Source organism: Heptranchias perlo, chromosome 7 (genome assembly GCF_035084215.1).
Source record: "Heptranchias perlo isolate sHepPer1 chromosome 7, sHepPer1.hap1, whole genome shotgun sequence".
Classification (NCBI taxonomy): Eukaryota; Metazoa; Chordata; class Chondrichthyes; order Hexanchiformes; family Hexanchidae; genus Heptranchias; species Heptranchias perlo.
In genome coordinates this window covers 59,732,252-59,793,199 of record NC_090331.1, presented here as the reverse complement: position 1 = coordinate 59,793,199, position 60,948 = coordinate 59,732,252, and the positions used below count along the sequence as shown (strand labels likewise).

General features: G+C 44.1%; 2 protein-coding genes across 4 annotated transcripts in view; one reads left to right on the top strand and one right to left on the bottom strand.

Annotated features, from left to right (window-relative positions):
* Positions 1 to 15,936: 15,936 nt before the first annotated feature.
* On the bottom strand, positions 15,937 to 26,607 carry dusp19a (dual specificity phosphatase 19a). The gene is made up of 4 exons (XM_067987689.1): positions 26,094 to 26,607; positions 24,581 to 24,627; positions 17,089 to 17,241; positions 15,937 to 16,166 (listed from the first exon to the last, which is right to left on the bottom strand). Exons 1-4 carry the CDS (start codon positions 26,314 to 26,316, stop codon positions 15,978 to 15,980), a joined length of 612 nt encoding a protein of 203 aa, XP_067843790.1. The 5' UTR covers positions 26,317 to 26,607; the 3' UTR covers positions 15,937 to 15,977.
* A 25,979-nt stretch (positions 26,608 to 52,586) lies between these two features.
* The window catches only part of nckap1 (NCK-associated protein 1), a 170,970-nt gene continuing 162,608 nt past the window's right edge, over positions 52,587 to 60,948 (top strand). For all 3 annotated transcript variants that reach the window (XM_067987687.1, XM_067987688.1, XM_067987686.1), the window contains exon 1: positions 52,587 to 52,861. In XM_067987687.1, coding sequence (XP_067843788.1) covers positions 52,757 to 52,861 — 105 coding nt within the window. In that variant the 5' untranslated portion in view covers positions 52,587 to 52,756. The remainder of the gene's footprint in view (positions 52,862 to 60,948) is intronic.

The following is a 60,948-nucleotide window of genomic DNA, read 5'->3' as shown; positions in this document are numbered from 1 at the left end:
GATGCAAAGTATTCATTGATTACCTCAGCCATACCCTCTGCCTCCACAAGAAGATTTCCTTTTGTGTCCCTAATTGGCCCCACCTTTAGTTACATTTTAAACCAAAATTAGTGATTGTTACTCTAAATGAGTGATGCCAGCCAGGTCTGCCATGCAGGGTCTAGATTAATAATAGAATTAACAGGAAAACCATTTAAAATTTTACATAAAATATATATGTATGTGTGACAACATCTTAAACCCTAAATCTAGGCACGGCTTTGGTGGAGATGTAGCAGAGAGAATCCCTCCGTAGTCATGGGTTTGACTGCAGTGGGCCAATTTTGCCAATGCTGTTAACCCTTTTTTACAGTTTGTCTCCACTTAGTGCTAAGCTCCCAAGGCTGTAGTTTAACATTGTTGTGAAGCAAAACCATTTTTCACCAACGCTGCAGTTATAATGTGAATGCAACCTGAACCGAGTCAGAGCCAAATCTGACACCAAATCTAAGCCAGAGTCTTTGAAGGAGGTCATTTCACTCTGCTTCACTTCAAAGTTACTTTGAGCCTTGACACCCTACAAGTTTAGCGTAGGTACAAAACCTAAATGGCTTACACTTGTAGTGGGTGTACATTGTTAGCCATTCTCTACCAATATCATTTCAGGATTTTTTTATAGAAATATTTTCTCCACCAATTCTTCGCTAATATTGTTACGTGAAAATGGCAGAATGTTTCAAGGTTGTAATGCAAAATCAATTGACGTTCAAAACTTAATCAAGCTTCCCATTCATGTTCTAACTAAATCCAGCCTTTCTTTAAGCTGCATATTAATAACTTGTGGTTTATGACACAATCTGAACCTTCTTTCCATTTTTGTCAACCTTACTTAAATGACTGTTTAACTTTCAGTCTCCAGTCTTTAGGGTACATAACTGAAACATCAGAACCTGTCTTTTCTCTTTAAAAATGCTGACTGACCTGCTATGTACTTGCAGCATTTTCTGTTTTTATCTGAACCTTTTGGTTGAATTACAGCCTTCTAACACATACTATGCTGGTCTGGTGTTATTATTCAGAATATATACATTTTGGATTTGAAAGTTCAAATCAGACATGCTTACAGTGAATCCCTGGGGTTAATGACTGTTACTGTGACCTAATCTGATTGGAATGACAATGGGACATCTTTATGATGTAATCACTGTGTGTATTTGGAAAACATGACTGACAGCAACTACTTTGATTTGTTTTGAACCAGCAACTGGTCTACCTCTTAATGTTGTGTTGTAGAGAATCATTGGTATAGGGTTCAGGGTCGCTTGCCTGCCTATCTTCTTAGTTGCTGAATACTGTGTAGCATCAGGGAAGGGAGCAAAAAAATGAAGGTAAAATAGGGTAATGAATAAATAATAAAAAGAGGTAACCATTGCAGAATGTCATCGATGTATATACAGTAAAATAAATTTAGTCAACATTTTTACTTAATAAGTATTATGAGGAGTGAACTGTTCTGTAAAAGTAATGGGCTGGAACTTGCTCCGACCAGTGTGGCAAGGGTGTTCCGCACATCCTGCCGTCAAATACTACGAGAAACCTTATCTCGTGGTCTCCGACGTCCACTTGCTCCCTTTTCAATTTTTTTTTAAGTTCAGTGCTGTGATTTCAGTGCAGGTTCATTCAAAACCGATACAGATTGTGGGAATGGAAACCACGCCCACAGAATCTGTCAAGAAGAGAAGTCACGTCCACAAGCAGGCAAGTAGAAATCATTCATTTAAAGTAAACTTTTGTATGTTAGTTTAAATAAAAATTTAACATATCATAAAAAGCCAAGCAAATTATTAAATGTAATGATACTTGAAGTTAAAAGTAAAAAAAGTTTTAAACTTTTAATTTTTTAAAAAAATTTTAATGATCAAAAAATATTAAAATAAGAGTAATATGACATTCCACATTTTTAAAATTTAATTTTTTGTTGTTTTCACAGTCATTAACAGTCATTGCGCTTTTAAAAAGTAGCGTAGGGCTGGTATTTTCCAGCATACCTTTTGGTGGTGTAAGTATCTTCGTTCCTGCTGGGCAAGTGGGTAAGTTTACGAATGTTTAATGATTTTATTGATTGTAGCGTAGGTGGCCCTTTAATTTGGACCTGTCAAACCGTCAGCGAACCAATGGGAGCAAGTTTGCGATTTCCTGATTTTAGTGCGCATTCGCGAATTTGTCCCTGTCTTCGCCGGCGGAGAGAGAGGACGCCATTGATGAAGGGCATCCTCGGGTGAGCAATTTATGCCCCAACAATTTTATCTACATATAATACTTAATCAAGTCTTGCATTACATGCTTCTTGTCTACAAATCTTACTTCCGGTTGTCAGTTTTTTGATCATACTTTTGTGCAACTTTTCCTTTTGTAAATTCCTATGTCCACATTTTCTCTTCAATTTTTCAACATCAATTCTCATCAAAAAGATTTGTTGAAGAACTGATCAAATTACTCAAAATGTTCTATCAATTGATTTTAGCTGCCTTTTTCTCCCCAATATCGGAATTTTCTTATGTCCAAAATTAAGTTTTAAACAAATAATTACATATCTCACATGAAACGTAATATAATTTTAACAACGGAATTGTTTTTGTGTCTTTTAATACCTTTGTTCAAGTTTTTATTTGAAAGTGTCAGCGTGTACCAAAAGCTTGAGCTTGGACTTGATATTTTTGTAAGGAATCTTACAACACCAGGTTATAGTGCAACAATTTTATTTTAAAATCACAAGCTTTCGGAGATTATCTCCTTCGTCAGGTGAGTGAGTGCTCACTCACCTGACGAAGGAGATAATCTCCGAAACCTTGTGATTTTAAAATAAAATTGTTGGACTATAACCTGGTGTTGTAAGATTCCTTACATTTGTCCACCCCAGTCCATCACCGGCATCTCCACATCATTGATATTTTTGCATAGAGCTGTGACTCTATCAGCTGAAGGCCAGTACTGTAGTCCGAGCATGTGCAGTGTGCACAATTTTCCAGGATGACTCAATGGCATTTAAGGTAGCCAAATGATAAAATGCTCTCTCAATCTCTAACAAAATCTATCTGATTGTTTTTCAAAATTGTTTGAAGAAATGCTAGATGACAAAATTCAAAAGCTTTTATCAGATAAAATTTATTTTGACTTTTTTTAAGACAAAGTATGTGAGAGAAAGAGAAAAAAATGACAGACCGTACAAATTACATGCCTGTTAAAGCTTTAGTTGATGTTCAAATTATACTCCATAAAACATCGTGTCAGTCTGGGTTCTTGGCTCCAGGACTTGAGCACATAACCTAGGCTGGCACTTCAATGCAGTACTGAGGGAATACTGCATGGTCAGTGTGCGATCTTTCAGATGCGTTGTTAAACTGACGATGTGTCTCTCTTCTCAGGTGGCCATAGAAGATTCTATGGCAGTATTTAAAGAAGTGCTGGTCAGTTCTCCCAATGTCCTAGCTAACATTTATTGCTCAACCAATGGCAGTAAAAACAGATTAACTGGTCTTTTATCTCATTGCTATTTGTGGGGCCTTACTGTGAGCAAATTGACTGCCATGTTTACGTATGTAACAACAGTGAATACACTTCAATCGTAACTCATTGCCTGTATCGTACTTTGAGATGTCCTGAGAATGTGAAAGGCACTATATAAATGCAAATCTTTCTTTTTTTCATAAAGCATATTAAGCTGCGTGTGAGAGAAAGAGAAACAGAAACAAAGTGCATTTCCTTACCCTAATTGCTATTTTTTAAAAAGAGAAACTATTTCTGCTGGTTTGGAGTCTAGGACTAGGGGACATAGCCTAAAAATTAGAGCCAGGACTTTCAGGAGTGAAGTTAAGAAACATTTCTACACGCAAAGGGTGGTAGAGGTTTGGAACTCTCTTCCGCAAACGGCAGTTGATGCTAGCTCAATTGTTAATTTTAAATCTGAGATTGATAGATTTTTGTTAACCAAGAATATTAAGGGATATGGGGCTAAGGCGGGTATATGGAGATAGGTCACAGATCAGCCATGATCTCATTGAATGGTGGAACAGGCTCGAGGGGCTAAATGGCCGACTCCTGTTCCTATGTTCCTAGGGAACAAATGAGTTGAATTTTGAAAACAAACAGAAAATTTCTAATTATCACTTGATTATCTCCAGTGTTTTGTTGATAGTGCCACATTAGCCTTTTGCAGCCAACCACAAAATTGTGCTTTGGATGAAATTTATAGGGATTTGGCCACTTAAAGATGTAGGCCAGGGGTTAAAAACCCTTAAGCATTGTGATTAAAACCCCTTGAACATTATGATTAAAATCCCTTTGAATTTTGTGAATTCAAAGCATCTGGACATTTAGTTGGACGTTACATTTGAAGGAAAGGGTTAACTGTGCTCCTTTGGACATACACCTGGATTAAGGAGTGGGTTAATGCTTCTTTGGACAGTTGGACATCAATTTAGAAATTGGACATCAGTTTAAAACCTCAAAAACTACAAATGTGCAGAAAAATTCAAATACCTTTGGTTTTCAACAACAACTGATAAGAACGAAAGCCAAAAGCCTTAAGAACCTTCTAGAAGCTTCTATAAGATTTGAACAACTTCGGTTCTCAAAACAATTTCGGTTCCCACAACAGCACTGATGCTCAAAAACAACTTTGGTTCTCAAAACAATTGAACTGAAAAATCAGTGCTGAGATGCACCTGGATTCACACAGACAAAAAGCTACTGCATGGTTTTTGAGTGGTTCAACCAACCATCCATCATTAATGCAACAGTGGGTGAGTGACCAAAATGGACTTCTCAGAACTTTATTCACACCCTAACTGCCAAAAATCATATAAAGATAGGACATCGTAGCAGCTTCTTTATTGTTGCAGTCAGAGGAGCTGGAAGAAGCTTTAACAGTCAACAGTCGGCAGTCAGGTGGAGCCTAACGAAGGTCACCGAGAGGTCAGATGTCCAACAACAAAAAGACAAAGAACCTCAAGACACGTCACTTCTAAACTGCTTTGCAACAGTCAAAAGTTGAAGGAGCAACGGTCAGAGGAGCTAGGTGAAACCTAACGAAGCTCACCCAGAAGTCGGATGTCCAACAACAAGACAAAGAACCTCAAGACACGACAAGCTGATCATTTCTGAACTGTCTTGATGTTAAAATCCTTGGCTGTTTATAAAAGGTTGCAGATATTGCTTGCTTGCTTTACTTCATGCATACGCATGTGAATTGTTAAATCATTAAATAATTACATTGCAAACCACCAAATGTATAACGGGTAGAGTAAGATCATACGTATTGATTGATTTTGCTTCATGCTTGTGTGCACTTCTAAAATTATTAAATAATCACTTTGATTAACAAAACTACCGTGTGAAGGGTTACTTTCTTTGAATTATTGTCCAGTTCCACAAATCACTGGAAATGCAGGATTTTCCCTACAAAGGTAAGTGGCTGCATCGCCACAAAAATTATTCCTGCCTTTGAGAAGGCTCAAAAGGCAATTCAACCGACTGACAATCTTTGCCAAGACCAAAGGGTGAAATATAAAAAGGTGCCAGACGTAGGAACAGGAGTAAGTCATTTAGCCCCTCGAGTCTGTTCCGCCATTCATTGAGATCATGGTTGATCTGTATCCTAACTCCATATACCTGCCTTAGCCCCATATCCCTTAATACCTTTGGGAAACAAATATCTATCAATCTCAGATTTAAAATTAACAATTGAGCTAGCATCAACTGCCGTTTGCGGAAGAGAGTTCCAAACTTCTACCACCATTTGCGTGTAGAAGTGTTTCCTAACTTCACTCCTGAAAGTCCTGGCTCTAATTTTTAGGCTATGTTCCCTAATCCTTGACTCCCCAACCAGTGGGAATAGTTTCTTTCGATCTACCCTATCAGTTCCCCTTAATATCTTGAAAATTTGGATCAGATCACCCCTTAATCTTCTAAATTCTGAGGAATACAACCCTAGTTTGTGTAATCTCACCTCGTAATTTAACCATTGACCTCCAAGGCCAATTTATCCTTCCTAAGGTGCAGTGCCCAGAACTGAACACAGTACTCCAGGTGTGGTCGAACCAGGGCTTTGTATGAGGTAGGGCTTTGTATGAGGGGCGAGTTAGCTAAGGCAGATTGGGAACTTAGATTAAAAAGATATGACGGTAGATAAGCAATGGCAAACATTTAAAGAAATAATTCATAATTCTCAACAAATATACATTCCCGTGAGGAATAAAAACTCTACGGGAAAAATGATCCAACCGTGGCTAACTAGAGAAGTTAAGGATAATATTAGATTAAAAGAAGAGGCTTACAATGTTGCCAGAAAGAGTAATAAGCCTGAGGATTCTGAGGGTTTTAGAAATCAGCAAAGGATGACCAAGAACTTGACAAAGAGGGAGAAGATTGAATATGAGAGTAAACTAGCAAGAAATACAAAAACAGATTGTAAGAGCTTCTACAAGTATGTAAAAAGAGAGAGATTAGCGAAAGTCCCTTAGACGCAGAGACAGGAGAAATTATAATAGGGAATAAGGAAGTGGCAGAGACATTAAACAAATATTTTGTATCTGTCTTTACAGTAGAAGACACAAAAAAAAGTGAGGAACTTAAAGCAATTAAGATTAGTAAAGATAAAGTACTGGAGAAATTAATGGGACTAAAAGCTAACAATCCCCTGGACCTGATGGCCTACATCCTAGGGTTTTAAAAGAGGTGGCTGCAGAGATAGTGGATGCATTAATTTTGATCTTCCAGAATTCCCTAGATTCTAGAATGATCCCCATGAATTGGAAGGTAGCAAATGTAATCCCGCTATTCAAGAAAAGAGGGAGAGAGAAAACAGGGAACTATAGGCCAGTTAGCCTGACGTCAGTAGCAGGGAAAATGTTAGAATATATTATTAAGGACATAATAACAGGACACTTAGAAAATCATAATATGATTAGGCAAAGTCTATGAAAGGGAAACTGTGTTTGACAAATCTATTCGAGATTTTTGAGGGTGTAACTAGCAGGATAGCTGAGGGGGAACCAGAGGAGACGAAGTCCCGTCTTCGCACTGAGGACACCATCCAACGTATTGTGTGGCACTATCACCGTGCTAAATGGGATAGATTCAGAACAGATCTAGTAGCTCAAAACTGGGCATCCATGAGGCGCTGTGGGCCATCAGCAGCAGCAGAATTGTATTCCAGCACAATCTGTAACCTCATGCCCGGCATATTCCTCACTCTACCATTACCAAAGGACAGGGATCAACCCTAGTTCAATGAGGAGTGTCGAACACCATGCCAGGAGCAGCACCAGGCGTACCTAAAAATGAGGTGCCAACCTGGTGAAACTACAACTCAGGACTACATGCAAGCTAAACAGCAGAAGCAACATGCTATAGACAGAGCTAAGCAATTCCACAATCAACGGATCAGATCAAAGCTCTGCAGTCCTGCCACATCCAGTCCTGAATGGTGGTGGACAATTAAACAACTAACGGGAGAAGGAGGCTCTGTAAACATCCCCATCCTCAATGATGGCAGAGACCAGTACGTGAATGCAAAAGACAAGGCTGAAGCGTTTGCAACCATCTTCAGCCAGAAGTGCCGAGTGGATGATCCATCTCGGCCTCCTCCCGATATCCCCACCATCACAGAAGCCAGTCTTCAGCCAATTCGATTCACTCCACGTGATATCGAGAAACGGCTGAGTGCACTGGAGAGAACATATGGGCCCTGACAACATCCCGGCTGTAGTGCTGAATACTTGTGCTCCAAAACTAGCTGCGCCTCAAGCCAAACTGTTCCAGTACAGCTACAACACTGGCATCTACCAGACAATGTGGAAAATTGCCCAGATATGTCCTGCCCACAAAAAGCAGGACAAATCCAATCCGGCCAATTACCGCCCCATCAGTCTACTCTCAATCATCAGCAAAGTGATGGAAGATGTCGTCGACAGTACTATCAAGCGGCGCTTACTCACCGATGCTCAGTTTGGGTTCCGCCAGGACCACTCAGCTCCAGACCTCATTACAACCTTGGTCCAAACATGCAAACATGGACAAAAGAGCTGAATTCCAGAGGTGAGGTGAGAGTGACTGCCCTTGACATCAAGGCAGCATTTGACCAATTATGGCACCAAGCAGCCCTAGTAATATTGAAGTCAATGGGAATCAGGGGGAAAACTCTCCAGTGGCTGGAGTCATACCTAGCACAAAAGAAGATGGTAGTGGTTGTTGAAGGCCAATCATCTCAGCCCCAGGACATTGCTGCAGGAGCTCCTCAGGGCAGTGTCCTAGGCCCAACCATCTTCAGCTGTTTCATCAATGACCTTCCCTCCATCATAAGGTCAGAAATGGGGATGTTCACTGATGATTGCACAGTGGTCAGTTCCATTCGCAACCCCTCAGATAATGAAGCTGTCCGTGCCCGCATGCAGCAAGACCTGGACAACATCCAGGCTTGGGCTAATAAGTGGCAAGTAACATTCGCGCCAGACAAATGCCAGGCAATGACCATCTCCAACAAGAGAGTCTAACCGCCTCCCCATGACATTCAACGGCATTACCATCGCCAAATCCCCCACCATCAACATCCTGGGGGTCACCATTGACCAGAGACTTAACTGGACCAGCCATATAAATACTGTGGCGAGTGACTCACCTCCTGACTCCCCAAAGCCTTTCCACCATCTACAAGGCACAAGTCAGGAGTGTGATGGAATACTCTCCACTTGCCTGGATGAGTGCAGCTCCAATAACACTCAAGAAGCTCAACACCAACCAGGACAAAGCAGCCCGCTTGATTGGCATCCCATCCACCACCCTAAACATTCACTCCCTTCACCACCGGCGCACTGTGGCTGCAGTGTGTACCATCCACAGGATGCAATGCAGCAACTCGCCAAGGCTTCTTCGACAGCACCTCCCAAACCCACGGCCTCTACCACCTAGAAGGACAATGGCAGCAGGCACATGGGAACAACAGACCTGCACATTCCCCTCCAAGTCACACACCATCCCGACTTGGAAATATATCACCGTTCCTTCATCGTCGCTGGGTCAAAATCCTGGAACTCCCCACCTTACAGCACTGTGGGAGAACCTTCACCACACGGATTGCAGCAGTTCAAGAAGGCGGCTCACCACCACCTTCTCAAGGGCAATTAGGAATTGGCAATAAATGCTGGCCTCGTCAGCGACGCCCACATCCCATGAACGAATAAAAAAAAATGTAGTATTTTTGGATTCTCAAATGGCATTCGATAAGACACCACACAAGAGGTTGTTACACAAGGTTAGGGCTCATGGGATTGGGGGTAATATATTAGCTTGGATTGAGGAATGGTTAACAGGCAAAAAACAAAGAATAGGAATAAATGGGTTACTTTCGGGTTGGCAGGTTGTAACTAGTGGGGTGCCACAAGAATCAGTGCTTGGGCGTCAGCTGTTTACAATCTATATCAATGACTTAGATGAAGGGACCGAGTTTAATGTATCCAACTTTGCTGACGCTACAAAGCTAGGTGGGAAAGTAAGCTGTGAGGAGAACACAAAGAGGCTGCAAAGGGATATAGACAGGTTAAGGGAGTGGGCAAGAAGGTGGCAGATGGAGCATAATGTGGGGAAATGTGAAATTATCCACTTTGGTGGGAAGAATAGAAAAGCAGAATATTTTTTTAAAAGTTGAGATACTAAGGAATGTTGGTAGTCAGAGGGATTTGGGTGTCCTTGTACATGAATCACAAAAAGTTTACATGCAGGTACAGCAAGCAATTAGGAAGGCAAATGGTATGTTCGCCTTTATTGCAAGGGGGTTGGAGTATAAGAGTAAGGAGGTCTTGCTGCAAATATATAGGGCTCTGGTGAGACCACACCTGGAGTACTGTGTACAGTTTTGGTCTCCTTATCTAAGGAAGGATATACTTGCCTTGGAGGCTGTGCAATGAAGGTTCACTAGATTAATTCCTGAGAGGGTTGTCCTATGAGGAGAGATCGAGTAGAATGGGCCTATATTCTCTGGGGTTTAGAAGAATGAGAGATGATCTCATTGAAATGTATTAAATTGTTAGAGGGCTTGACAGGGTTGGTGCTGAGAGGCTGTTTCCCCTGGCTGGAGAGTCTAGAACTAGAAGTCGTAGTCTCAAGATAAGGGGTCGGCCATTTCAGACTGAGATGAGGAAAAATTTCTTCACTCAGAGGATTGTTAATCTTTGGAATTCTCTATCCCAGAGGGCTCAGTATATTCAAGACTCAGATCAATGGGTATTTGGACACTAAGGGAATCAAGGGATATGGAGATAGGGCAGGAAAGTGGAGTTGAGGTAGAAGATCAGCCATGATCTTAATGAATGGCAGAGCAGGCTCAAGGGACTGTATGGCCTACTCCTGTTCTTATTTCTTATGTATTGCTGTAGCATAACTTCTACCCCCTTGTATTCTAGTCCTCTAAATATAAAGGCCAGCTTTCCATTAGCCTTATTGGTTATTTTCTGTACTTGTCCATGACAATTTAATGATCTGCGTACAAACACCCGAGTCTCTTTGGACCTCCACTGTTTCGAGCTTTTCACCATTTAGAAAGTGCTCTGATCTATCCCTTTTAGGTCCAAAGTGGATGACCTCACACTTGCCTACATTGAAATCCATTTGCACCAGTTTTGCCCATTCACTTAATCTATTAAATCTCACTGTAATTTTATGCTTCCATCTACACTGCTTACAATGCTGCCTATCTTTGTGTCATTGGCAAACTTGGATATGTGGCTCTCTATCCCATCATCTAAATCGTTAATAAATACAGCAAATAGTTGAGGCCCCAACACAGATCCCTGTGGGACTCCACTAGTCACATCCTGCCAATTTGAGTACCTGCCCATTATCCCTACTCTCTGTCTCCTGCCGCTCAGCCAATTTCCTAACCAGGTCAATGATTTCCCCTCAATTCCATGAGCTTCAACTTTAGCTAAGAGTCTCTTATCAGGGACTATATCGAATGCCTCCTGGAAGTCCATATAAACAACATCCTCAGACATTCCCCTGTCCACTACTTTAGTCACCTCTTCAAAAAATTCAATCAGGTTCGTCAGGCATGACCTACCCTTTACAAATCCATGCTGGCTCTCTCTGATCAGCTGAAAATTTTCAAGGTGTTCAGTCACTCTATCCTTAATTATAAACTCTAGTAATTTCCTGACAACAGATGTCAGGTTAACTGATCTATAATTCCCTGGTTTCCCTCTCACCTTTCGTAAATAGCGAAGTGACATGTGCAATTTTCCAATCTAAAGGAATGGTTCCTGAATTGAGAGAACTTTGGAAGATTATAGTTAGGGCTTCTGCAATGTTCTCACCTACTTCCTTTAAAATCCTGGGATGGAAACCATCTGGTCCTGGGGATTTGTCATTCTTTAGTGCCATTATTTTGTTCCAACAAGATCAAAATGAAATAAAACCCAATTTGGAGGCACAAAATGGAGTTTGCAGGCAACTGACAGGGCAGCGCTGCACCTGACCCTGTTTCACAACTAATGAAATGGGTCTGAGGAGGGTTACCTGGTTTGGCACTCTCTGGTACCTTCCCCATAGGACAGCATGTGACATAAATGCTAAGAGAAGAACTAACTTTCACAGTCCCTGGCAGTGCCATGCAGTTCAGTAGCAGGTCATATTACAGCATATGGCAGAGCTCTGCCACTGCCTCTCTGGTGAATCGGAGCCTATAAAAACAAGAGTTCATCAGATAAATCCAGTTAATGCTCTTCTGCTTATGTTTATGGCTGGGGGGGATAACAGTGGGTGGGAATAGTCCTGCTATGGAGCTGCCTCACATACCTAGCATTCTTCTGTTGTTCCTCTTCCTCAGAAAGCACAGGAGTGATTCCCATGGGGAAATCAATTGTGCACATAACAACAAAAATAGCAGTGCCATAACCACTGGCTCCTAACTGCCTAAGTAGAAACAGACAAAAAGAGAAAAGGTTGAGAAATACCCTCAAAACACTGCTACAACTTTTCCTATAAAAATCTACTTTCATCAGCAGCACAGCAGGGATTTATCCACCCCTCCCTTTTATACAGTGGGGTAGATGAATCAGCACTATAACACTGTAAATACCACAAAATTATATGCAAAATGAAATGATATAATTTTGGCCTCATTTGTATGGATCAATCTTCTGCAATATTAGATGGAACTCTAAATAGACAGAGATCCAGTGTAACGTAACTGTTTATGCCCATTTATCAAGCGTAACCAATTAGAAAATCCATCCTCGTATCTTCTAAATAACCACAACGGAAAAAGATAGAGTTTACAACCCATCTAATGTAAAATTAAAATTCTATGTTGTACATACATTGGGAGAAAAATACCCAGGTTCCTAAACATTAGCTGGTCACTGAAGCAGGAATTGAAAATATATGTTAGATCATTTGTAGCAATGCCATGGCATATAATCTGTAGTCTTCCTTCATCCTCCCATAACAGCTCCAGTTAGATTTGATATAAGTATGAATTGTTTACAGGTTTTGAAGTTTTTATAAAATGTAAAATTCTACAGCCACAATCGTTATTTCTTTTGGTGTGTAAAATTTGAAACAAAAATCAAAATTTGTAATGCAACAAAACTAACTGCTCCAGCAAGAGGCTTAGAATCGGCAGTGTGATTCTATAACACATATGCTGCAGCTTCAGAGAGACATGGCATTTAGTAGGTCTAATAGTAGGAACACAGGCTCATATTTGCCAATGTGTAAATGAACTTTGCTTTCGCGTTCATTTATATAGGTTTGTCGTACAAAATAATAGTCCTAGTCAAACAATGTTGAGTTTCTTTGATCGAATCCATGATCGAATATGTAAAGGCTGGGTTTCATTCAAAACTTTCCCTATATTGCATTTCTCATCATATAGAAGACATAGCTCATTCATTAAGTATTTTCTGTAGGGAACTGTGCACCACATTGATTTTTTGCAGACCTTTCACTCCTAGTTCCTGATAGGGTTAGCATGGACCTGATGGCCTTTTCCCACCTTTTTTGTACGTTCATACATTCGTGCTGCGACTGAGTTAAAACTTTGGTTCCTGGAAGGCATTTGCTTAGTTGCTGTGAGTTATGTTAGGAATCTGGTGAGTAGAAGAAATAGTCAGAGTTTAATCAAGGTCACATGCACCTCCCTTATTGACCTCTCATTGAAACATTGCTTTTTAATTGTAAAGTTATTTAAATAAGAAGTGTCGCACAGTTAATGAACTTTACATGGGGCGAGGGATAGCTGTACGCAAAATGATGCCCATTAAATGTCCATGTTGCCACATTTTTAAAATTTAAAATCAATAGAGGCAATCTATAGATTTCTTCTGATTCACTTTATGAAAGTCAGTTCTAATTATGTGATGAATAGAGAGTGCTTGTCACACTACACCAATTGTCAGCTTGGCTCAGTGGTAGTACTCTTTCCTCTGAGGGAGAAGGTCCTGAGTTCGCGCCACTTCTGGGACACTTCAGTGTAGTAGAGAGTGTACTCCATTGTTGAAGGTACTATCTTTTGGATGAGATGTTAAACTGAAGCTCTGTTTGCCTGTTGAGGTCGACGTAAAAGATCCCATGGTATTATTCAAAGAAAAGCAGCTGTGACCTGATTAACATTTATCCCTCAATCAGCATTGCCAAAACAAATTAATTGGCCACTTATCTCACTGCTGTTGTAGGCAAATACAGAGACAATTTGCGCACATCATAAGCTAACTACACTTCATAAGTAACGTACTGGCATGAAATACTTTGGGACATTCCAAGGGCGTTTTATAAATCCAAGTTTATTCTTTATGTCACTAAAGCAAAACTTCACAATGTCACTAGAGGGAGTTCCAAATAAAATACTGTCTCCCAGATTGTTTCTCTAGCCAGCAGTTTTAAAGCATAAATCACAGTAAAAGGATGCAAATTACATGAATTGACAACTTTGCAGACATTTCCCTTTATAATATTTGGAATAGTATAACAATTAGTTTCCTTCATATTGATTTCAAAACATTACTGAGGAAGCATAAATTATTTTTTCTACACATACTTCAGATAGATGCAATTGAGGTGCTTAAGCACAAAAAATATTCCAAACATTGTATTGAAAGTAATTTTGTTTTGATATTCATCCATTTTATGTTTTTTTAAATACAAAGTCATATTCCTTCAAATTAGTACAACACATTTATCATCATTGGGCAGGAGTGGGATAGTCAAGCCTGGCGATATATTTATGGAATGCTTTCAAACTTGCTTGTTACCAATCTGCAAAGTTGCACAATTGAAAGATTTGTGCAGGGATTATTTTTCCCCAACTGATTTGTCTCCCTCCCCCTGATCCAGCACCTGAGATGGAAAATATCACGTAAGTGGAGATTTCAATACAAGTCCTAGTTAAGGGTCCATAACATGGATGTTTAGGCTGCTGAACTGCCATTCTAGATAGTTTCAATAACCATTATTAATAAACACAAAACTTTTAATGTGATTTATTTGTCTCCCAGTTGAATTACAATACACAGGTAATTTATCAACTACATGTAAAACTACAATGTTTCATTGGTTTCTGCTAGAAGCATCAACTATTCTTGACATGGTTTTGCACATTTATTGGTCTAATTTACTCAGTACAGGTATATTTATGTGGCTAGAAAATCTGATGCAACCTGTAAGTTACTGCTATATTTAGAGGGCCTAATTATATGTACATACACCAGATTTCATATTAAACCTTTAAAATATTTCAGGCTTAGTAATAGCATTAAAAAATTATGTAACAGAATTGCCAGCTCACGTAGCAGTCTGCTTTAACAGTACATTCATATATGATGAGTTATTTAAATCTATCAGTAGCTTGCTTTAATAGTCAGTTTACTGAAAATCCCAATTTAAATTGATACAAAATGAATAGATCTGTTAGCAAAAGCAAGATTCGTGTAAAAACCTCCAAAAAAGATGAGCAATTAGATGATTAGTACATTTCGTGTAGAAGACCACAACAAGCAGGCTATTATTGCCGAAAAGGACAAGTGAAACTAATCATTTTTTTGGTTGTACAGACATTTTAATCGTAATGCTCCAAGCTATATTCATTAAGAGGATGAAATTCAAGTGCTTTTTGAGCATGTCTGCCTTTTCCATATCCATTAAAAGCTATATTGTATCTGCAAAGTTCCCTGAAAGCAGATTAAGAATCCAGTTGGAATATATAAAAACTTTTTAAAAAATTAAACAATATGCTGAGATAAATAAAGGACGTGATTTTTAAGGCAGGATCCCATTGTAAATGGGGTTTGTAATGGTAGGAGAAGCAATCCGAACAGGTATTCCTGCATACTATTCAGGTTTCTTAACCATTTCGACTGTACAACTGATTTTATATAGTTTCTTAAATAATGACAATATTTGATACATTATTAATTTCTTTCTTCAATGTAATTTTTTGTATATATTCCCATATTCAGAATATGTAGTCACAAATATTTTATAATTAAGTATTGCACACCAGGTAAACACTATCTTACAACTAGAAATTGTAATTTTAAAATTAGTGATCCAGAATTATCTACTACAAACCACTACATGCAAAAAAAGGTTCTACTACATAATTGATCCATATCAATAAACATATCTACAGTCTCATGACTGGGACATTGAGTTTACAATACAGCACAACTTTTTACTTAGCAAATGGTTCACTTAATTAGATTTTTGTAGACAGCAAATGAGCAGCAGCCAAACTTCTATTAGTATGTCATTAATTTAAATGATGTTGCTAATATTCATTTTTTATGTATATGTATTACTAATTGAAAATATTACCAATAATGAATAAAAAACTGTAAAATCAACAGGTTGAAAATGCATAATCACAGTCTTTGCATTGTTTTCCTGCTGAAGGGACATAGCATTCATAAAGTTATCTGTTCTTTTTATTCAGGGCCTTTCAATGTTATTCATTTGTTTGGCTGGTAGTTCTTCAGTTGCTCCATAAAGCCAGGGTTAGGATTGGTAACCTGCCTTGCATTCTTCACCACTGAGAAAGCATCCTTAAAGCTGAGTCCATATATACACATGAGATAACCTATGACTACAGATGCAGAACGTGACACTCCAGCATTGCAGTGAACCAGCACCACCCCATTCTTAGAGAAAAAAAATGAAAAGCAAGTCAAGCAAATCATTTCTAAGATAGAAGCGTTTAAAAAATGATCGATTCATTCTTAATTCTACAAGGACAATAGCAAACTTTTACACAAAATAAAAAAACAGTACAAAATCACAGTTTTCAAGCAACACCACTGATATCCAGCATCTTCAAAATAAATTTTCCTATGTTATGTATATAATTTTAAAAGAGGCAGAAGACATTTCATTCTACAGTGGAAAACTCAACTAAAAGGAAACAATAACTACAGGTCCTTATTTCTGAGCATCATAAAATATAGAGAAACTATGATATTCTCCAGTATGTCATTAAATTATTGATACTGCCCAAATTTTATGATTTAAAATCATAGAAGACTGCCATCTGATAACCTCACCCCTCCCCACTAAAAAATAATGGCTTTGGGTTAGGATTGAGCCTTTGGATTTATTTTCTGATGTTTTAGCATATGATTCCAATGCACTCCTATCCATTTTCTTGAGTGGATACATTTTATGGATATGTCCCATTATAATTTTGAATCTGAATGATCACTCATTACATGCAGTTTAATATTGCCAGTCATGATACCTAAATCCTAATAAGGACACTGTATAAAAAAAAAGCACTGGCTATTACTAGAATACTCTCACACTGTTTTCAGTGATGAATAATAAAAAACTGTTGTTCACTAGTATGTGCGTGGAGTCAGTCAATTTCTTCTTGTGTACATTCCTTTGTATAAGAAAAACTAAGTCAATATAGTTCAGTGGAAAAAATAAGTTATTAATTTACACACAACAATTTAAAATATTTGTATATTTTATTAATCGGTCAGCCACTTTCATCTGAAATGTTCTTTAAATGTGTTCTAATTAAAAAGGAATTAATTTCTTCTCCATACAACATGTACTTCTCACCTGTGCCTTTGCTTGTTCAATAAATTCAAAGCATTCGTGGAAGTATGAGATGATAGCAGTCTCGGGGAGGTCCAGTATGGAAATGCTTTTATAAATGAACTCACATGGAAAGGCATTTTCTACTCCATAGCCTACATTCAAGATGTAAGAAATCTTGGAGAAAAACAGTTAGAATAAATTGGTACAAAGCTACCTGTTTCACATTTAAAATTCCATCAAAAACAATTCTGAACTGAGAGAAAAGAGGTAAGCTGTCTGGTTCAAGGTCTGCACTTTGGCTGATCACTAGCAGATGTACGAGAGTCACACAGGTTGACTCAGTTTCTGACTTTCCCTTCCTCAGTCAGGGAAAGTGCCCCTGAGCCACTTCTAGACAATTTTGTCAGGTACTTGCTGTGTAGGAAAGCATGGAAGAGAACATGTCCATGGGTATTAACAACCATCTGCATTTGCATTTGCAAAGCACCTCTGATGTAAAGCAATTTGGGATGTTTTTCTTCAACAAAAAGGGAGCAGACACTGAGGGCTCGATTTTAGGGTCGGGTTACCTGCGGGTTTCCAGCGGGGGGGCCCCGAAAATCCCGATCTCCGATCACGTGACCGGATTCAGACGAAATCCCGGCCACTTCCGGGTACCGCGCTGACGTGCGGGGCTGCGCGCGCAAGCCCCGCTGGTGGGAATCCCGCAGGCAATTAAAGCCAGCGGGGTTCCACTTGAGAGCACTTAACTTGCTCGTTGTGGTCAGTTAATGAGCTGAAGCAGCTGTCAAAAGAGGAAGTGTGGGATTTTACGGTCAAAGCAGTCAGTTTCCCACACTGGGGGAAACAGGACCCTTCAAACCAGGCGTGTTGCAGCCAGCAGCCTGTGCCAGGTGCCAAGGTGCGCTCCACGGGGGAGCGCCCTCACCCACGCAGGAGGCCACCGCGTCACATAGGGCAACCCCTGCCCTCCACCAACCCCCGCCAAGCCAGAGGACAGACCGACACGAAACCGCAGCCCCAGTCCGAGGACCCACCCACCTACCCTGCACAACCCCTCACACCAACACCTGCCAGATGGGTGGTGCGTTGACATCGTCGGAGGACGAACAGGATGACCAGCCCCAGCAGCCTCACAGTCCACGCCGTCCGCCTCGGAGAGGTGGGGCCCCCCAACACGGTGCTGCGGCACACCCACCTGCACAGCAGGAGGGAGGGCAACCGCAGAGAGAGATGCGTCGCAGGAGGCACTACCCTCCGCACAGGGTGTACAGAGCGAGGCTCAGCTTCATGGACCTCTCCGAGGAGCAGTGCATACGGAGGCTCAGAGTCAATCGCCAGGTAGTCGCCGACATCTGCAGCCTCCTTAACGACGAGCTGCTCCCTGATGGACCAAGCAGCATCTTCTTACCTGTCGCCGTCAAAGTCACCACTGCCCTCAACTTCTTCGCATCCGGTTCCTTCCAGGGTGCCACCGGGGACATCACCGGGGTCTGTCAGTCCTCTGCACACAAGTGCATAAGGCAGGTCACCGATGGGTTGTTCCGCAGGGCCTCCCACTACATCAACTTCGCCATGGACGAGCGCAGCCAGATGGAGAGGGCGGTTGGATTCCATGCCATGGCCGGCTTCCCACGGGTGCAGGGTGTAATCGACTGCACCCACATCGCAATACGGGCACCTCCGCATGAGCCAGGGCTGTTCATCAACAGGAAGGGGTATCACTCCATGAACGCCCAGCTCATCTGTGACCACCGCCAGAGATTCCTACACGTGTGCGCCAGATACCCCGGCAGCTGCCACGATGCCTTCGTCCTCAGGGAGTCCGCCGTCCCGCCCATCCTGCAGGCACCCAACGCCGGCAACGGCTGGCTCCTCGGCGACAAGGGGTATCCCCTCCACACGTGGCTCATGACACCTCTGAGGAACCCCATCACCGAGCCGGAGCGTCGGTACAATGACAGCCACACTGCTACCAGGTCTACAATTGAGCAGACCATAGGGCTTCTCAAGATGCGCTTCAGGTGCCTTGATCGTTCTGGGGGAGCGCTCCAATACACACCATTCAGAGTGGGACGAATCATAGTTGTCTGCTGTGCCCTGCACAACATGGCCCAACAGAGAGGGGTGCCGCTGGAGGAGGCCCCATCCACACCCGCCACCCACATTGAGGAAGGCGAGGGCGAGGAGGAGGAGGAGGAGGAGGAGGAGGAGGAGGCGGAGGCGGAGGAGGAGGACGCGCCCGAGGATGTTGGACGACCCATGCGCCGAGCCGCGACTCACCGGGATGGTCGCCGGGCCAGGGACGCACTCATACGTCAACGGTTCTCCTAGAGTCAGACACTGCGAGGCGCTCGCATCTCCTCACCTGCACATGCGAGCGGCCATACCAGCCCCCTCCACTGAAGAGTGCTGCCAGTAATCCTGCACCCACAGCAGTGTGCCCAATGGGTGGCAGCAGGTGTTCGCCGTCATGATGGCCTCCACGGAACGCAACTACTGCACAAGCCGCGGAAGAATGGACGAGAGGTGGCAGGAGTGGTGAGAATAGACTATTTAATATGTGGAATGTGACATCATTTAAGAAACAAAGTACAAAATAATAAACACCCTGGTGTATTCCCTTTGTGATTATAAGGCCTTTGGAATTCTTCTCCGGGAACCCCTACGTGGTGCTACCCCTGTGGCTCCAGCAGAGGTAGTGGCAGGTTGCTCGTCTTCTTGCCTTGACCGGGTAGATGCTTTTGGCGGACGGCCCCTGGGTTTCGGTGCCCGTGAGGGCACCTCCACAGACTGCTCCTCCTGCACCGGGGCAGGGGCAGACTCGGCCACCTGGAGAGGAGGCACCATTGCGGGTGCTGGTTGAGAGGTGGGCGACGGGTGGGACGTGGGGACGCCTTGAGAGGCGTCCCCGCTTCCATGTCCCCGGTCACCATCATCCCTCTCTTGGCCTCGGCCCACATCACCCCTTCCACCCTGCTGGACGGCAGTTTGGATGGCATGTGTGAGGCCTTGCAAGGCCACCCCTAGTGTATCCCTCAGCCTGTTGGTGGCGTCGGAATGTTGCTCACCCTGAATCCGTACAGACGTTGTGAGGGCCTGCAAGGACTCGAAGTGGAGCTGTGCGTGACGCTCGAGGGAGGCCAGCCTGTCCTCCACCGCAGACAGTCCCGCACCTACCTGCGACACTGTGTCGTCGGTACCCTCCTGTGCCTGCGCCACCAATGCCCACATGCAGGAGGTGGACTCCTCCATCGCCTGCGCTATTGTGGACAATGCGCGCGGCACCTCTGCCAGCACCTCAGCAATTAGCTGGTGGCCCTCGACGACTCTCCTTTTCTCTGGTGGCCCCCTGGGTTCAGCATCTGGGTCCGACTGAGCAGAGCCTGGAGATGAGTGCTCCCTCCGTCGCGGACCCTCCGCGGCTGCCCCTGCCACCAGGGTCTGCTCATGCTCACTCGTGCGCAGTGACTCACCAAGTGCTACCCCAACTAGTTGGCGAGGGGGACCCACCGAGGTGCGTGTCTCTGCGCTGGTGGATGGTTGGCTCTGATGTGACGATGCACCCTCAGAGACCGCCATGTCCTCTGAGGAATCGCCCTCCATGCTCGCTTGATCCAAAGACGCACCTGCAAGAGAACAGAGGGCACTTTGAGGCATGTGGACCAACTTGACAGTGCGCCTGATGGCAGGTGATGATACGGTCACTCGCGATCATGGGTGTTGAGTGTCAGCTTTCCCTTACCGCCCATTTCGGCAGCGACACACTCGCCATCGGCCACCGACAGGCAATGTCGCGTGCGGGCGAGGTCGAGCGCCTCCACCTCTGCGTCGGTGAGCTCCACCACTTGCGGCGGCCCACCTCCGGTGCGTGCCCTTTCGCGGTTGTTCTTGCTCCTCTTCTCCTGTGAAGGCAAAACACAGATGTGTGAGTGGGTGCGTCTTGCATCGTGAGACGCATCGAGCATCGGTGTGGTTGGGTTGAGCGTGGCGCGGAACGGATGGGAGGAAGTGTGGGCCACGTGCCCATCCCATTGCATGGGGATTGGGGTGTGTGGTAGTGTTCGGGTGGGGTCAGGGACGGTGGGTACTTGCGTGCACGGCGAGGATGGTGAATGAGTGGCTGTGAGGATTGCTGATGGAGCGCAGTGGTGGCTGTGCAGGAGGGGGTTGTGATCTGCTTGGCGTGATGGTGGGGACGGGATGTGGGAGGGTGCGTTGGTGTACTCACCTTGCCAGACCTAGTCAGGTCATTGAAGCGCTTGCGGCACTGCTCCCAAGTCCTTGGGGTGTTGCCCCTGCTGCTCACCTCCGCCGCCACCTCTGCCCATGCCTTCCTGGTTGCGGCGGCAGGGAACTTGCGCCCATCCTCAGGGAAGAGTGTTTCCCTCCTCCTCCTCACGCCCTCCAGCATCAGCTGCAGTGCCAGATCTGAAAAACGGGGCGCAGCCTTTCCCCTTGGTTGAGCCATTCTCCCAGACCTCTTGCTTGCAGCAGGAGGGGCTTTGGGAGACTGCCCCTTTAACTGGAGCTCCTACATCGCGTCGACGGTACTGCGCATGCGCAGCCGGCCGGCACGCAGCTGGGGAGCGCAGAACCCGGAAGCAGGCCTTAATGGGTCCAATTATCCCGCGATCGCGTGGGGGACGCGAACAATTACCCGTCCGCGTTTTCGACGCTCCCGGAGGACCACCCGCAGGCCTGCTAAATTCGAGCCCTGAGTCTTTGTGGGAGGATTAGAAGAGACTGACAAAAGCTTGGTCGAAGAGATATATTTTCAAAAAGCTTTTAAAAAGATACTAGGGCCAAGGCAGCTGTAGGTTCCACTATTGAAGGTGGAGTGGAGGAAGGGAGGATGCACAATAGGCAAGATTCATGGAATTGAAGAACGTAAGGCTAGAGAAGGTTGCAGATGCATGATAGGACTGGGCCAGCTAGGATTTGTAGATAATGACAAGGATTTTAAATTCAATCCATTGGGGGATGATAAGCCAATGAAGGTCAGTGTGGATAGAAGTGTTGGGCCAGGAAGGATTAATGTGGTATTGGATGTCAGCAGCAGAGTTTTGAATGATTTGGAGTCACTGGAGGGTGGAGATCAGGAGGCTGGCAAAAGGAGCGTTACAGAAGTTGAGTCTAGAGGTAACAAAAGTATGTATAAAGGTTTTGGCAACAGTGGGGATAGGTAGGGATAGAGGCAAGCACTGTTGAAGAGGTGGAAGTAGCGGTCTTGGTGATGGATAGGATATGGCATTTGAAGCTTAGCTGTGGGTCAAACAGAAAGCCATGGCTGGATGTTGTCAGATTCAGCTGGTGCAAGCAGCCAAGGATGGAGTTGATATTAAGGATACGGGTTTCGGCAGATGCTGAAAACAATTGCTTTGGTGTTTCCAATATTCAATTTTGGGAAATTCTGGTTCATCCATGAATTAATGTCAGACAGACAGACTGACAGCTCAGAGATGGTCAAGGTGTCTAGGGAAGTGATGGAAAGATAGAGCTGGGTGTCATCAGCATACATGTGGAATTTGACTCTGTGCTTCTGGATAATGTCACCAAGGGACAGCATGTAGATGAGGAGGATAGAGGCCAAAGATGAATCCTTGGGGAATTCCAGAGGTGACTGTGTGAAGGCAGGAGGAGAATCCATTACTGGAGATGTGTTGGCGGCAGGGGGAGAGGTAGGCGTTCCACTGAGGAGAGGCGGTGGAGGATAAGGTGGAATAAAGTGCCATGGTCACAGTTGCAAGGGATAGCTATTGGTGACTTTGACCAGGGTGATCTCAGTGATGTGGGCAAGGTGAAAACCAGATTTAAGGGCTTCCAACAGGGAGCTGTAGCACATGGCTGGGAAGTGATGGCATGTTAAGGGCCTTGGACAAGAAAAATAAGTTACAAATTGTAAAGTATTTGAAGAGGATGGGCAGGTTAAGGGTGACTTTTTGACTAGCAGGGTGGGGGTGATAACAACGTTTTGAAAAAAGGGGCAGTGTCTGAATGGAGAGAGCAAAGGGGCCAAGAAAGGGTAGTTGAGTGGCCAGGAGTTGTTGGGAAAGGGATCAAGAGGACAGAAGGTGAATATCATAGAAGAAAGTAGCTTGGCAAGGGATGGGGAAATAAGATGGGAGAGAAGACAGGGGTTGGGTTAGGGTGAGTGAAGAGTTGGAAAGTGATCAGCAGGTGCCAGGGGGTTGGTACCCAAAGCAACCGGTCTCAGTCTTTCAAAGAAAATCATACACTCCTCACAATGGGTGCTGGAGGTCAGGGTGTAAGGGGTGAGGGAAGGATATTGAAGAAGGCAGTTATTTCATAGAGAAAAGGTGTTGTGGGTTTTTGCCCTCCAGCATGCTTCTGGTGTAATAGTAGGATTTGACCATGGGAGAGTAGTGCTCAACATGGTCCAGCCAAATTTGGTGCTGGATGACAAAACCAGTCATGAATCTGATATGTTTAAGTCTGTGGTCCTCAGGCTTAAGTGTACAAAGGTCAGAGCTGCAAAAACAAGCAATGGGGGTGGGAGCTGGTGAGCGACTTGATGGGGACGAGACATCAAAAGGTAGAAATGTGGGAGCTGTTTAGCAGGTCAAGTTTCGTGACAAGTTGAGGGCCAGAGGAGGGGAAGTTGGTAAGTTATCTGGAGGCAGTTTTTTCCCCAGGGGCTAAAGGCAAGGGTGGTGGGGCTGGAAGCAGACTGGAAGGTGTGGATAGTAACAGAGACAAGGAAGTAGTCACAGATGGTCACTGTCCAACTGAGGCAACTGAAAAGCAGTCAGGAGCAGGTGCTCTGGATATTTTTCCTCTCCTTAGCCGAGGAGTGCTTGAACTGCCACCCCAGCTAAAATCACCTCATTCAGCACTGACCAATGTGTTACAAATTGGATAGCCAGGTGGTGAAGGATAGAATACTAGATAGAGCCTGGTCTTCAGTTGCTTCCAAGCCTTTATTCACAGCGAACAACACAACCCACACTCTAGATAAGCTCTCTTATAAATGCATACAAGAGCATCCCCAATTGATAAGCACCACCTGAATACAATTAACACTAATTAGTATAAATCACATGGATACAATTAACACTATGATTGAACCTAGACCAACTGGTCTGACTGACAATACTACACTGGGTAGTGCCTTTACTCATTGGACCATCGGAGGAGCTCAACTTATCCATTTAACATAATAGTTCCACTTTCTGGGTGAGGGTAGAAACACTTCTCTTCCAAGTTATTCCCCACCCCAGCCATCTAGCAACTGAAAAATTGAACAGCCCACCTGCTCCCAGGCATCACTGGTGCTGAACTGTTGGCTGCTAGAAGGTATACTAGAGCAGCTCAGTAATGATTTCCCCTCCAGCTTTACATCTGCAACAACCCCTGCTTCTCCACAGCAATACAGCTGAGGTAACTATGATCACAAACCCACAATGCCTATTCTGTGGTACCACTCTGCTGCTTATGGTCTAAGATTTTTTTTTTACTGAGACACTTAACATCTAATGTAATTTCTTTTTACCTTATAATGTTTTAATGTCTCATAATCCTGGGCCACATCTTGTGATGCTAGAAGAAAAATAAATACAAAAATGTCAGTGATGTTCATAATTTTTGGGAATCATAGACAGCGGCAGAAGATGCAAATACCCATACAGGAACAAACTTAGGATGAAGTCAATCAGGCAAACATTTAAGCTAGCCTGTGTAGTTTTCTTAAATATTTTGGAAACCAGTTGATCTAAACAGTAACTTGATGCTAAAAAGGGCTGGATGGGAGGCCACTTTCTACCTTGTAATTTTATGTACTGAAAGTACTTAACACTAATAGGCTGAAGTGCTGAATATAATGTCTATCAACAAACCAAGTCTACTGTAGTGTGTGAGCTGAAAGTAGATTCAGCTGAAAATGATGAATGAGTGGCACAAATACTAGTTACTACTTCCAAATTCAGATTGTGCTGAATTTGTGTGTGTGATCTAAGTGTTGGTTTACTTGTAATTTATTTTGACTTCAATAAATGAAGATGTGGTCACATTGCCACAGGTCATCAAGCATCAGTTCTTTTTAATGGCATTTTATAAATAAATTATACCTTTGAATAATAAAGAGAATTATTCAAAGTTCTGACACCAAAAGGACTTAACCTACAGGATATTTCAGAAGTTGTTCTGCAAATTATTCACAATATTGTAAAATCAGTTATTTATGCAAGTATGGTATACGAAAAATGATAAATTCTGACAATAACCCCTGATATATTACATTTACTTGTGAAATAAACTGCAAGGATTGGTGAAAAGTGCAGTATCCTTTTAAATATACGATCCCATAAGAGAAATAAGGGTGCGACTGTACGACCTACTAATGCTTGGAATACGGGAGAGGACCGAAAAAAGGGAACAAGAGTCCTTGCGACGTAAGAGACCGTAGGATTTAATAAGAAGCAAATCACCCTACAGAGGCAGTTTTCCCCCTCAATCACATATGGAAACAATCATAGCAAAACTTCACGTATCTTAGTACTTACATAAGCTATAAAGAAGCACAGCCAAATGGCATGATGAAAAATGAATTAGTTTGGGACGCTATCCCCGAACTGGTTCATTCCGTAACTTTCACTTCTGTACTTGTCCGGCTGTCCGTAATGTGTGTGTATCTGCCCTGTGACTGTGGTTATTGGCCTTCTGACAGCAGCCAGAGAAATCTTTGACTTTTACAATTTTTTTCACAAGCAAATCTTTTCAAGTGGACTGAGCCACAAATATTAGCATGCTTCATTCGTATTAGCATATATACGGCGAGAAGTCTTGCTATAAATCTTTTAAATGAAAAAGTATGTCACAGTATTCTTATTATAAGATAACTAGACGTTATTGCAATCGTATTTAACTGAATAATAAAATACACAACTTAAGTTTATTTTCCCCCTCTGCAATTAAAACTAATGTAGCAATCCTACAGTCTGCATAAAATGATACAGATGTCAGAAGATGATGAACAGAAGCTTCAGAAAATGTTAAATTTAGCTCACCAAGCAAAAGCCACGGTTTGACAACACCGACTTTCAGATCAAGACTGGTGTCCTCGACATATCCACAAGCTCCATCTATTTGTTGAGGGTCTTCCACTAACTGCACTCGAGCGTCTCTCAGTGTTTCGATCAGTCTTTTCCCAGTTATGGTTGTTACTCTGGTGCTCTGTTTCTTGAGGGAAGCCTTTGAGAAAGCCTTGATTTCGTTGGCAAGTGAATGCATCACATTTGCATTGGAGAAACAAGTCAAATAAAACGGTGGGAAAGAAATGCAGTCAAATGTATAGCATTGTCATCCACTAAAGTGCAAAATGTCGACTATCTCTGCCTTTAATATACTGAAATAAACAATACTGCAATCTACCCTCGTCTACTCAATTAAGTTATTGTAAAACCAGCGACTTGCACCTAGTACATTGAAACAAATACTACTCTCGTCTACCTATTTGATTGGCTACTTTTTATTTTGCAAGCTGCCTGTTGGGGCACAGTCGGAAGTGCAACCACCAACAACATCTTTAGAATTACGGAGTGGCACAAAGAAAGCAGAACTTAACTACTCCAAGAACATCGCCACCTACAGCAGGGACACCACCGTTTGATGCTTTGCGTTTGCTTTTGGTAATAAATTGCCTGCTGCAATTTTATTGCAGAATTTAATTGTGGTCTTCCAGATTAGTATACTATTGTAGCCAGACCAATAATTTGTGGGATTGGAAGTTTCACTAGGACAATCACCAAATGACTCTCCCCTTTACAGGCAGGACACAACTAATATTCTCAAGAAGACTTTTCTCCCCAAATTGAGAATTATAAAATGAAGACATTAAGACATTAATTACATCGGTGAGATCAGGTGCAATTAAAACGCGAAGACTTAGAAATTTGATCATGCCATGCTTTTTTTAGGGCGCTGAATGGCAGCATAAGCTATCAATATGGCAGGCAAGAAGTGAGTGCTCATTTTGAACTAACAGTGTGCTGCCAGCCATATTGGATCGGGCTTCTCCGTAGGCATGCAGAAAGCACACCAGAACTATTTTAAGCAATGAATAACTTATGTAAATAAGGGTCCTATGCTTGTTAGAGGAATCCTTTACTGATTTTGTTACACCCCAACGCCTGACTCGCTATGTACTAAACTCACCCAGCAATTCATGGTGCTAACATGAGACAGCACCTCAGCACTTTTACGGCTGCATGAGAACAGAGGGCAGGACTGCTGTGACACTTTGGAAGCCACTGTCAACAATGGCCCCCAAAGCCAAGATGTCAGCTGTCTGAGGTTACGTGGCAGCTGTGAGAGCTGTCAGGAGGGGCACCATGACAGGCGGCACCACTGTCATGTTGATGGAGCTGTAACGAATGGCCTCCATGCTCAGTGCACAAGTTGGAGCTAGACTCCTCCATGTTCTGTGACATTTTGTGCCAGTTCACTAGCAGGCTGCCCAGTGCACCTAGCATTTCCTAGTATATGCCCATCAGCCTTCTTCAATAACCTCTGCAATAGAGCTCGCATGCGATCTCGCCCTCCAGGACCTGACACCTGTGGCGTCCCATCCCCTTACCCTAGCTCCTGCACACTTATGCCCGGTGATTCACTACGTGAAGACCCCCTCCTCTAGCCTAGCTTCTAAAGTACGCATGGTGCCAGTATCTGAATTGGTGCTTGCGAGAGTGAGGTTGAATGATGCTGCATCATCAGGAAGGCTGGCCTTCTCGTCCTCAAGTGGCAGAGGTATGTCCACGTCTTCACCACCTGAAATGAAAGAGAGGGACAAGGGATAGCTTTTAGTGTAAAGGGAGGTTAGAGAGAGAGAAATGGCCGGTGAAAACATCTGCAGTTTGTCATGGACAGTGTGTAGGGTGAGATAGAAGTAAGAAGGGAGAAAGAGGATAAAATGTGAAGAAACCCTGTGCAACGTCTTCTCCAGTGTTGCCACTCACCACGGCTATGATACTCTCCCTGCCCATGATAGCCAGCACACTTTCTTTGAGGGCGGAAAGGTTGTGCTCCTGCAAGAAAGAAGGGAGTGTATTAGTGACAGTCTTATGAGGTGTTTAGAGAGTGTATCTATCATGCTGGTATGCATGTGAGATGTGGGGAAGTGAGGGTTGCAATAGTGGTGAGTGTGTGAGTCTGCAGAGAAGGAGGTGTAGTGAACTGTGGTGCAGTGATTGTAGGAGGGAAAAGGGAAGTATTGTGAGTAGTGAAGCTGGAGGTGGTGAAGGTGTGCACAGAGAGTAGGGGGTAGTATTCTTACCTTGACAGCTCTAGTGAGATCATTGAACTTTTTGCAGCATTGCAACCATGCCCTTGGAGCTAAATTCCTGGCATTGACCTCCTCAGCAACCTCTTCCCACTGATGGTGGAGTTGTTGCCTGGAACAGCTTTCTGCTCCTGAGGGGGAAGAGAATCTCTCACCTCCTGAGGAAGCATTCAGCCCTTCCGTCCATTTCTGAATCAAGACTGTAATGAGTTCTAGAGGTGAATGGTTCTGGCTGAACCAAAATTGTGATGTCAAAGATGCAATGCGTGCAGATCTCCAGTCCTGATTTGTGGTAAGAAAACAATGGGAAACTTCAGGAAGGGGGTTTGTCAAATTTCAGGAGTAAATTGTATTTACTGATTCATCACCCAAAAACAAATCTGGAAGTTTATCAGTGGAAATTGGTAAAGATGATTTACTGGTCCCTAACTAAGAGGTATCCCTAGACCTGGCCTTGCTTCTACATGTAGCATGCAAATCTACAATTAATTCCAGGACATTTACCAAGAATATAAAAAGGCAAACATTTCAAATATCCATAAATTAGGCAAAAACTCACCAACTGCATTTCCTACAGAACAATTTCGCTGTTCAACTGTGATGTCAAGATCCTGCCCAAATTATTGGCACAATGTCAAAATGATATGATTTCCAATCTGGTGCACAAAGACCAGACAGGCTTTGTCAACAGACAATGGGGGAAAAGTTCAAGTAGTGCCAGAAACCGGTGCGCAATGGGCAGCGTGATCAGACCGCGTGCCCGATCACGTGAGGGAGAGGCATGAGTGAAATTGCTGCTTGTGCCTCATTTGATTGAGATTGGCAAGCTGCCGGAACACAAGCGCTATTTATTGGCAGTTCGCCAATTGAGCAACTAGGAAATCTGGTGTAAGTGACACCACTTAAAAGCAGCCAGCGGTGGACTTTGGCTGCATTAAACTGAATTACAGTTGAACAGGGTAATTCATAGAGGTGGTGCAGGAAGGCCCGCCTGATTTTCAGACGCTGTTCTGGAGGTGTTGGTGGTGGAGGCAAGTAGGTGCTCTTCCCTTCAGATGGCAGAAGGGTGCCCAGGCAAGTTGTGTGGCACCAGTGGGCAGTGGTGGCAGAGCAGGTGAATGCCCAAAGCAGAGTACTCAGGATATGACTGCAATGCCAGATTTAATGATCCGACCAGAACTGCTAACATTTGACTGCTACTTGCACACTCTAAACCTGCCACTGTCCTCACAACCATTCACCTTGCCTCTCACTTCCTCACACTTATGCCATCTTTCACACACCAGCAACACTATTCTACCCTGACAGGCACACCTTCACAGCTTTTCACCAGGCTACGCATTAACATACTCAATTTCTTCTTGCAGGGCAAGTTGGCACACAACATCAAAGAGCAGGCATGGACAGAAGGAGGGCTGCCAAGCATCTCATCATATCCCATTAGAAGAGGCAGCCATGGAAATTATAGCTGGGTGTACGTCAGGAGCATTGCGACTGGTGAAGCTGGCGGATACACTCTGCAGGGTGCTTGGCCATCTTACCCTCGTTTTCACTTCTCACTGAAATCTCTCCCTCACACATTCTGCATGACAAAGTGGTGCTGCTTTAAGCTGCTCCTCATCTGTCTCTGCTTACCTTTGACACTAACTGCTAACCCTTGTCTCTCTTTTCCCTTTCCATGTCCAGCAGATGAGGGCCCAGTTGGAGCAGAGGAAGAGGAGGAAATCCCTTCTGAGCAGACACCATTACTCAACCTTAATCTTGCAGGCACTCTGCAGAGTTTAGAGGGTCAGATAGAGGAGTTTACACTGGGAGATTCACCCAGCAGATGAGCAAGAGCATGGGGATAGGACAGCCCAGGAAGCAGCTCGTTGGAGAGCAAGCTTGCATCACAGCCCAGCTGTAGGGGGCACAGATGCTGACTTCAAGGACCCAGCCTATTTAAGAATACTGATGGCTGCACACTACCAACTTCTGAGTGCATTGCTCACCAGTGAGCTTGCGTACAATGTCAAAGAGCACAGAAGAGTCCAACTCCAACTTGTGTGGGGCATTCAAGAAGGACATGGAAACAATGCAGTCAATCATGGAGCATGTGGTCAGTTCTATGAACATTGCAGCAGGCCCCACAGTGACGGAGCCTCTGATAACTGCTCTGACAGCTTCGATGGAAGCTCAGATTGCTGCCATCTTTGCTCTAGCTTCAAGCATCTCCTCTGGCTTCGAAAGCACAAAAGTATCACATCATTCCTGCACTCTGTTCTCACACAGAGCAGTAGGCATGCTGAAGCGCAGTCCCGTGAGAGTGGCATTGGTGCCACGGGAGAGGCACATGCTGTCCTCTCCCAGGATGACAGCACACCTGATCTCCTGCCAGCCTCTTTAGCAGTGCCTGTGTTAGTGCCAGATAGCCACTGGCAAGATGCTGCAGTCTGCAGCTGGGACCTCTACGGCCGGAGCTCCTCAAGGTCGGCCATCTCATGTGCCCTCAGTACAGGTTCAGCAGCCTTCAACCTCCCGTGCTGTAGCCACTAGGGAAGCGTCTCATAGGAACACAAAAGCCAGGCACTAGGGATTTGCACTAGGGTGATTTTTAGTTTTCAAACGTCACTGTATTCAATTCTTAAATAAACTGTTATGAAACAATTTGAGCCATTGTGGGACCAGGAGCCAATGTAAGCTGGCAAGGATGGGGGTAATGGGTAAGTGGCATTTGGATACCAGCAGGATTGAAAAGACAGTGCTGCAGTTACTGACAAAATGGCAGAGCAGGCTCAATGGGGTACAATAAATTTAACAATGCTATATTAGACAATGTATTGTAACTAGAGAACAAGGGCAATAAAAATTATTGATAACTTCTGCCCGAGCAACTTTCAAACACGTGCTATTGAAATTCACAGAACCATGTAAGATCCATAATGTATGACCGGTGAAAGCATGTAAACTTTGCTGACTTATATATACATATATTTATTAAATTAAAAATTAGAAAATGATTGGAGGATAAACCATGTTACTGAATTATCTTTCCACAATATCTGGATCATAAACTAGCAGGACGATTGTAGCACTTTAGTAGAGACTGCTAAAATGTGAATTTTTCACAGCAATTCAGCATAAAGAAAACATTTGTTCACCTTTTTCTAATGTAGAATCCTGACAAAAACAGGAAAAGGCAAACAGTGAGGCAGAGCAGTAGTACCAGTGTTTTCAATGGCAACTGTTCAGTTCCCTTACACTGCTACACTGTTGTTATTATGCCAAGGCCACTTTAGTGTACTGATACTATAAGTATCAAGGCCTGTCCTCAAATGCATCTGAGAACATTAACTTGTCCTGAAATTCCCAATCCTATGTTTTTTTTTACAAATTTCAAATTCTCCGACATGGCTATCCCAAATTATGAAATTTATCCTGTTTATCTAAACACCTATAAAAAAAAGCTAGCAGTACTTTTTTCCAAACAAGGTGTTAAAAAGGTGACATTTTTTTCCTTACCAGACTTTATGCTTAGGAAATTAGGTCAAATAGTCAACTTTAAAGTATTAAATTGAGTGTCAGTTTGTGGCACTTTAATAAACAATTTGATTGTCTGCGAACAGTTACCCCAAAATTCCTTGGTTCGGGGAGGATCGAAAAGTTGTTTTTTCCCCAGGAGGGGCCAGGAATTTGGTATGGATCCAGCCCCAACCAAATTTCCCCTTTAACTTCTAGTGGGGTTGGGGAGTTTGTGAGCAGATCTTCCTCCTGCCCAGGTCAGAGCTGGCGTAAGTTCCCTTGATAAGAACATAAGAAATAAGAGCAGGAGTAGGCCATAAGGCCCATCAAGCCTTAGATCATGGCTGATTTTCAAACTCAACTCCACTTTCCTGCCCAATCCCCATATTCCTTGATTCCCCAAGAGTCCAAAGATTTATCTATCTCAGCCTTGAATGCAATCAACGATTCAACATCCACAGCCCTCTGGGTTGGAGAATTCCAAAGATTCACAACCCCCTGAGTGAAGAAATTCCTCCTCATCTCAATCTTAATTGGCCGACCCCTTATCCTCTGACTATGCCCCATAGCTCTACACTCTCTAGCCACTGGAAACAACCTCTCAGCATCCACCCTGTCAAGCCCCCTCAAAATCTTGTATGTTGCAATGAGATCACCTCTCATTCTTCTAAATGCCAGATAGTATAGGCCCATTCTACTCAATCTCTCCTCATAGGACAACCCTCTCATCCCAGGAATTAATCTAGTGAACCTTCATTGCACCGCCTCTAAGGCAAGTATATCCTTCCTTAGATAAGGAGACCAAAACTATACGCAGTTCTCCAAGTGAGATCTCACCAAATTGTAGTACAATTGTAGTAAGACTTCCTTACTCCTGTACTCCAATCCCCTTGCAATAAGGCCAACATGTCATTTGCCTTCCTAATTGCTTGCTGTACCTGCATGCTAACTTTTTGAGTTTCTTGTACGAGGACTCCCAAGTCTCTCTGGACACCAACATTTAATAGTTTCTCACCATTTAAAAAATATTCTGTTTTTCTATTCTTCCTACCAAAGTGAATAACATCATATTTCCTCGCACTATACTCTATCTGCCACCTTCTTGCCCACTCACGTAACCTGTCTATATCCCTTTGCAGACTCTTTGTGTCCTCCTCATAGCTTACTTTCCCACCTAGCTTTGTATCATCAGCAAACTTAGATACACTTCATCCAAGTCATTAATATAGATTGTAAATAGCTGAGGCCCAAGCACTGATCCTAGCGGTCCCCCACTAGTTACAGCCTGCCAACCAGAAAATGACCCGTTTATCCCTACTCTCTGTTTTCTGTCCATTAACCAATCGTCTATCCATGCTAATATGTTACTTCCAGCTCCATGAGCCCTTATCTTGCATAACAACCTTTTATGTGGCACCTTAGAGAATGCCTTTTGAAAATTCAAATATATTACATCCACTGATTCTCCTTTATCCACCCTGCTAGTTACATCCTCAAAAAACTCTAATAAATTGACAAACACGATTTCCCTTTCATAAAACCATGTTCACTCTGCCTAATCATATTATAATGTTCTAAGTGCTCTGTTACCACTTCCTTAATAATGGATTCCAGCATTTTCCCGACGACCAACTGGCCTGTAATTCCCTGTTTTCTCTCTCCCTCCTTTCTTGAATGGGGGATTACATTTGCTACCTTCCAATCTGCTGGGACTGTTCTAGAATCTAGGGAATTTTGGAAGATCATAAACAATGCATCCACTATCTCTGCAGCTGCCTCTTTTAGACTCCTCGGACGTAGGCCATCAGGACCAGGGGATTTATTGGCTTTTAGTCCCATTAGTTTCTCAAGTACTTATTCTCTAGTGATAATAATTACTTTGAGTTCCTCACTCTCATTAACCCCTTGGTTCCCCATTAATTCTGGTATGCTTTTTGTATCTTCTACCTTGAAGACAGATACAAAGGCTCCCTTATTACCAGGCAGGTGGGATGGCAGCAGAGGGGCGACTGGGCGCGTGGGTAACCCACCCAGTAAAATTCCTCCATTCCCCACACGATCACAGGTAAATTGAAGCCACTTAACGTGGCTTCCGGGTTTCCCGTCGGAAACCTGCGCAGCGGGTGGACTGCGCACCCGCATCACAGGCTGTCAGCTGGAGGAGACCTATTTGAAGGGGCGGTCCTCCAATGACTGATCCTGCAGCAAAGAACCACACATCACCATGGAGCAGCCCAGGGGAAAGGGTGCCCCCATGTTTAATGATGCCTCACTCCAGGCCTTACTGGATGGGGTGAGGAGGAGGAGGGAGATTTTCTATCCGGCGGACGGGAGGAAGTGGCCTGCCTCTGCCACCAAGAAGGCCTGGCTCAAGGTGGCAGAGGAGGTCACTAGCAGCAGCAACATCTCCCGCACCTGGATACAGTGCAGGAAGCACTTCAATAACCTAACTAGGTCAGCCAAATTGAGTAAACTTACTCATTCTCCTACACTCCGTCTTCCACATCGCCGTCCCCACCCCACAACTCCTTCGGCACTGCCAACACTACTCTATCACATCACTCCTCACACCCACTCAAAGCTCATCCTCAACTTACCTGCATTTAATCACCTCCCCAGTACTCATCCCACCACTACCACTCAACCCAATCCTCATTCAATGTCATGGCTCTGTCTCATACTCACCCTCTGATGCATCACTTTCACGGTCAGCCTCACCCAAACCAATGCATTCAGCGGTTGGCCACGTCACCATCACTCACTCACGCCTCTCTACTTTCTCCCCTTATAGGAGAAGAGAGCCCAGAATGCACGGGAGAGGGCGAAGACCAGAGGGGGGCCACAACATCAGGTTCTCCTCACGGATGCCGAGCAGGAGGCTCTTGAATTGAGCTGCACCCTCGAGTGCCTGTCTGTCGGCGACGCCAAGACTGCCACATGACAAACGGCCGGTGACAGAACTTTAACATTCAGCACTCACAATAGCAAATGATATTAACATGCCTTGCCATCTTCAGCACCTCAACATCTGTCATCATGCGTAATATTGCCTTCTGTTCTCTTACAGGGCCTTCAGCGACCTCTGTGACGACGGAGGGCAATTCCTCAGAGGACCTGCCGGGTAAATTGAAGCCGCTTAACGTGGCTTCCAGGTTTCCCGTCAGAAACCTGCGCAGCGGGCGGACTGCGCACCCGCATCACAGGCTGTCAGCTGGAGGAGCCCTATTTGAAGGGGCAGTCCTCCAGTGACTGATCCTGCAGCATAGAACCACACAGCACCATGGAGCAGCCCAGGGGAAAGGCTGCCCCCAGGTTTAATGGTGCCTCACTCCAGGCCTCACTGGATGGGGTGAGTCCTCACTTAGTTGGGGTCACACATGGTGAGTCACCACACACAGGTGAGCACGAGCAGACACTGGTGGCAGGGGCAGTTGTGGAGAGTCCGCCTTGGTGGGAACACTCTTCTCCAGGCCCTGCTCAGTTGGACACAGATGCTGAACCCTGGGGGCCATCCATGAAAAGGAGAACGATTGAGGGGCAGCAGCACATTTGCGAGGTGCTGGAACAGGTGCCACGCGCACTCTCCACAATCGCGCAGAGGATGGAGGAGTACAACTCCTGCATGAGTGGAATGGTGGCACAGGTACAGGAGAGGATCTCCGAGATACTGTGACAGGAACGTGAGGGCATCTCTGAGATAGTGTCGCGGGTAAGTGCGGGAATGTGTGCGATGGAGGGAAGGCTAGCCTCCATCGAGCTTCAAGCACGGCTCACCAATGAGTCCACACAGGCCCTGACAATGGCCCTTCGGACTCAGGGTAAGCAACTTTCTGCCGCCTTAAACGGGCAGGCAGATACACTAGCATTGGCCTTACAAGGCTTCACACATGTCCCCCAAATTGTCGTCCAGCAGGGTGGTAGGAATAATGTGGGCCTGGCCCAGGAGATAAATGGTGGCGAAAGGGGACATGGAAGTGGGGATGCCACTCAAAGCTCTTCCACGTCTCACCCGTTGTCCCCCTCTCAACCAGTATCCGCAATGCTGCCTCTTCTCCAGGTGGTCGAGCCTGCCCCTGCACAGGTGCAGGTGGAGCAGTCTTTGGAGGGGCCCTCACAGGCACCGAAACCCAGAGGGCATCAACCGAAAGCATCTAATCGGTCAGGGCATGAACAAAACCAACCTTCCACTACCTCGGCTGCAGCCATAGATGAAGCACCACGTAGGGGTAGTCGGAAGCGTAACGCAAAGGTTTTGTGAGCACAAAGGGGATGCACAAGGGTGTTTGACGGTTTGTCATGTTTTTTACTTATATTTGATTTTTGTTCAACTCACATTAAATATTTTATTGTCACCACTACTGCCACATCTTGTCCATTTTTGACTGGCTTGTGTAATAAGGCCCTTTCATGAGGTTCACCATGAACACCCACACTTGATGCCACCCATTGGGTCACTCTGCAGTGGGCGTATGTGTATTTGAACGACTATTTTGCGCAGGGGGCGAGGGAGGGGGCTGGTGTGGCCGCTGCTCTGTCCAGGTGGTGAGGACTGGACTCTTCACACTGTCTGATGTTAGGAGAACCGTTCACATATCAGTGACTCCCTGGCCTCAAGAGCAGCCAGGTGAGCCGCTGTTCTGCCCATGGGTTGCTCCTCCTCCTCTGCCTCCTCCTCCTCGTCCTCCTCCTCAATATGGGTGGCAGATGTGGATGGGGCCTCCCCCAGCGGCACCCCTCTCTGTTGTGCCTTGTTGTGCAGGGCACAACAGATGACTATAATGCATCCCACTCTGTCTGGTGCATATTGAAGTGCTCCCCCAGAACGATTAAGGCACCTGAAGCGCATCTTGAGTGGCCCTATAGCCTGCTCAATTGTAGACCTGGTAGTGATGTGGCTGTCGTTATATCGATGCCGTTGCTTGGTGGTGGGGTTCCTCAGAGGTGTCATGAGCCACGTGTGCTGTGCGTATCCCTTGTCCACGAGGAGCCAGCCCTTGCGGGTGTTCGGTGCGTGGAAGAGGGGCGGGATGTTGGACTCCCGGAGGATGAAGGAATCGTGGCAGCTGCCAGGATATCTGGCGCACACGTGAAGGAATCTCTTGCGGTGGTCACAGGTGAGCTGAGTGTTGATGGAGTGATAGCCCTTCCTGTTGATGAGCAGTCCTGTCTCATTTGGAGTTGCTTGTGTTGCTATATGGATGCAATCGATTACACCCTGCACCCGTGGGAAGCCAGCCACAGCATGGAATCCCACTGCCCTTTCCGTCTGGCTGAGGTCATCCATGGGGAAGTTGATATAGTGCGAGGCCCTGCGAAACAAGCCGTCGGTGACCTGCCTTATGTACTTGTGTACAGATGACTGAGAGACCCCGGCGATGTCCCTGGTGGCGCCCTGGAATGATCCGGAGGTGAAGAAGTTGAGGGCAGTGGTGACTTTGACAGCGACAAGTAAGAAGATGCTACTCAGGCCAGCCGGGAGGAGCTCGGCATGAAGGAGGCTGCAGATGTCTGCGACTACCTGCCGACTGACTCTGAGCCTCCATATGCACTGCTCCTCAGAGAGGTCCAGGAAGCTGAGCCTTGGTCTGTAGACCCTGTTGCGAGGGTAGTGCCTCCTGCGACACCGCTCTCTCTGTTGTTGCCCTCCCTGCTGTTGTGCAGGTGCCTGTGGCGCAGCACTGTGTTGTGGACCTCCACATGGCGAAGGTGGACGGCATGCCTGGCAAGGCTGGCGATGTTGCTCATCCTCGGATGAAGTGATGAATGCAGCCATGGCGCCCCCCCCCCCCATCCTGATGGTGTGAGTTTGAGGGGGTCCGCAAAGTAGGTAAATGTGTTTGCACAGCAGAGTTTAGGGTATAAATTAATCATGTTGAGTGGAAAGTCAAAGGTGTTGCAGCCAAAACTTTGTCTGAAGTGATAGAATGCCCTGCTGCAATAAATGAGGTTTTCCACCCACCTGCCAAAAAATCCTTTGCATCTCCCACTGGCTGCTGGCTGAAACACGTCTGCTCCAAACAGGGAGTGTTTCCCACAGCACGGGAAACACGCTGAGGATCCTTCAAAATTGCACCCCTGCCAACATCTCCAGTCAATGAGGTCTGTCAAATACTTCAACTACTTAAATAAGTATCTAAATTATCATCCCTACAGCTTTAATTGCCAGTGGGAGTCCCGCATGCGGGAGCTGCGCGCGCACCCAAACGTGTCATTGGGGAACCCGGAAGTGAGTGGGTTGGAGCCGGGCTCCGAACCCGCTCCGGGATTCTGCCATTTTCGGAGCCTCCCTGCCCCCAATGCACCCGCTCAGCCATCCGAAAATCGGCTCCAAAATATTTGTTTTACGCATCTGCCATTTCCTGATTCCCCATTATAATTTCTGCTGTCCCAGCCTCTAGGGGACCAACATTTCATTTTGCTACTCTCTTTTTTACATACTTGTAGAAGCTCTTACAATCCATTTTTATATTTCTTGCTAGTTTACTTTCATATTCTATTTTCTTCCTTTTTATCAATTTTTGGTCATCCTTTGCTGATTTTTAAAACTCTCCCAATCCTCAGGCTTATTATTCTTCTTGGCAACATTATAGCCCTCTTCTTTTAATCTAGTACTCTCCTTAACTTTAGCTAGCCACAGGTGGATCACTTTTCCCGTGGAGTTTTTATTTCTCAACGGAATGTATACTTGTTGAGGATATTGAAATATTTCTTTAAATATTTGCCAGTGCTTTTCAACCCTCATATCCTTTAATTTAATTTCCCAATCTATCTTAGCCAACTCACCCCTCATACCTATATAATTGGCTTTATTTAAGTTTAAGATTCTAGTTTCGGACCTAAATATGTCACTCTCAAACTCAATGTGAAATTCTATCATTTTATGATCGCTCTTCCCCAGAGGATCCTTTACTGTGCGATTTACTAATTAACCCTGTCTCATTACACAATATATGATCTAAAATAGCCTTTCCCTGGTTGGTTCCATGACTTATGAAGTATTGCTCTAGGAAACTGTCTCGAATGCATTCCATGAACTCGTTCTTCAAATTACCTTTGTCAATTTGATTTGCCCAGTCTATAGGAAGATTAAAGTTCCCCATGATTGCTGCATTAACTTTGTTATAAGCTCCTATTATTTCATGATTAATACACTGTCCTACTATTAGGGGGCCTATAAACTACTCCCTCCAGTGTTTTCTGCCCCTTGTTATTTCTTATTTCCACCCATACTGATTCTACTTCCAGTTCTTCCAAGCCAAGGTCCTTTCTCACCACTGTCCTTATGTCATTCTGATTATTAGGGCTACACTCCCTCCTTTTCCATTCTGTCTGTCTTTTCCGTACGTCATGTACCCCGGAATATTTATTTCCTAATCTTGGTCACTTTACAACCATGTCTCTGAAATGGCTATTAGATCAAACCCATTTATCTCAATTTGTGCAACTAATTCATCTATCTTGTTACGAATGCTCCATGCATTCAGATAAAGAGTCTTTCATTTTGACTTTTTAACATTTTTTCCTGCTTTGACCTTACTTGTTGATGCTCTATTATTGGTAGACTCTCTGTCCCTTCCTGCCACGCTCTGCTTATCTTTACCCAAATCACTACACTGCTGTGTTGCCTTGATTTTTCTCGTTAAGTTTCTAAATTTCCCCTCACCTGACCCCCTCCCCACCCCTTTTTAGTTTAAAGTTCTATCTACAGCTCTAGTTATTCGATTCGCCAGGATGATGGTCACAGCCCAGTTTAAGTGGAGCCCGTCCCAATGGAACGACTCCCTCTTTCCCCAGTACCAGTGCTAGTGCCCCATGAATCAAAACCCCTATCTCCCACACCACTCTTTGAGCCAAGCATTTAACTCTCTGATCTGTTTGTCCCTATGCCAATTTTCACGTCAGAGGTTTGAGGTTCTGCTTATTAACTTAGACCCTAGCTCCTCAAACTGTCTCAGCAGAACCCCATTCTTAGTTCTACCTATGTCGTTGGTTTCTACCTGGACTACGACAACTGGATCCTCCCCCTTATGCTCCAAGTTCTTTTCCAGCCACAAGGAGATGTCCTTAACCCTGGCACCGGGCAGGTCACACAGCCTTTGGGACTCTCAGTCGTGGCTGCAGAGAACAGTGTCTATCCCCCGACTATACTATCTCCTACCACTACCACATTCCTTTTTACTCCCCCCACTTGAATGGCCCCCTATACCACAGTGCCGTGATCAGTTTGCCCATCCTCCCTGCAGTCTTTGCTCTCATCCACACAGGTAGCAAGTATCTCGTACCTGTCGGACAAGGTCAAGGGCTGAGGCTCCTTCATCACAGCATCCTGGGTCCCCGTACCTGCCTGACTCGCAGTCGCATCCTCCTGTCCCTGACCACTGAATGAATCTAAACTACTACCTAAGCTAAGGGGTGTGACTGCCTCCTGGATCAAAGAGTCCAGGTAACTCTCCTCCTCCCGGATGCATCGTAATGTCTGCAGCTCGGACTCCAGCTCAACAACTCTGAGCTGAAGCTCCTCGATCTGCAGGCACTTACTGCAGGTATTGGTTGACGGGGATCACGCTGCTCTCCACCAACTCCCACATGCTGCAGTTACGACACACCGCCTGCCTGCCATCGCTAGTCGAACCAGAATTTATTTATTTACTTTATTAGAGTTTTATTAACAAATTAATTGATGTAGTTCAAGTTATTGATTTAAGCTGTTAGTTAAATCCCTGCCCTAACTTAGAGAGAAATAAACCAGTAATACTCACCAACCAATCACCTACCTACTGTCCTGTGATGACACTCTTTCAATTTCTGTTGTGGTGAGTTGACTCAGATGGCCTTCTGAAGACTCCAAGCCTTTGCTAGGCTGGTTATATCCTAGGCCTGTTGAAGAAGACAGAGATACAGACTTCAGGGGCCTAGCATTTAGATTATTTCTGTGGACTAACAATCGCAGAATGTAGTATACTATCTGTCAGGGAGCTTCCAAAACAGGTTGGATTCTCCGGTGAAGTTTACTATCCACTTTTGTAGCGTTCTCGTGCATGTAGGGTTGCCAACTCTGGTTGGGTGTATTCCTGGAGGTTTCATCACCTGCCTCGAACCATCCCACCCCCACACTTCACCATTGATCCATCTTACAGGCGCACTGTCTTCCCACGTAAATTGGAAAGCAAACAGATTGTTTGTTACCCAATTGGATTAATCTTGACTGTTAGTCAAACAGCCTTTTTCCCCCATCTCCAATATTTTTATAACAAATAAATGAAAATGTTCAATTTTTTCTTCCTGGTTGCTTGCAGCAGTGTTCTGGAGATTAATCTTCATTTCCTGGAGACTCCAGGACAATCTTGGAGGGTTGGCAACCCTACATGCTTAGCATCTACAATCTACAATCAATCATGCTGTGCATAATAACCTCGATGGCTGTTGGGGATGAGCCCTCCCCTGAAGGAGTCTGTGACACCATTAATAGTATTTCTCAGAGATACATGCAGGCTCTGGTCTCGACTATTTCCTCCACCTTGGAGTGAATCTGAGGGGCTTCACTCAGATCACTGATCTCCAAGTCTGCTCTCCTGCAGATCAGTAAAAGTACTGAGCCACAGCCCTGTACCAGGAGCGATCATGCAATGGGAATGGAACATGATGCCATTTATCATGACAACACTCCTATACCCTCACAACCCCCTGAACCAATGGCCAATCTGGTGCCAGAAAGCCAGCTGGGCTAGACTGCCCTGGCAGATGCCAAGTTGTTGCAGTCTGCAGCAGGGTGTTTTCAAGCCCTAGCTTGAAGAGGTTGCTGATCATGATTATCTCATAAACCCTTGTATAAGTAACAGCAGCCACTCACCTTCCATGTTGCAGCCATTGGGGGAGTACCTCATAGAAGCACTAAAGTAGGTAAAAGAACACTTCATACAGGCACTAGGAACTCACATCGAGGTGAGAAATAATTTGTAGCCCTTCTGTAAGTCTGTAAGATCACAGGGAGGTTGAGATCTTTGTGTGCGGAGAATGTTCCTGTAGCAACTGATGATCTTGCAATGCTAGGTAACATAAATATCAATTTTGGTATTTGGATAGTTACTGTTTATTTTAGGGTGGAAGGACTAGGATATATGTTGGACACAATGTTATTGCAGGGGAGCACAGATTGCTCAGCTGAAGTTCTCTTCAGTGAGCTGCTGCCAAACAGCTCTGGCTACAGCCAACTGGGACCCCTCCCACTTTCTCGCCATTCTTTATGTCATCAGTGTCCTCTCCCTTATCATGCTGAAGACTTCTCCAATGGTGGCTACATTGCAGAACAAAGTCATTCAGCAAATCACAAACCACAATTATACAGAATATGCTTTCTTGGCTGTACTGCAGGACACCATCAGGCCTGCCCAGGAAGGTGAATTGTTGTTTGAGGACTCTAATAGTCTGCTCAGTGGGGGCTCTAGTTGACCCATGGATCTGATTGTAGCAGAGTTCCTAAGTGGAGTCATAAGTCAAGTGTGCAGAGAACAGCCCTGTCTCTAAACAGCCAGCCTTTATCTTGCAGTGCAGGTACAAACGCTTGGGGATGGACAATTGGTGCAATAGAAAAGCAGCTGCCAAGAAAACAGACACAAACCTGCATGATGCACTGCTGGTCATCACACACAGTTGCATTTTAGTGGAGTGGAATCCTTGCAGTTCAAGAAGGCAGTCATTTGGGTGAAGGAGAGCAGTCCATGACACGCTGGACTGGAGGGAATTCTGCAATCTGTATAAACCCCAGAGCTCTATCCTGAGCTGACCTGTTCAAAGTCAGGGGCGGAGCGTCGAAGCACCGGACTAAATAAAGAGTGAGGCCTGGGGTTTAGGCCTCACTTGGAGTGCCTGAGGTAAGGAGCGGACCTGCTCGGAGTCGGAGGCGGAGTGTCAGAGCGTCGGAGTACAAAGAATGCAGGGCTTCAAGGAGCGAGGTAAGAAAATCAAGAGTGACGCAGCACAAGGGAAGGAGCTAATTGGCTGCTAGCTAATGAGGTTTTCTTTTTCTGGTGAATGTCTTTTTTTTAAGTCTTCAGTTTATTTTTGTAAGTTTAGTTAATCTAATAAATCGAGGCATGGCAGGGCAGCTCACACCCGTGGAATGTGCATCCTGTGTCATGTGGGTGCAGGAAGTGTGGTCAGCTGGAGGAGCTCGAGTTCTGGGTCTTGGAGCTTGAGCAGCAGCTGGCGTCACTACAGTGCATCTGCGAGGTTGAGAGCTTTGTGGATAGCACGTGTCAGGAGGTAGTTACCCCGCAGCTTTAGAGAGTGCAGGCAGACAGGGAATGGGTGACCACCAGACAGACAAGGAGGACCAGGCAGGTAGTGCAGGAGTTCTGAATACTGGTGGGGGAGAGGGTTCCTCTGCAGAGTGCAGCCAGAGCCAAGACCAGAGCACCATGGGTGACTCAGCTGTACAGGGGGGGAGGAAAAAGATCATGAGAGCAATAGTGATAGGGGATTCTATAGTAAGGGGAGCAGACAGGCGTTTCTGCAGCCACAAACATGAGTCCATGATGTTATGTTACCTCCCTGGTGCCAGGGTCAAGGATATCACTAAGCGGCTGCGGAACATTCTGGAGGGGGAGGGTGAACAGCCAGAGGTCGTAGTCCATATCGGTACCAACGACATAGGTAGGAAGAGGGATGAGGTCCTCCAGGAAGTTTAAGAAGTTAGGAAAGAGATTAACAAGCAGGACCTCAAAGGTAGTAATCTCCGGATTACTCCCGGTGCCACACGCTAGTGAGTATAGAAATAGGAGGATAGAGCTGATGAATGCGTGGCTGGAAAGATGGTGCAGGAGGGAGGGCTTCAGATTCCTGGGGCATTGGGACCGATTCTGGGGGAGGTGGGACCTATACAGGCCGGACGGGTTGCACCTCAACGGAGCTGGGACCAATGTCCTCGCTGGGAGGTTCGCTAGTGCTGTGAGGGGGTGTTTAAATTAATTTGGCAGGGGGATGGGCACCAGGATGTAGCATTGGAAAGGGGAAACAAGGGGCACAAAGGATCAGGAGAGAAGGATAGCCCTAGAGTAAAAAATAGTAAGGTATTAGATGGGGTCAGGCCAAGAGAAAGTACAAGAAAGTCTAAGACAGGTTTGTGGTGCATGTGTGTGAACGCACGAAGCGTGGCAAACAAGATTGGTGAGCTGCAGGCACAAATAGCCACATGGGAATACAATGTTGTGGCGATAACAGAGACCTGGCTCAAAAAAGGGCAGGATTGGGTAAAAAATATTCCTGGATACAAGGTGTTCAGGAAAGATAGGGAAGGAAAGATGTGGGGGGGGGGGCGCAGGGTAGCAGTATTGATTAACGAGAATATTGCAGTGCTGGAGAGAGAGGATGTCCGGGTGGGGTCAAGGACAGAATCTATTTGGCTAGAGTTAAGGAACAATAGAGATGCCATTACACTACTGGGTGTATTCTATAGGCCACCAACTAGTGGGAAGGATATGGAGCAGCAAATTGCAGGGAAATTACAGAGAGGTGCAAAAGCCATAGAGGAGTATAACGGGGGATTTCAACTACCCTAATATAGACTGGGATAACAATAATATAAGGGGCAAAGAAGGAGAGGAATTTTTGAAATGTGTTCAGGATAACTTTCTTGACCAGTACGTTTACGGCCCAACGAGGAAGGACGCATTGCTGGACTTGGTTCTAGGGAATGAGACGGGCCAAGTGGAGCAAGTATCAGTGGGAGAGCATTTAGGAAGCAGCGATCATAGTACCATAAGGTTTAGAATAGCTAAGGAAAAGGACATGGACCACTCTAAAGTAAAAATACTCAATTGGAGGAGGGCCAATTTCAGTGGGATGTGAACAGATCTGGCCTGGATAAATTGGAATCATAGGTTCGCAGGCAAAACTGTAATTGAACAATGGGCGGCCTTTAAATAGGAGATGATTCAGGTACAGACAAGGTACATTCCAACAAGAGAGAAAGGTAGGGCAACTAAAGCCAAAGCACCCTGGATGACAAAGGAGATAGAGAATAAGATGAAGCAGAAAAAAGGGGCATATGACAGGTGTCAGGTTGATAACACAAGTGAGAACCAGACAGAATATAGAAAGTTCAGACGGAAAGTGAAAAAGGAAATAAGAGGGGTAAAGAGGGAGAATGAGAATAGACCAGCGACCAACATAAAAGGGAATCCAAAAGTCTTCTACAGACATGTTAACAATAAACAGGTAGTAAGAGGAGGGGTGGAGCTGATTAGGGGCCATAAAGGAGATCTGCTCATGGAGGCAGTAGGCATGGCTGAGGTATTAAATGGGTACTTTGCATTGGTCTTGTTGACTGGAGGTCACCGGTTATGGTTATTGGCTTAGTACAAAGAGGAGAAGAGTCAATTCTCTCTTAACTCTCAACTCGCTTTAATCACGCCATCCGTCAGATCATATACATATAGCTTATACGTCTGGTTAGATATAGACATGCAGTTTGCACCAGGTTATACAGTTTTATACTCAAACTAGGATCTAAACGCACACCCACTAGGTTTCTCTGACACTCCCTGAGTGGTCACAGAATATAAAGGATAATACCCAAAAAGGAGAGCTGACGCTGGCCAGGCGTTCCATTCTCTCTCTCTCTCGACGTCGTCTCTACTTCCCTGACGTAGGGTCTTCCACTTCCGTGATGGTTGGTCTCCGGAGTCTTCGCTCTGGCTCCCTGTCCCAGATCCTTCATTCTTATTCCGAATCTTATCTCTTCAAGCTGTGCTGTCTCTCTCCCTTTGGTTTAGGCCTGCTCACTTTTGCCTGTGTCTTCTCCTTATTGGCTCTGTCCCAAGGACTTAGGTAGCATTACCTCATTACTCCTTTTCTAAATAAGGACTTGTGTCTTATCACATCTCCTTTGTCTTTCACAAAACTTAACTAATTCGAACCGGTTCCAGCCAGCTCAGGCCAGTGACTGAACTCAGGTTACTTCAGTTCAAAAGTTGTTCTTGCCTGTGTGTATCAGCAGCTGACGTCTCAGGTTACTTTCTGCAGCCCCTGGCCAAAAGTCTTTACCAAGGAAGAAGATGCTGCCAGAGTCTAGGTAAAGGAAGATATAGTTACGATACTGGATGGGCTATAAATTGAGAAAGAAGATGTACTAGAAAGGCTAGCTGTACTTAAAATAGATAGTCACCTGGTCCGGATAGGATGCATCCTCGGATGCTAAGGGAATTAAGGGGGGAAATTGCGGAGGTACTGGCCATAACCTTCCAGACATCCTTAGATACGGGGGTGGTGGCAGAGGACTGGAGAATTGTAAATGTTACACCCTTGTTCAAAAAAGGGTGTAAAGATAAACCCAGCAACTATAGGCCAGTCAGTTTAACTTTGGTGATGGGGAAACTTTTGGAAACGATAATCCAGTACAGAATTAACAGTCATTTGGATGAGTGTGGATTGATTAGGGAAAGCCAGCACGGATTTGTTAAAGGCAAATCGTGTTTAACCAACTTGATAGAGTTTTTTTATGAGGCAACAGAGAGGGTAGATAAGGGCAATGTAGATGATGTGGTGTATATGGATTTTCAAAAAGCATTTGATAAAGTGCCACATGGTAGGCTTGCTATTAAGATTGCAGCCCATGGAATAAAGGGGGCAATGGCAACATGGATACAGAATTGGTTAAATGACAGGAAACAGAGAGTAGTGGTGAACGGCTGTTTTTCGGACTGGAGGGAGGTGTGCAGTGGTGTTCTCCAAGGGTCAGTGCTGGGACCAGTGCTTTTCTTGATATATATTAATGACTTGGACTTGGGAGTATAGGGCACAATTTCAAAATTTGAGGATGACACAAAACTTGGAAGCATAGTGAGGAGGATGGCGTTAGACTTCAAGAGGATATGGACACTCTGGTGGCATGGGCGGACACGTGGTAGATGAAGTTTAACGCGGAAAAATGCGAGGTGATGCATTTTGGTAGGAAAAATGAGGAGAGGCAATAAAACTAGAGGGCACAATTCTAAAAGGGGTGGAGGAACAGAGGGATTTAGGGGTGTATGTGCATAACTCATTGAAGGTGGCAGGGCAGGTTGAGAAAGCGGTTAAAAAAGCATGTGGGATCCTGGACTTCATAAATAGAGGCATAGTGTACAAAAGCAAGGAAGTCATGATGAACCTTTATAATACATTGGTTCGGCCACAGCTGGAGTATTGTGTCCAGTTCTGGGCACCACACTTAGGAAGGATGTGAAGGCCTTAGAGAGGGTGCAGAGGAGATTTACTAGAACAATTCCAGGGATGAGGGAGTTAAATTACATGAATAGATTGGAGAAGCTGGGATTGTTCTCCTTGGAATAGGGAAGGTTGAGAGGAGATTTGATAGAGGTGTTCAAAATCATGAAGGATTTAGACAGAGTGGATAGAGAGAAACTGTTCCAATTGGCGGAAGGGTCAAGAACCAAAGGGTATAGATTTAAGGTGATTGGCAAAAGAACCAAAGGTGATATGAGGAAAAACTTTTTTAGACAGCGAGTGGTTAGGATCAGAATGCACTGCCCGAGGGAGTGGTGGGGGCAGATTCAATCATGGCCTTCAAAAGGGAACTGGATAAGTACTTGAAAAGAAAAAATGTGCAGGGCTACGGGGATGGGGGTGGGATGCAGTGAGACTAGCTGGATTGCTCATGCATCGAGCCGGCGCGGACTCGATGGGCCGAAAGGCCTCCTTCTGTGCTTCTATGATTCTATGATTCTATGATGCTTCCAGATATCCACAGGGGAAGTGATCAATGTGCTCACTCTAGTAAACAAGGCATTGGTCACATGTTTAATACAAGCATGGACTGCAGTCTGACTGATGTTGCTTATATCCCCTGTGGCAACCTGGAATGAGCCGGAGGCAAAGAAGTTTAGAGCTGCAGCGACCTTCACTGCAACATGCGATGCCACGCTATTTGCAGCAGTTGGCTGCAGCTCTTCCTACAAGATGTGGCACAACTCTGTGACAGCCTCCCTGGAGAATTAATGCCTCCTTATGCACTGCTCCTCAGAGAGCTACAATATATGTTGTTGTAGGCCAATAATCCCTGTTAGGAAAGGAAAGGAAAGAACGTGTATTTACATAACGTCTTTCATGACCTCAGGATGTCCCAAAGTGCTTTATAGCCAATGAAATACTTTTTGAAGTGTAGTTACTGTTGAAGAAAAGTAGCAGACAATTTGTGCTCATCAAGGTCCCACAAACAGCGATGAGATACATGACCAGATAATCTGTGTTTTAGTGATGCTAGTTGAGTGATAAATATTGGCCAAGACACTGGGAGAACTCCCCTTCTCTTCTTTGAATAGTGCCATGGGATCTTTTATATCCACCTGAGAAGGCAGATGGGGCCTCAGTTTGACATCTCATCCAAAAGACGGCACCTCCAACAATGCTGCACTCCTTCAGTACTGCACTGAAGTGCCAGTCTAAATTATGTTCTCAAGTCTCTCAAGTGGGACTTGAGCCCACAACTTTCTGACTCAGGGGCGACAGAGCTACCAATGAGCCAAGGCTGACACCTTGGTGTAAGGAAGGTAAGGATTCCTGTGAGCATTCCTTCTTCCATTTGTTCTCCCTCCAGCTGAAACTTTGTTTGTTCCTTCCTCCTGCTCCTCTTCCTCCTCCCAGAGTGGGAGTCCTAGAAGGATCCCCATCAAGAAATGGCAGCAATGCTAGAAGTCCCTTAACAGTTCAGAACCTACAGTGGCAGCGGCAAGCACTTTCAAATCCATTAAGATCAGAAGGCCACAAGCTACGGCAAGAAAAATGTCTCCATATGCTCTATATAACCTTCACTGTCACCAGGCTGCCTGCTTCCTCAGTGCTGCCGTTGCCTTTTTAAACAGCTGCAGATTTTATAGGACTTTGCTCGTTTTCCTGATCCCGGCCCCCACCCACCATTCACCCCTATCTCTTCACAACCGCCTCAGATATTTTGATCCATTCATAGCACATCTGGAGCCTAACATGCACCTACTGTCATTGTCCTTCTAAGTGATAGAGGTGCTGTCCAAGAAATCTTGGCGAGTTGCTGCATTGCATCCTGTAGCTAGGACATACTGCAGCCACGGTACGCTAGTGGTGGAGGTAGTGGACGTTTAAGGTGGTAGATGGGCTGCTGATCAAATGGACTGCTTTGTCCTGGATAGTGTCCAGCTTCTTGCGTGTTGTCGCAGCTGCACCCATTCGGGCAAATGGCGAGTATTCTATCACACTCCTGAGATGTGCCTTGTAGGTGGTGGAGGCACTTTGGGGAGTCAGATGAGCCACTCGCCGCAGAACACCTAGCCTTTGACCTGCTCTAGTAGCCATGGCATCAACCTGGAGTATGGCCCTTGATGTTTAACTGGAGCCTAAACATGACAGTGAATGTATCACATGATTGACACAGATAAAAATATTACACAGCCTATTGTTATTGAAAGATACAGGTCTCACAGATATAGGGCTGGATTTTCCTGAGATTGTCAGAAAAATGGCAGGGCAGAACTTTCACCTACCCATGTGATCCTACCAGCAACTGACCACATTTTCCTTGGAGGAGGGTGTAATTTTGTATGGAGGATATGATTTGAGTGAGAATCCTGCTCCATACTGGCCCTTTGCCACTGGGAAGGAGGTAAAATTGGGGCTAACTCCAGCAGTGAAAAGACTACTGCAGCTGAAATGGCCAGAAGCACAGCAGGTGACTAAGGAGTGGGTTCAAGAGATACAACTGGAGCTGCACCTAAAGGCTGAAAGGAAATGACAAAAGAAGGAGCACCATCTGATGGGTCTGCAATGACCCTGGCCCCAAGATTCTCAGAAACAATGTTGGAGGTCATACTGGCAGAAATATGGGCAAATGACAGGCTCATTGGCACCCAAGAAAGGAAACCCCAGAAAAAAGATGTGCAAGCAATCTGAAGGGAGATGGCACTAGCAGTCTACCAGTGTAAGTATAGGCATGAGTGCCAATGCAGTTGCTGAAAGCATAACTCACGTCCACATCATCCAGGATCACAGCATGCAAAATAAGAAATGAATGATATCCTTAGTAGACACAAAAGACTCACACAATCCCCCTGACAGCCATAGCTCATCTCTTACCGTTCCACTGTCCCATATCTCATTTCCAGTAAGGATGGAGTAAGAAGTCAAGAGACTGTTGCATTGCCTGTACCTGATAGCATGTTCACAAGGGAACGTCTGCAGACACCTAGGTGAAAAGACATTGGGATAGATTTTCGTCTTTATCGCTGGGCGTTAGGCATCGTCTGAGTGGAGCACAAATGATGGGGGAGTTCATGCCCCTAACAGAACCCGTTGGATTTTCCCTCGATTAATTTAAGTGGAAGGAAAATCAAGAGGATTCTGTTATCAGTGAGCCTCCCCGCCATATTTTCTTATCTGCACTTTGCCCAGACGATGCTTAATGCTCAGGCAGTGAAGTAGAAAATCTATCCCATTGTGAATTAGTCTGTCTAAATTTTTGTGTTTTTGCAAAGGAGAAATTTGCTCACAAGCTGAGGCAAAAGACAGCCGCGAAGTGTTGGGATAGCTAGCATCAGGCCCTTCAGTAGGCATGAGGAAGATGCTCTCCAGTTCCTGGCAGAAATACAGGGGAGCCTGGGGAGATGGAGAAGTTGGAGAAGAGCTGTCAGGTTCAGATTAGTAATGGGTGGAGCTTACACAACCATGAGTTTTGCTGTCTGCAGATATTCTGATGATTTGAAAAGGCTCCTGTTATTGCTCAGTTGCATCTTCTGATTCACAAGTCAGAGTGCACCTCCTGAAATGAATGTTCTTGGTGTCCCTCACAGGGGCTGAAAGAACACTTCCAAAAAGAATCATCTGACCAAAAGCCTGGCACTTCCAGAGTGACCCTTCCTCCACCTGATTCACCCACTCCATCATGGTGCTTTACTTATTCAAACACCAGCCCAGATATACCAACTTGGGAGGAGAGCAATACTTAGGCAGAGGTATGTCACTGGTTGAACCACAGAGTACCAATGAGCAGGACAGCTGGGAAGGAATGATGCGGAAACAGGCACCTCTCCCCAAAGGATTGTAGAAATGGCTGCCCTCAGTGAGGAGCCCAAGGATAAAGATCTCAGGGGCAGAGTCTTTAAAAGGTCTATGTTTGGGAGCATAGATGTCATGTGAAGGCAGTGAAGACAGTCTCCTCTTATATGGTGCAGATGATGGATAAGTTGGAGGAGACCATAACCTGCATTTGCCATTCATTACAGGAGATATGGCATGACATGAAGAACATCTTGGTGAGTGTAGCAGTCCAGGAGATTAATGCAGCCTTAAGATGTCATAAAGAAGCCATAAGGACAGTTGTTGCATCTGGTAGCATTGACTACTTTCATAGATGCCTTGAAAAGCACCCGAGTGCAGGACTTTCAGGATTGCATTAGGACTATTCGTCCTGCTTTCATGCAGACCATTAGCCTAACTAAGTCCATGTTTAGCACTAATGGGATGCAGGGCTGCAAGGAGTGGGCACAGATGGCACTGCTTCTCAAGGTAGTGACTGCATTAATGCAGCTCCCTCCAAAGCCAGCACAGGAGTAAGATTTAGTCTGGGCTCAGTGGGCATTGTATGTGCAAGGGACATGACATGTGAAGCAGGTCCTTCAAGGACATCAGTATTGCTGAGATGAGTGTCACCTCAGTCCTTGAGGGTTTCATTGGTACAGTCCCAGCCACAAATCATGAGACCTCCTGAAGCTGAGGTAGCAATATGTAGGAGTAAGAGGTTAGGATCACGAGTGTAAAGAAGTTTAGGAATAAAGGGTAGTCCTGTGATAAGAAGTAGTAGTATCAGTAGGGCGCTATGAAGGGACAAAATGGTAGTAAATGTACATTTCTAGCAATTCAGTGTGTTTGTATTTTTATGATGCTGCACAAAAAAATTGATCAACAGAACAGCTTTGCCATAATGTCTTCTAGATGGTTCAATAAGTGAAAATTTGTCCCTTCAAGCAGCTGTGCCTTTAATCACCAAGGCTACATGCTTTGGAATTCCCTCCCTAAACCCCACCACCTCTCCACGTCCCTCTCCTCCTTTAGTACTCATCTCTTTGACCAAACTTTTGATCATGCCTTCTAATATCTTCATTGTTGGCTAAGTGTCCCCTTTTTTGATTAAGCCTCTGCAATTGCCCATTATTTTAATGTGCCGAAGTTATGACATAAATTCAGGAAAACCTACGTGGAAATTCAGGGCTTTGATGTTTAAATAGCAGAAATGAAAAGAAAAACTGTAATGATGGAAATGCACAGCATATCATTCAGTGTCCCAAAAAGAAAGATTACATTTCTGGTAGGTCCTTTCATCATATATTGTTTAATATGCTAAGTGACCTACTGTGCATTACAGCACTTTCTATTTTATTTTTGATATTTAAATAATTCAATAATGTTTGTATTGAAAGAAGTTTTAAAAGCTTTTCACTGTAGATCTCTATAATGAACATCTGTAGAAGGGTGGCACGTACAATGCTGTCACTGTAGATCTGTACATACCTACTTGTGGGAGGGAAGTACAATACTGCTGACATCGGCCTATGGACAGAACTGAAAATATGCAAAACGCATCGCACCTCGAACTGTTGGGCGTGCTTAGCCCGGGAGAGTCAGCCAGGAGTGGGGGCGCTGGCGAGCACAGGCTCGGGGGCCGCTGGCGGCGGGGGTCACGTGAGCTAGGTTGGTATCGGAGGAAGCAGCCTCGATTTGGGAGAGGGCCACCACCTAGAGAAGGAGCTGCGGGTGAGGGAGGGGTGCTGCTGCCGCCGCCTTGTGTGATGGAGATTTCACCCTTCTAATCGCCTCGGCCCGCGCTGGAAAACCTTTTGTTCGTTGAAATAAATATAAAACTGTGTCCGCACCATGTCCAGGGCCGTGATGTCAAGCCAGCAGAAGATCGCCGAGAAGCTGACAATCCTGAACGACAGGGGGATTGGTATGCTGACTCGAATTTATAACATCAAAAAGGTAGGTGCTTCTCGGCCAAGTACATTGAAGCTGCCTGAGAGACAGAAAAAGAGAAAGAGACATCCCCCGGGCACGGTATGGGCGGGCTTTACTCCCGAACAAATGATTTGTGGTGGTTTCATCCAAATTGCCCTGAGTATATATATTTTTTCCAGTGTCTGGCCTGTAGTAGTTTCAGTGCAGTTTGAGCCTTGTACATAGAACCAGTTCTGAGAATTATTTGAGTTTGAAATCCGGCTTAATTTTTGTCAACGTATTACCAAATAATATCTGTTTATTTTCTGTTTTTGCAGTGCAATGAGGTAGAAGAGTTAGCGTTCGTCTTAGGAGACATTTGTGCTTGTTGCACTCGATGTACCTTTTATATACAAATGTTTACATTTATTCTGTTGATTTTTAATACGTTCAGGTTAAGTTGAAGCGAATGATGTGTTTGTGTGTGTCTGTGTCTGGTAATAACTGTTCACATGAAGACTGCAGCAAATTTGTGGCCGTCAGAAATTGTCTAGATCCTTATTTTGCACCCACCAAAGGACATGTTTATAAATATGCATTCGTAGCTTACAAACAGTTTAGTAAGTTGGGATGGATTCATTTTATTTGGCTGTTATATTTTTAACAAGATTTGAAGATAAAAGTGAATTTTAAATCATGAGTATCTTTAAGTGTGGTTAAATTAAGTCAGATCAAACCAAATCTGTGAACCTTGGGATACCAAAATAAATCTCTGAAGTGGTTTTTTTGGGCCGGATGTATGTGGTTTCTGATTGTGTTTCACAGAGGAAGTACTACAAAATCAATTGAAGGTTTAAGAAGAATGAAACGTTCTTAAACAACTGTTTTGTAGGAAAATGTGTAAACTTATTTTTTAAAAAACTAGATTACTCCTCTAAGGTGTAAACAGTAGTCCACTGGATGAAAACTAGTGTATTTACCAATGTTCTAATAACAGTGGGATGTGACTGGTTTGATGGACCTGTGAACAATTTGGGATACCAGCATATGGTTACAGCACTGTCCTACAGGTACAATGTTTCTTGCCCAATAAACATCTGTAGATAGTGTCACATTTTTATATATAATAAAGTAAACCAATCCTTTTAACTTGCGAATTAGTGACTTGTCACTTGGAGGCTTTTCTGTTGAATGGATCTACAACTTTAATGTTAAATCTGTAAGTGACTTGAAAAAGTACATTGGCAGTTGTTATAGTAACCTCCATTAAAAATTTAAAAACTGCTTTTACTTAACTATTTCAGAGTTTTTCTTAATGCAAATGATTAAATTGCAAGATGCAATGCAGTTATTAACTTATTAAACCACATGATAAATTCAGCTATATTTGCACAAGCTTAAGCAGAAAATTGTATATTTTATTAAAATAAAAATAATTAATCTATAGCAAGACTTAATGAAGGTCACAAAATTGTGTACCTGATCTAGGTTTCCTTCCCATACACTTCCATTATATAGAAATCCTAATCTAGGCCTGTTTTTGGCAAACTGGTTATGTATTTTTGTTCAAGTAATTTCAGGTTGTAATGCAGTTGCCAGGTTTGAATTAAATATCTTTTTATAAAAAAAAGCCCCATACTCTATAATTGCCTCCCTAAACTCTTCCGTCTCTTCATCTCCCTCTCCCCCTTTAAGACGCTCCAAAATATTTTTCAACCCAACTTTTGGTCGCCCCTCCTGATAGCTGATTCTTGACTCAGCATTTGTTTTTTTTCTTATGCCTCTGTGAAGCGCCTTAGAACATTTTTCTATGTCAATTGCATTATATAAATGCAAGTTGTTGAGTTAAATATAGTTGGTTTCTGTAATATCTAATATGTGAAAGTGACTTCATGAACAAATTTTCCAGCTGTATAATGAGACTTGTCAGATTACAGCTTGAACTCTTTGCTTAGTCTCTGTGAAACGAAACCCACATGGAAATTTGACTTAAAAAGGAGAAAACCCTGCTTAAATATTGATGTTTTGTACGAATACTATTGTATTGCTAATGGGTACTGGCGTGATAGTTAATCACAATGCTTACTCCAATCAGCTATAATGCTCAGATTTGTCAGTTATACAGTTCAGTTTGTCCTGTCCCATGAGTTTCTTTCAACTATCCTGTTTTCAGCACTATTATGATCTATCGGGACAATGTAACTTTTCTGAAATAAAAACTGTGTGGATTACTCTTTCAATTCACCAATTCTTTGTCAGAAGTAGATCCTCTCTTGTTTTGTGTCTCGTGGCAGTAGGTAATGTGCTCAAGAAATGATGAATGATGACTTCTTCATTGACAAATTTCAAAAGTGTTTTTTCTAAACTTTAATTGTTTCTGTAACAAGGACATGATTATGCCTTATTTTCATTTGGCATTCCTAGAACAAAACAAGTTGTACTGCACCTTCTGCATTAAATTGTCAAATGTCCAACAAAAGAATATGTACTGTATTAGCAATGATACTTTTAACTTCATTTTTGATGTGTGTGGAGGTGTTGGAACTGGAAAACTGCTAAAATAATTGGATTGTGTAGAATTTCTGCTAAAATTCTGATTAGTGTTATCTTGGGGTCGTTCCCAATGTGATTATTTGCATTCTAACCTCAGTTAATAAGAACAGAAATATTCTATTCCTTGCATAGATTGGCTGACTACAGCTATTTGCTAAATTTGAGTATGCTTCCAATTGGCAATATGTAGCTTGTAAAACGATAATTGCAGTATTTTCATGTGAATCTTGAATAGAAAATCCCACTATTGTGCTACAAGTAATTTTACCAAAAATATATACTGTAAAGATCACCATATTGCTTGCCTAAATTGTTAGTAACCATACAGACCTGGGGATCTGTCTGTCTCTCTGTGTTACTTTATCTTTTTGTGTGTATCTGTTTGTGTGTGTGTCTCTCTTGTCCATGTGAACGCATGCGTTCTAGCTCACACTCTTGCTCTCTAGCACTCTCTTCCTCTGTGTCTTGAGCGCTTGCTCTCTGTCTTTCACGCATACTAGCTCTTCGTGTGCGTCTTTCTCTCCCTCTCTCTCTCTCTTTCCCCTTCTCTCTGCATTTGCCCTGTGAGCTCGCTCTTAGTGTTGCGCACTCTTTCTCTGCGCTGTGTGTGGTGTGCTCTCTGTGTGACACACTCTGCACGCTCGCTCACCGCCTGTACGGGCTCACATGCTCTGTCGGGTGGTGTGTTTCGTAGTCTCTGTATGTTCTGTGTGTGCCACACGTGTGTTCTGTGTGTCTCATGCTCTCTCTACGCACCCATATGTGTGTGTGCATTTGTTTTGCTCGCTTTGTGTGTGCATATTGCTTGCTTTGTATTGCTCATTCTTGTCTGATCCTCCTTTTTGTTGCTATCTTGTAGCAACATCATAAATGCATTCAAAAATGAAGTGTTTACAATGTTGCCACTCCTGGTAACCAGGGCAATTTTTACCTTTTTAAAAAAAAGAGCTGAGGTTAAATATGAATTCTGAGTAACATAGTTAGGATTCTCCTGGAGGGCGAATTTTGGTTGTTTGTGACAGGGAGGGAAATTAGAGTGGAGCGGTTCCTTCTCAAACCACTGAAGTGTACCTCCTGCCAAGTTGACCAAGGAGTGTCATTAACAGGCTGCATGATGTGTCTGTAGAATGGAATGCCAAAACTTTCCAGGTTCTGAGGAGCCAACATTTTTAGGGGGGGGTTGGTGGAGGAAATCAGAAAGGATTGATCCTTGGGGAATAAAGTGTAATTAAAAATGCAAAGCTCTAACTTAACTCTAGGTTAATGAGAAAACCATGCATAGGTTTCAGCAAAATGACTCCAGTGTGGAATTACGTCTAAGTTTGTACCATTCTTCAAGCATTTAGTAAAATAAAGAATACATTATATGTGTAGTTTAATGATGGCTTTAACAGAATATTAAAAACAAATGGAATTTAAACAGGATAGATATCATACTATACTGAATGTAATGTACTCAGTAATGCTGGACTGAGTTCTACAGTTGAAGTATACTGGTAAGGAGGTTAAAGAACAAGTGCTAATGAACAGTGAACTCGAACCTGGACACCCATCACTGGCGTGTTAATTTAACTCCATTGCAATAGCATTGGCAGTTACTACTGCTGCAGTGCCATTTTACATAGAATTAAAATGACTTTCATTTTAAACATTAAATAAAGGCATTTGATAAAGTATCACATAATAGACTTGTTAGCAAAATTAAAGCCCATGGGATTAAAGGGACAGTGGCAGCATGGATACAAAATTGGCCAGGGGAAAGAAAGCAGAGAGTAGTGGTGAATGGTTGTTTTTCAGACTGTAGGGAAGTATACAGTGGTGTTCCCCAGGAGTCAGTATTAGAACCACTGCTCTTTTTGATATATTAATAACCTGGACTTAGGTATAGAGGGTATAATTTAAAAGTTTGCAGATGACACAAAACTCGGAAATGTAGTAAACAATGTGAAGGATAGTTACAGACTTCAGGAGGACATAGACAAACTGGCGAAATGGGCAGACACGTGACAGATGAAATTTAATGCAGAGATGTGTGAAGTAGAATTTTGGTAGGAAGAATGAAGAGAGGCAATAAAAACTAAATGGTACAATTTTAACAGGGGTGAAGGAACAGAGAGACCTGGGGGTGCACATGCACAAATCTTTGAAGATCGCAGGACAAGTTGAGAAGGCTGTTTTTTAAAAAAAGAAAATAGGATTCTGGGCTTTAGTAATAAAGGCAAAAAGTACAAAAGCAAAGAAGTTTTGCTAAACCATTATAAAACACTGATTAGGCCTCAACTGGAGTATTGTGTTCAATTCTGGGCACCACACTTTAGGAAGGATGTCAAGGAGAGGATGCAGAAGAGGTTTATTAGAGTAGTACCAGGGATGAGGGACTTTAGTTATGCGGAGAGACTGGAGAAGCTGCGGTTGTTCTCCTTAGAGCAGAGAAGGTTAAGGGGAGATTTGATAGAGGTGTTCAAAATCGTGAAAGTTTTTGACAGAGTTAAGTAAGGAGAAACTGTTTCCAGTGGCAGAAGGGTCAGTAACCAGAGGTCACAGATTTAAGGTGATTGGCAAAAGAGCCAGAGGCGACGTGAGGAAACGTTTTTTTACGCAGCAAATTGTTATAATCCGGAATGTATTGCCTGAAAGGGTGGTGGAAGCAGATTCAATGGTAACTTTCAAAAAGGAATTGGATAAATACTTGAAGGGAAAAAAATTACAGGGGAGTGGGACTAATTGGATAGCTGTTTCAAAGAGCAGGCACGATGGGCCGAATGGCTGCCTCCTGTGCTGTACCTACTAAGATTTTAAAAATCTGAGCAGCTAAAATACCTTGCTCTTTCAAATACCATAATCTTTTTAAAGTAGGTTTGCAATACCAAAATTGATTTTCCTGCAACTACACAAAGTTGGATTTTTTTTAAAATTAGTTATTCAGAAGCCTGTGGAGGTATGGTAGTTGCAAATTGAGGTCTGAAAGAATTCTCAACTTGTGTCAAGGTCAAAATGGTGAAGACATTTAGTATATGCATTGTTCTTCGAAATTGAAACTAAGGTGCATTTTTTTCACATCTTTAAGTGATTTTTCTGCTGTCTTTTAATTGAGCATAACATCAATTATGAATATTTGATTTACACAAGAATTTTGTATTTTTGATTACTGCTGAGAAACTTGGGTCCTGGAAATGGGTGTGGTTCTAAACATTTTGTAGATGAAGAATTGAAGATAAAGACTGCTGTAAATAAGATGGATATCATAGCTTCTCTTTGGATCTGTCCCCGTATTGGATTGTGTGATATTGGCTGCATTGAATCAGTGTAACAATTTAAAATCAAACAGATTTTTAAAGTGACTATTTATGGCCTGGTAGTTGCTAGTTAGAATTTCTCTGTCCTTTAGATCAAGTTTAGAACTTTAGTACTTATATTTGTTACTTAAGCCAAAATGTGTTGCTGTGCTTGGAAGAAATAAAAATTAACCTTTTGGTGTGCTGCTGTTAATTGGATTTTGAACATGAGGTACTTAAAAACAATAAATGCTTGGTACTGTTTTACTGGTGATGCATGGGTTTTCAAACTCAGGTCCACAGACCTATGTAGTACACAAGGAGTACAGCGGTCTCCAAAGATATATGATGCCAGATACAAATCTGATTTCTGTATTTGTTGACTTACTGGTACATTATTTCTGTTGTCAAAGGAAACTTCATTTCTGTACACATTAGCATTGTTTTATCGGGTAGTGGCACTGTCTTTTGGAAGTTCTGATGAGGAGTCCCAAAGAGCATGGTAATATTTTCAGGGGGTCCCCGACTGGGAAAAGTTTGAAAATCATTGGGATGGTGTATGGTTAGAGGGCCATTTTGTGGAGGGGGTGTGTGAATATTTAATATCGAAAGTGAAACTATTTCAGTACAAGTACTTTCCCTTTTCACCATTTGACTGTGAACATCACTTATGGTTTTTAAATTGGGAGATGGGGGAGAAAGTCCACACTAAAAGATGACATGAAAAGGTTCAATTTTGTACGCTGAGTTGAAGAGTAACTATACTATTTAACATAAAATGTTACTGCAATAGAAGATTAATTCCGGTATGATGACGTTTCACTTTCAGCTGCTGTTTGCTGATTCTATCTCAGTAAGTCGTCATGATTTTAAATGCGAAGGAATAGAAGAACCGAAATAACGCAACATTATTTGTGATTAAATGATATATGATTTTATTAGTGTAATTTGTATGTCCCTTCCATTATGTATATTTAACTAAATAGGTACAGTGGCTTTGCACGGAGCTGAAGTTGTATTACATTTGGTGCATAGTCCAAGTCGTGTGAGACTACCTACTGCTGGCTTCAGTATAGGCAGCTGTCAATAGATTGTAAACAATTTTACAACACCAAGTTATAGTCCAGCAATTTTATTTTGAATTCACAAGCTTTCGGAGATTTTCTCCTTCCTCAGGCAAATGTTTCAAGAGCTCCTTGAAGCCTACGCATTTATACATATAGAACAATACATGGTGTTTACATGCTGCCCCTGCAACTGCCCGTTGCCAAGGCAATCACCGTGTTCAGACAGAGAGGTGTCACCTGCAGAACCCCCGAATACACATTCAACAAAAAAACAAACAGGGAAAAAAAACAGAGAAAAAAAACACAGAGAGAGGCAGAAACATCCGGAAGGCAGAGAGAGCCAGCAAATGACCCATTATATTAAAAACAGATAACATTTGTTCGCTGGTGGGGTAACGTGTAGCGTGACATGAACCCAAGATCCCGGTTGAGGCCGTCCTCATGGGTGCGGAACTTGGCTATCAATTTCTGCTCGACGATTTTGCGTTGTCGTGTGTCTCGAAGGCCGCCTTGGAGTACGCTTACCCGAAGGTCGGTGGATGAATGTCCATGACTGCTGAAGTGTTCCCCGACTGGGAGGGAACCCTCCTGTTTGGCGATTGTTGCGCGGTGTCCGTTCATCCGTTGTCGCAGCGTCTGCATGGTCTCGCCAATGTACCATGCTCTGGGGCATCCTTTCCTGCAACGTATGAGGTAGACAACGTTGGCCGAGTCACAGGAGTATGAACCATGCACCTGGTGGGTGGTGTCCTCTCGTGTGATGGTGGTATCTGTGTCGATGATCTGGCATGTCTTGCAGAGGTTACCGTGGCAGGGTTGTGTGGCGTCGTGGACGCTGTTCTCTTGAAAGCTAGGTAGTTTGCTGCGAACGATGGTCTGTTTGAGGTTGGGTGGCTGTTTAAAGGCGAGTAGTGGAGGTGTGGGGATGGCCATAGCGAGGTGTTTGTCCTCATTGATGACATGTTGAAGGCTGCGGAGAACATGGCGTAGTTTCTCCGCTCCGGGGAAGTACTGGACGACAAAGGGTACTCTGTTGGTTGCGTCCCGTGTTAGTCTCCTGAGGAGGTCTATGCGATTTTTTGCTGTGGCCCGTCGGAACTGTCGATCGATGAGTCGAGCGTCATATCCCGTTCTTACTAGGGCGTCTTTCAGCGTCTGTAGGTGTCCATCGCGTTCCTCCTCGTCTGAGCAGACCCTGTGTATTCGCAGGGCCTGTCCATAGGGGATGGCCTCTTTG

Excerpts from the sequence above, each read along its gene's own strand:
- dusp19a (XM_067987689.1), bottom strand. The coding sequence starts at position 26,316 with ATGCATTCACTTGCCAACGAAATCAAGGCTTTCTCAAAGGCTTCCCTC. Across the intron at positions 24,628-26,093 it reads CAAACCGTGGCTTTTGCTTG|CATCACAAGATGTGGCCCAG; the intron begins GTGAGCTAAATT and ends TTTTTCTTCTAG. Across the intron at positions 16,167-17,088 it reads TTGAACAAGCAAAGGCACAG|AATGGGGTGGTGCTGGTTCA; the intron begins GTGAGAAGTACA and ends TTTTTCTCTAAG.